Source organism: Zootermopsis nevadensis, unplaced genomic scaffold (genome assembly GCF_977971745.1).
Source record: "Zootermopsis nevadensis isolate Lab colony 2312 unplaced genomic scaffold, Znev_1.0 Znev_ptg000061l, whole genome shotgun sequence".
NCBI classification, from domain to species: Eukaryota; Metazoa; Arthropoda; class Insecta; order Blattodea; family Termopsidae; genus Zootermopsis; species Zootermopsis nevadensis.
Genome location: NW_028259192.1, coordinates 8,078,651 through 8,133,697, shown reverse-complemented (window position 1 = coordinate 8,133,697; position 55,047 = coordinate 8,078,651). Strand labels below are relative to the sequence as shown.

General features: G+C 37.7%; 1 long non-coding RNA gene and 1 other non-coding gene across 2 annotated transcripts; one reads left to right on the top strand and one right to left on the bottom strand.

Moving 5' to 3' along the window:
• The first annotated feature begins 30,387 nt into the window (after window positions 1-30,387).
• On the top strand, window positions 30,388-30,506 carry LOC147871180 (5S ribosomal RNA). Its single transcript, XR_015532761.1, has one exon. It is a non-coding gene; the product is annotated as a 5S ribosomal RNA (ribosomal RNA).
• A 6,082-nt stretch (window positions 30,507-36,588) lies between these two features.
• Window positions 36,589-44,915, bottom strand: LOC147871179 (uncharacterized). The gene is made up of 2 exons (XR_015532539.1): window positions 42,967-44,915; window positions 36,589-39,075 (listed from the first exon to the last, which is right to left on the bottom strand). It is a non-coding gene; the product is annotated as an uncharacterized LOC147871179 (long non-coding RNA).
• Between the last annotated feature and the right edge of the window lie 10,132 nt (window positions 44,916-55,047).

The window sequence follows — 55,047 nt, the reverse complement described above, 5'->3', positions numbered from 1 at the left end:
TATAAAATTTCATAAGCAGAAATCTGCTTTTTTTTCTTATTTGAGTGGTTTATAATAAACAATTTAATTATTTTGACGTGAAAACGTCTTTAAAATCGATGCCGGGTATGGGGAGGCAGTCGCGCCCAAACGAGCGACAGTTTCTGTCGAAGTAATTTCAAACTTCAATAACTCGGCCAAAAATAGAGATAGCGCCGCCTTCTTAGTCTCGTTTTAAAGAGGAGGGATGAAAGTTTGTGTCAGTACCACTCCGATTTTCGTGGCCGCCGGACGTCGCGAACTGTGCACGCGCAAAGTGAACCCACGATTTTCGACTTTCCGGATTCGACAAGTGTCCATAAACGGGATCATATCTCAGAGACTAATTATCCGATCCGAGTGAACCAAGTGTTGTTTTGAAGAGGAGTGTATATGTTATAACTCATCCTGGGCTCAAAGTGTGCATCTCAAAAAGATACGAGGCTGTGAATTTGAAAAAGTTTGAAAATTTCCCGATTTTCTTAAAATGTCGCGATATATGAGGGCAAATAAAACCAGAATTACAAAAATCGGGCACGAATGCGTAGAACACAAAATTCCAAAGAGAATGACACGGAAAACGCCGGGCCCGGACCCAAAACCAACGCGCAGTACTGCCGCGAATATAGGCAACGTAAGCGCGCTCGGACAACTCAGGCGGCATCTGACGAGCCTGGGTCAAGTATGGATGTGTACCAATTAAGAAATAATCATTTATAAAAATGATTATATTTACAATGTTCTACTTCTCATACCACTACCCTGTATTCAATAAATGTAAGTTGCAAATGAATTAAACCATTCAAAACAAAAATTTTGTTTAATTTCAATATACTATACACGATTGACGTTTTCACGAAAATAACTGCGGCAGTGTCCGACACTGCCTATCAATTTTTTTTACATCTTTTACATTAAGAGCATCTTCACTCTCACATTTTCTCGTCCTACTATATTATGTGTCACGCTGGTAATTCAATATTCGTTTTTACAATGGCCATAAATAGACGAGATTTTATATAACATGTAATACCTAAAATAATTATACAAAGGGAATGTAAATAATAATGTGAGTTCATCTTCTTGCACACTCCTACAGATCTTCATAAGAACCATGTCATAAATATTGTGACTTCATGTGGAAATGTTTGAGTTCCACTTAGATTGAGAACGCTTTCCTGTGTCATGAGTGTTGTTCTCCTGTATTCTGCCTTTTTCTGTAATCGCCCATGTAAACTGTGTAAATGCTTGCAAATGTAATTGGTCCTGAAAGAACGATGCAGCAACATTCTCTGAGATCTTATTGAGTCTATGGAGCCAAACAACTTTATATAGCAACATCACACATCGGCACGATGCTATCTACACAATACTTGCGCACATAGTATACTATATATTACATGACATTTTCTCTGAAAGGTCAGCTACTCGCATTTTATCTTCACATTCGTAAGTGATCAGGGTGCAAACAACGACACATTACTAAGTTTGTTGCAACAGAATATCGCTCGTGTACGAGGTAAGTTGTAATTTACAGAGATGTATTCATCTTAGTGGTTTTGTTGGTTCATTATAATTATAATTTATCGCTATCGAAAGAAGTATTAATTGTGGTTTTTCTGCATTTTGACGTCACTTAATTCTGACGGTAATTATTAACGATTCTGAGGAACGTATTGCTGCAAACTTGGCTACTAACCACTGTGATAATCCCAGTCTCGTATCATTTAACTTAATGTATGAAAATATTTCTACCGTTACGGTGGTAGCGGTTAGAACGCTGGCCTTGTATTCCTGGGGTCCCGGGTTCGATTCCCTGCGGTGCCCGAATTTATAACTTGTGTTGGGCAAGGCCATTTTGCATGATTGGTTCGCATTTCGAAGATATTCATACCAAGCTGTTTCGCTCTATTTTCGTCATTTTCAGAATTGTAATGGACTACTTACTTCACTAACAACCTGTACAAAGGTGGAGAAGGTTTTATTTCTTTCTGCAGGTCTAGTCAACATCCCTAAGGGATGATTAATGAATTGGTTCAGTTCTGTTTGGCAAACAAGTGTTTTGTGGAGTGCGGATTTTGTGTTTCACTTCGTCTTAGAATACTTATGTAGTAAACAGGAAAAACGTGGTTGTGAGAACTTAAATGAGAAATTTGTAACACTAAAATACACAAAATTTCGCGTAGATGTGTCAAAAATCCTAACAACGTTTGTTATATCCTTGGAGAAGTGACTCTTAATTACAAAAACGAAACTTGGCCCCCATCGTTAAGAAAGCGTACCACCTTTATTTTGGTTGCAAAGTGGGTGGCATGTACAGAGAATATTTTCTGTCTAAGTATTCCTCAAATCTACACGAGTGGCTAAATGGAAAAATGCAGTCTATGCCCTTCGCGGGAACCGCATAATCATGTAAACGACTGCTACTTCTGTATGTTTCCTCCTGTCATCGGCATCAACAATAAGAAAAAACATACTCTGATCTATCCAAACATCCCCTCAGCCATTCGTCCTATAACCCACAACCATGAACTACCTGTACCTGTCCCTCCTATCTCCTACACACCTGAAGAATTCTCACCATCACCGCCATCAGATTACGTCATTCTTAGATCATCGGCATCTGAAGATAAAGAAATAGTGCCAAAAGACAACGTCTATAAGGTAGGAGAAATTTTTTAAACATTTGCATATCATTATTATTATTGAGTGTTCTGTCTGACGACAGGTCCATTGCTTTGCTCAAAAAGAGCTCGCCAGTTTTCCCTGAACTCAGCTTCTCGTTTTAATTCCTGAAACTTCATCTTCTTTCCTTGTTTAAGGTCGTCAATTAGTTGTATCAGTCTTCTTCCACAATCTTCGCTTTCCTTCAACCTTGCCTTAGATGATATCACTCAGTAATCCATTCCTACTCATAATATGTCCCAGCCAGTTAGCTTTCCTTCGTGTAATCACCTGCCGAATGTTTGTTTGCTCTTTGACTCTAATCAATACTTCTTCGTTAGTCACTCGATCCGTCCACCTGATCTTCTCTATTCTTCTCGAACACCTCATTTCAAAACCCTCCAGGTATTTTCGGTCCTTCTTCCTATCATATGGACGAATTTGTTGGTGATATTTTACAAAGTACAAAATATATTCAAAACGCGAACTGAGCTTTCTTATTGTCATTTTCGAATTTAGCGGACGAGAATACATCAGAATTGATTAGTTTTATTTCCGATATATACAACTCATTAAAATTTGTTGTCTAGTGTTATCAGGGAATGCCTCGGCTATTCTGCTAAAGCAGCCGTACACCGCGTTTGCCTTTGGGTGACCTCTGTCAGCCCTCGATCGTCACAAGTGCATACCAATTTGCCGGATTAAGGAGTTCCCCAGACCAGCTAACTTTGAGTGGCAGTTCACGGTCAGTGCTCTGACGTGGTCAGCAAAGAATGGAATCTGCAAATCCTCGTGATTTTCATAGTAATAACGAACCAAAGCGCATTACCCGCAGTTTTATGACATTTGAATTTTAACACTTGCAGCTTCCTCAAGTGGTTCATGCCATTTGACCTCCAGATCAGGCATGCTTAATTCATCCCAGGACGGATGATTTGCTTGTAGAGCAGCACAACGTATGTAACGAATAAAGCTCCTATTAAAGAGGGGGCCAAGTACGCCCAATCGTTCAGCTGCCTTCTTTCTCTCCTGGTCGACATGCGCCGACCAGGTACGGTGAAGGTAGCCCAAAGTATCAACTCTTGTTTCGGCCCTATGTATCGGCTGTACGAGAAACTGCATTACTCTTTGGCATTAGGATGCGTCTCGCGGCCTTACCGAAGAGAATAGCAGTGCTCTTCGAGACTTTGATAGAAATCCTCCAGGCCCGGAGCTAGAGATCCATCCTACCGAGATAGGCCTCCTTTGAGAAATTTCAAAAAATGTCGAAATTTTAAAAAAAACAAAAAACGTCGGAAATCGTCCAAAACAACAAATTTCGACATTTTAAAAAATCAAGAAACGTCAAAAAAACGTCCAAAACGACAAATTTCGACATTTTTTGAAATTTTAAAAAAAAATCAAAAAACGTCGTAAATCGTCCAAAACGACAAATTTCGACAATTTAAAAATCAAAAAACGTCAAAAAAAAGTCCAAAACGACAAATTTCGACATTTTTTGAAATTTCTCAAAGGGGTACCCCTTTGAGAAATTTCAAAAAATGTCGAAATTATAAAAAAATCAAAAAACGTCGGAAATCGTCCAAAACGACAAATTTCGACATTTCGACATTTCTCAAAGGGGTACCCCTTTGAGAAATTTCAAAAAATGTCGAAATTTTAAAGAATTCAAAAAACGTCGGAAATCGACCAAAACGACAAATTTCAGCATCTTTTGAAATTTCTCTAAGGGGTACCCCTTTGAGAAATTTCAAAAAATTTCGAAATTTTAAAAAAATCAAAAAACGTCAAAAAATCGTCCAAAACGACAAATTTCGACATTTTTTGAAATTTCTCAAAGGGGTACCCCTTTGAGAAATTTCAAAAAATGTCGAAATAATAAAAAAATCAAAAAACGTCGGAAATCGTCCAAAACGACAAATTTGGACATTTCGACATTTCTCAAAGGGGTACCCCTTTGAGATATTTCAAAAAATGTCGAAATTTTAAAAAAATCAAAAACGTGGGAAACCGTCCAAAACGACAAATTTCGACATTTTTTAAATTTCTCAAAGGGGTACCCCTTTGAGAAATTTCAAAAAATGTCGAAATTTTAAAAAAAATCAAAAAACGTCGTAAATCGTCCAAAACGACAAATTTCGACAATTTAAAAAATCAAAAAACGTCAAAAAACCGTCCAAAACGACAAATTTCGACATTTTTTGAAATTTCTCAAAGGGGTACCCCTTTGAGAAATTAAAAAAAATGCCGAAATTTTAAAAAAATCAAAAAACGTCGGAAATCGTCCAAAACGACAAATTTCGACATTTTAAAAAATCAAAAAACGTCAAAAATTCGTTCAAAACGACAAATTTCGACATTTCTTGAAATTTCTCAAAGGGGTACCCCTTTGAGAAATTTCAAAAAATGTCGAAATTTTAAAAAAATCAAAGAACGTCGTAAATCGTCCAAAACGACAAATTTCGACAATTTAAAAAATCAAAAAACGACAAAAAACCTTCCAAAACGACAAATTTCGACATTTTTTGAAATTTCTCAAAGGGGTACCCCTTTGAGAAATTTCAAAAAATGTCGAAATTTTAAAAAAATCAAAAAACGTCGGAAATCTTCGAAAACGACAAATTTGACATTTTAAAAAAAAACAAAAAACGTCGGGAATCGTCCAAAACAACTAATTTCGACATTTTAAAAAATCAAAAAACGTCAAAAAATCGTCCAAAACGACAAATTTCAAAAAATGTCGAAATTATAAAAAAATCAAAAAACGTCGGAAATCGTCCAAAACGACAAATTTCGACATTTCGACATTTCTCAAAGGGTACCCCTTTCAGAAATTTCAAAAAATGTCGAAATTTTAAAGTAATCAAAAAACGTCGGAAATCGACCAAAACGACAAATTTCGACATCTTTTGAAATTTCTCAAAGCGGTACACCTTTGAGAAATTTCAAAAAATGTCGAAATTTTAAAAAAATCAAAAAACGTCGTAAATCGTCCAAAACGACATATTTCGACAATTTAAAAAATCAAAAAACGTCAAAAAATCGTCCAAAACGACAAATTTCGACATTTTTTGAAATTTCTCAAAGGGGTACCCCTTTGAAAAATTTCAAAAAATGTCGAAATTTTAAAAAAATCAAAAAACGTCGGAAATCGTCCAAAACGACAAATTTCGACATTTTTGGTAATTTCTCAAAGGGGTACGCCTATGAGAAATTTCAAAAAATGTCGAAATTTTAAAAAAATCAAAAAACGTCGGAAATCGTCCAAGACGACAAATTTCGACAATTTAAAAAATCAAAAACGTCAAAAAATCGTCCAACACGACAAATTTCGACATTTTTTGAAATTTCTCAAAGCTGTACCTCTTTGAGAAATTTCAAAAAATGTCGAAATCTTAAGAAAATCAAAAAACGTCGGAAATCGTCCAAAACGACAAATTTAGACATTTTTTGAAATTTCTCAAAGGGCTACCCCTATGAGAAATTCCAAAAAATGTCGAAATTTTAAAAAATCAAAAAACGTCGGACGTTTTGGACGATTTCCGACGTTTGAGAAAACGTCCTTTGAGAAATTTCAAAAAATGTCGAAATTTGTCGTTTTGGACAATTTCCGACGTTTTTTGATTTTTTTAAAATTTCGACATTTTTTGAAATTTCTCAAATTGGTACCCTTTGAGAAATTTCAAAAAATGTCGAAATTTGTCGTTTTGGACGATTTTTTGACGTTTTTTGATTTTTTAAATTGTCGAAATATGTCGTTTTGGACGAATTCCGACGTTTTTTGATTTTTTTAAAATTTCGACATTTTTTGAAATTTCTCAAAGGGGTACCTCTTTGAGAAATTTCAAAAAATGTCGAAATTTGTCGTTTTGGACGATTTTTGACGTTTTTCGATTTTTTAAATTGTCGAAATTTGTCGTTTTGGACGATTTACGACGTTTTTTGATTTTTTTAAAATTTCGACATTTTTTGAAATTTCTCAAAGGTGTACCGCTTTGAGAAATTTCAAAAGATGTCGAAATTTGTCGTTTTGGTCGATTTCCGACGTTTTTTGATTTCTTTAAAATTTCGACATTTTTTGAAATTTCTCAAAGGGTTACCCCTTTGAGAAATTTCAAAAAATGTCGAAATTAGTCGTTTTGGACGATTTCTTGACGTTTTTTGATTTTTTAAAATGTCAAAATTTGTCGTTTTGGACGATTTCCGACGTTTTTTGATTTTTTTAAAATTTCGACATTTTTTGAAATTTCTCAAAGGGTTACCCCTTTGAGAAATTTCAAAAAATGTCGAAATTTGTCGTTTTGGACGATTATTTCACGTTTTTTGATTTTTTAAAATGTCGAAATTTGTCGTTTTGGACGATTTCCGACGTTTTTTGATTTTTTTAAAATTTCGACATTTTTTGAAATTTCTCATAGGGGTACCCTTTGAGAAATTTCAAAAAATGTCGAAATCTTAAAAAAATCAAAAAACGTCGGAAATCGTCCAAAACTACAAATTTCGACATTTTTTGAAATTTCTCAAAGGGGTACCCCTATGAGAAATTCCAAAAAATGTCGAAATTTTAAAAAATCGAAAAACGTCGGAAATCGTCCAAAACGACAAATTTCGACAATTTAAAAAATCAAAAAACGTCAAAAAATCGTCGAAAACGACAAATTTCGACATTTTTGAAATTTCTTATAGGGGTACCCCTTTGAGAAATTTCAAAAAATGTCGAAATTTGTCGTTTTGGACGATTTCCGACGTTTTTTGATTTTTTTAAGATTTCGACATTTTTTGAAATTTCTCAAAGGGTACCCCTATGAGAAATTTCAAAAAATGTCGAAATTTTAAAAAAATCAAAAAACGTCGGAAATCGTCCAAAACGACAAATTTCGACATTTTAAAAAATCAAAAAACGTGAAAAAATCGTCCAAAACGACAAATTTCGACATTTTTTGAAATTTCTCAAAGGGGTAACCCTTTGAGAAATTTCAAAAAATGTCGAAATTTTAAAAAAATCAAAAAACGTCGGAAATCGTCCAAAACGACAAATTTCGACAATTTAAAAAATCAAAAAACGTCAAAAAACCGTCCAAAACGACAAATTTCGACATCTTTTGAAATTTCTCAAAGGGGTACCCCTTTCAGAAATTTCAAAAAATGTCGAAATCTTAAAAAATCAAAAAACGTCGGAAATCGTCCAAAACGACAAATTTCGACATTTTTTGAAATTTCTCAAAGGGGTACACATTTGAGAAATTTCAAAAAATGTCGAAATTTTAAAAAAATCAAAAAACGTCGGAAATCGTCCAAAACGACAAATTTCGACAATTTAAAAAATCAAAAAACGTCAAAAAACCGTCCAAAACGACAAATATCGACATTTTTTGAAATTTCTCAAAGGGGTACCCCTTTGAGAAATTTCAAAAAATGTCGAAATTATAAAAAAATCAAAAAACGTCGGAAATCGTCCAAAACGACAAATTTGGACATTTTTTGAAATTTCTCAAAGGAGTACACATTTGAGAAATTTCAAAAAATGTCGAAATTTTAAAAAAATCAAAAAACGTCGGAAATTGTCCAAAACGACAAATTTCGACATTTTTTGAAATTTCTCAAAGGGGTAAACGTATGAGAAATTCCAAAAAATGTCGAAATTTTAAAAAAATCAAAAAACCTCGGAAATCGTCCAAAACGACAAATTTCGACATTTTTTGAAATTTCTCAAAGGGGTACCCCTATGAGAAATTCCAAAAAATGTCGAAATTTTAAAAAAATCAAAAAATGTCGGAAATCGTCCTAAACGACAAATTTCGACAATTTAAAAAATCAAAAAACGTCAAAAAATCGTCCAAAACGACAAATTTCGACATTTTTTGAAATTTCTCAAAGGGGTACAACTATGAGAAATTCCAAAAAATGTCGAAATTTTAAAAAAATCAAAAAACGTCGGAAATCGTTCAAAACGACAAATTTCGACATTATTTGAAATTTCCCAAAGGGGTACCCCTTTTAGAAATTTCAAAAAATGTCGAAATTTTGAAAAAAAATCAAGAAACGTCGTAAATCGTCCAAAACGACAAATGTGACATTTTTTGAAATTTCTCAAAGGGGTACCCCTTTGAGAAATTTCAAAAAATGTCGAAATTTTAAAAAAAACAAAAACGTCGGAAATCGTCCAAAACAACTAATTTCGACATTTTAAAAAATCAAAAAACGTCAAAAAATCGTCCAAAACGACAAATTTCGACATTTTTTGAAATTTCCCAAAGGGGTACCCCTTTGAGATATTTCAAAAAATGTCGAAATTTTAGAAAAATCAAAAACGTGGGAAACCGTTCAAAACGACAAATTTCGACATTTTTTAAATTTCTCAAAGGGGTACCCCTTTGAGAAATTAAAAAAATGTCGAAATTTTAAAAAATTAAAAAACGTCGTAAATCGTCCAAAACGACAAATGTGACATTTTTTGAAATTTCTCAAAGGGGTACCCCTTTGAGAAATTTCAAAAAATGTCGAAATTTTAAAAAAAACAAAAAACGTCGGAAATCGTCTAAAACAACTAATTTCGACATTTTAAAAAATCAAAAAACGTCAAAAAATCGTCCAAAACGACAAATTTCGACATTTTTTGAAATTTCTCAAAGGGGTACCATTTTGAGAAATTTCAAAAATGTCGAAATTTTAAAAAAAATCAAAAAACTTCGTAAATCGTCCAAAACGACAAATTTCGACAATTTAAAAATTCAAAAAACGTCAAAAAAAGTCCAAAACGACAAATTTCGACATTTTCTGAAATTTCTCAAAGGGGAACCCCTTTGAGAAATTTCAAAAAATGTCGAAATTATAAAAAAATCAAAAAACGTCGGAAATCGTCCAAAACGACAAATTTCGACATTTCTCAAAGGGGTACCCCTTTGAGAAATTTCAAAAAATATCGAAATTTTAAAGAAATGAAAAAACGTCGGAAATCGACCAAAACGACAAATTTCGACATCTTTTGAAATTTCTCAAAGCGGTACACCTTTGAGAAATTTCAAAAAATGTCGAAATTATAAAAAAATCAAAAAACGTCGGATATCGTCCAAAACGACAAATTTCGACATTTCGACATTTCTCAAAGGGGTACCCCTTTGAGAAATTTCAAAAAATATCGAAATTTTAAAGAAATCAAAAAACGTCGGAAATCGTCCAAAACGACATATTTCGACAATTTAAAAAATCAAAAAACGTCAAAAAATCGTCCAAAACGACAAATTTCGACATTTTTTGAAATTTCTCAAAGGGGTACCCCTTTCAGAAATTTCAAAAAATGTCGAAATCTTAAGAAAATCAAAAAACGTCGGAAATTGTCCAAAACGACAAATTTTGACATTTTTTAAAATTTCTCAAAGGGGTACCCCTTTGAGAAATTTCAAAAAATGTCGAAATCTTAAAAAAATCAAAAAACGTCGGAAATCGTTCAAAACGACAAATTTCGACATTTTTTGAAATTTCTCAAAGGAGTACACCTTTGAGAAATTTCAAAAAATGTCGAAATTTTAAAAAAATCAAAAAACGTCGGAAATCGTCCAAAACGACAAATTTCGACAATTTAAAAAATCAAAAAACGTCAAAAAATCGTCCAAGACGACAAATTTCGACATTTTTTGAAATTTCTCAAAGGGGTACCCCTTTAAGAAATTTCAAAAAATGTCGAAATTTTAAAAAAATCAAAAAATGTCGGAAATCGTCTAAAACGACAAATTTCGACATTTTTTGAAATTTCTCAAAGGGGTACCCCTTTGAGAAATTTCAAAAAATGTCGAAATTTTAAAAAAATCAAAAAACGTCGGAAATCGTCCAAAACAACAAATTTCGACAATTTAAAAAATCAAAAAACGTCAAAAAATCGTCCAAAACGACAAATTTCGACATTTTTTGAAATTTCTCAAAGGGGTACCCCTATGAGAAATTCCAAAAAATGTCGAAATTTTAAAAAAATCAAAAAACGTCGGAAGTCGTCCAAAACGACTAATTTCGACAATTTAAAAAATCAAAAAACGTCAAAAAATCGTCCAAAACGACAAATTTCGACATCTTTTGAAATTTCTCAAAGGGGTACCCCTATGAGAAATTCCAAAAAATGTCGAAATTTTAAAAAATCAAAAAACGTCGGAAATCGTCCAAAAAGACAAATTTCGACAATTTAAAAAAACCAAAAAACGTCAAAAAATCGTCCAAAACGACAAATTTCGACATTTTTTGAAATTTCTCAAAGGGGTACCCCTTTGAGATATTTCAAAAAATGTCGAAATTTTAAAAAAATCAAAAACGTGGGAAACCGTCCAAAACCACAAATTTCGACATTTTTTAAATTTCTCAAAGGGGTACCCCTTTGAGAAATTTCAAAAAATGTCGAAATTTTAAAGAAATCAAAAAACGTCGGAAATCGTCCGAAACGACAAATTTCGACAATTTAAAAAATCAAAAAACGTCAAAAAATCGTCCAAAACGACAAATTTCGACATCTTTTGAATTTTCTCAAAGGGGTACCCCTTTGAGATATTTCAAAAAATGTCGAAATTTTAAAAAAATCAAAAACTTGGGAAACCGTCCAAAACGACAAATTTCGACATTTTTTAAATTTCTCAAAGGGGTACCCCTATGAGAAATTCCAAAAAATGTCGAAATTTTAAAAAAATCAAAAAACGTCGGAAATCGTCCAAAACGACTAATTTCGACAATTTAAAAAATCAAAAAACGTCGGAAATCGTTCAAAACGACAAATTTCGACAATTTAAAAAATCAAAAAACGTCAAAAAACCGTCCAAAACGACAAATTTCGACATTTTTTGAATTTTCTCAAAGGGGTACCCCTTGGAGATATTTCAAAAAATGTCGAAATTTTAAAAAAATCAAAAACTTGGGAAATCGTCCAAAACGACAAATTTCGACATTTTTTGAAATTTCTCAAAGGGGTACCCCTTTCAGAAATTTCAAAAAATGTCGAAATCTTAAAAAATCAAAAAACGTCGGAAATCGTCCAAAACGACAAATTTCGACATTTTTTGAAATTTCTCAAAGGGGTACACATTTGAGAAATTTCAAAAAATGTCGAAATTATAAAAAAATCAAAAAACGTCGGAAATCGTCCAAAACGACAAATTTCGACATTTTTTGAAATTTCTCAAAGGGGTAAACCTATGAGAAATTCCAAAAAATGTCGAAATTTTAAAAAAATCAAAAAACTTCGGAAATCGTCCAAAACGACAAATTTCAACAATTTAAAAAATCAAAAACGTCAAAAAACCGTCCAAAACGACAAATTTCGACATTTTTTAAATTTCTCAAAGGGGTACCCCTTTGAGAAATAAAAAAAATGTCGAAATTTTAAAAAAATCAAAAAACGTCGTAAATCGTCCAAAACGACAAATTTCGACAATTTAAAAATTCAAAAAACGTCAAAAAAAAGTCCAAAACGACAAATTTCTACATTTTCTGAAATTTCTCAAAGGGGTACCCCCTTGAGAAATTTCAAAAAATGTCGAAATTATAAAAAAATCAAAAAACGTCGGAAATCGTCCAAAACGACAAATTTCGACATTTCGACATTTCTCAAAGGGGTACCCCTTTGAGAAATTTCAAAAAATATCGAAATTTTAAAGAAATGAAAAAACGTCGGAAATCGACCAAAACGACAAATTTCGACATCTTTTGAAATTTCTCAAAGCGGTACACCTTTGAGAAATTTCAAAAAATGTCGAAATTATAAAAGAATCAAAAAACGTCGGATATCGTCCAAAACGACAAATTTCGACATTATGACATTTCTCAAAGGGGTACCCCTTTGAGAAATTTCAAAAAATATCGAAATTTTAAAGAAATCAAAAAACGTCGGAAATCGTCCAAAACGACATATTTCGACAATTTAAAAAATCAAAAAACGTCAAAAAATCGTCCAAAACGACAAATTTCGACATTTTTTGAAATTTCTCAAAGGGGTACTCCTTTGAGAAATTTCAAAAAATGTCGAAATCTTAAGAAAATCAAAAAACGTCGGAAATTGTCCAAAACGACAAATTTTGACATTTTTTAAAATTTCTCAAACCGGTACCCCTTTGAGAAATTTCAAAAAATGTCGAAATTTTAAAAAAATCAAAAAACGTCGGAAATCGTCCAAAACGACAAATTTCGACATTTTTTGAAATTTCTCAAAGGGGTACCCCTTTGAGAAATTTCAAAAAATGTCGAAATCTTAAAAAAATCAAAAAACGTCGGAAATCGTTCAAAACGACAAATTTCGACATTTTTTGGAATTTCTCAAAGGGGTACACCTTAGAGAAATTTCAAAAAATGTCGAAATTTTAAAAAAATCAAAAAACGTCGGACATCGTCCAAAACGACAAATTTCGACATTTTTTGAAATTTCTCAAAGGGGTACCCCTATGAGAAATTCCAAAAAATGTCGAAATTTTAAAAAAATCAAAAAACGTCGGAAATCGTCCAAAACGACAAATTTCGACAATTTAAAAAATCAAAAACGTCAAAAAGTCGTTCAAAACGACAAATTTCGACATTTTTTGAAATTTTAAAAAAATCAAAAAACGTCGGAAATCGTCCAAAACGACAAATTTCGACATTTCTTGAAATTTCTCAAAGGGGTACCATTTTGAGAAATTTCAAAAAATGTCGAAATTTTAAAAAAATCAAAAAACGTCGGAAATCGTCCAAAACGACAAATTTCGACATTTTTTGAAATTTCTCAAAGGGGTACCCTATGAGAAATTCCAAAAAATGTCGAAATTTTAAAAAAATCAAAAAACGTCGGAAATTGTCGAAAACGACAAATTTCGACATTTTTTGAAATTTCTGAAAGGGGTACCCCTTTGAGAAATTTCAAAAAATGTCGAAATTTGTCGTTTTGGACGATTTTTTGACGTTTTTTGATTTTTTAAATTGTCGAAATTTGTCGTTTTGGACGATTTCCGACGTTTTTTGATTTTTTTAAAATTTCGACATTTTTTGAAATTTCTCATAGGGGTGTACCCCTTTGAGAAATTTCAGAAAATGTCGAAATTTGTCGTTTTGGACGGTTTCCCACGTTTTTGATTTTTTTAAAATTTCGACATTTTTTGAAATATCTCAAAGGGGTACCGCTTTGAGAAATTTCAAAAAATGTCGAAATTTGTCGTTTTGGACGATTTTTTGACGTTTTTTGATTTTTTAAATTGTCGAAATTTGTCGTTTTGGACGATTTCCGACGTTTTTTGATTTTTTAAAATTTCGACATTTTTTGGAATTTCTCATAGGGGTGTACCCCTTTGAGAAATTTCAGAAAATGTCGAAATTTGTCGTTTTGGACGATTTTTTGACGTTTTTTGATTTTTTAAATTGTCGAAATTTGTCGTTTTGGACGATTTCCGACGTTTTTTGATTTTTTAAAATTTCGACATTTTTTGGAATTTCTCATAGGGGTGTACCCCTTTGAGAAATTTCAGAAAATGTCGAAATTTGTCGTTTTGGACGATTTCCGACGTTTTTTGATTTTTTAAATTGTCGAAATTTGTCGTTTTGAGACGATTTCCGACGTTTTTTGATTTTTTTAAAATTTCGACATGTTTGAAATTTTTCAAAGGGGTTCCCCTTTGAGAAATTTCAAAAAATGTCGAAATTTGTCGTTTTGGAAGGTTTTTTGACGTTTTTTGATATTTTAAATTGTCGAAATTTGTCGTTTTGGACGATTTCCGACGTTTTTTGATTTTTTTAAAATTTCGACATTTTTTTTATTTCTCAAAAAGGTACCCCTTTAAGAAATTTAAAAAATGTCGAAATTTGTCGTTTTGGACGGTTTTTTGACGTTTTTGATTTTTTAAATTGTTGAAATTTGTCGTTTTGGACGATTTCCGAAGTTTTTTGATTTTTTTAAAATTTCGACATTTTTTGGAATTTCTCATAGGTTTACCCCTTTGAGAAATTTCAAAAAATGTCGAAATTTGTCGTTTTGGACGATTTTCGACGTTTTTTGATTTTTTTTAAAATTTCGACATTTTTTGAAATTTCTCAAATGTGTACCCCTTTGAGAAATTTAAAAAAATGTCGAAATTTGTCGTTTTGGACGATTTCCGACGTTTTTTGATTTTTTTAGATTTCGACATTTTTTGAAATTTCTGAAAGGGGTACCCCTTTGAGAAATTTCAAAAAATGTCGATATTTGTCGTTTTGGACGGTTTTTTGACGTTTTTGATTTTTTAAATTGTCGAAATTTGTCGTTTTGAACGATTTCCGACGTTTTTTGATTTTTTAAATTGTCGAAATTAGTCGTTTTGGACGATTTCCGACGTTTTTTGATTTTTTTAAAATTTCGACATTTTTTGGAATTTCTCATAGGGGTACCCCTTTGAGAAATTTAAAAAATGTCGAAATTTGTCGTTTTGGACGGTTTCCCAAGTTTTTGATTTTTTTAAAATTTCGACATTTTTTGAAATATCTCAAAGGGGTACCCCTTTGAGAAAATTCAAAAAATGTCGAAATTTGTCGTTTTGGACGATTTTTTGACGTTTTTTGATTTTTTAAATTGTCGAAATTTGTCGTTTCGGACGATTTCCGACGTTTTTTGATTTCTTTAAAATTTCGACATTTTTTGAAATTTCTCAAAGGGGTACCCCTTTGAGAAATTTAAAAAATGTCGAAATTTGTCGTTTTGGACGGTTTCCCACGTTTTTGATTTTTTTAAAATTTCGATATTTTTTGAAATTTCTCAAAGGGGTACCCCTTTGAGAAATGTCAAAATGTCGAAATTTGTCGTTTTGGACGATATCCGACGTTTTTTGATTCTTTTATAATTTCGACATTTTTTGAAATTTCTCAAAGGTGTACCGCTTTGAGAAATTTCAAAAGATGTCGAAATTTGTCGTTTTGGTCGATTTCCGACGTTTTTTCATTTCTTTAAAATTTCGATATTTTTTGAAATTTCTCAAAGGGGTACCCCTTTGAGATATTTCAAAAAATGTCGAAATTTTAAAAAATCAAAAACGTGGGAAACCGTCCAAAACGACAAATTTCGACATTTTTTAAATTTCTCAAAGGAGTACCCCTTTGAGAAATTTCAAAAAATGTCGAAATTTTAAAAAAATCAAAAAACGTCGGAAATCGTCCAAAACGACAAATTTCGACAATTTAAAAAATCAAAGAACGTCAAAAAATCGTCCAAAACGACAAATTTCGACATTTTTTGAAATTTCTCAAAGGGGTACCCCTTTCAGAAATTTCAAAAAATGTCGAAATCTTAAAAAATCAAAAAACGTCGGAAATCGTCCAAAACGACAAATTTCGACATTTTTTGAAATTTCTCAAAGGGGTACACATTTGAGAAATTTCAAAAAATGTCGAAATTTTAAAAAAATCAAAAAACGTCGGAAATCGTCCAAAACGACAAATTTCGACATTTTTTGAAATTTCTCAAAGGGGTAAACCTATGAGAAATTCCAAAAAATGTCGAAATTTTAAAAAAATCAAAAAACTTCGGAAATCGTCCAAAACGACAAATTTCAACAATTTAAAAAATCAAAAACGTCAAAAAACCGTCCAAAACGACAAATTTCGACATTTTTTAAATTTCTCAAAGGGGTACCCCTTTGAGAAATAAAAAAAATGTCGAAATTTTAAAAAAATCAAAAAACGTCGTAAATCGTCCAAAACGACAAATTTCGCTAATTAAAAAATTCAAAAAACGTCAAAAAAAAGTCCAAAACGACAAATTTCGACATTTCGACATTTCTCAAAGGGGTACCCCTTTGAGAAATTTCAAAAAATATCGAAATTTTAAAGAAATGAAAAAACGTCGGAAATCGACCAAAACGACAAATTTCGACATCTTTTGAAATTTCTCAAAGCGGTACACCTTTGAGAAATTTCAAAAAATGTCGAAATTATAAAAGAATCAAAAAACGTCGGATATCGTCCAAAACGACAAATTTCGACATTTTGACATTTCTCAAAGGGGTACCCCTTTGAGAAATTTCAAAAAATATCGAAATTTTAAAGAAATCAAAAAACGTCGGAAATCGTCCAAAACGACATATTTCGACAATTTAAAAAATCAAAAAACGTCAAAAAATCGTCCAAAACGACAATTTCCGACGTTTTTTGATTTTCTTAAGATTTCGACATTTTTTGAAATTTCTCAAAGGGGTACCCCTTTGAGAAATTTCAAAATATATCGAAATTTTAAAGAAATCAAAAAACGTCGGAAATCGTCCAAAACGACATATTTCGACAATTTAAAAAATCAAAAAACGTCAAAAAATCGTCCAAAACGACAAATTTCGACATTTTTTTGAAATTTCTCAAAGGGGTACCCCTTTGAGAAATTTCAAAAAATGTCGAAATCTTAAGAAAATCAAAAAACGTCGGAAATTGTCCAAAACGACAAATTTTGACATTTTTTAAAATTTCTCAAACGGGTACCCCTTTGAGAAATTTCAAAAAATGTCGAAATCTTAAGAAAATCAAAAAACGTCGGAAATTGTCCAAAACGACAAATTTTGACATTTTTTAAAATTTCTCAAACGGGTACCCCTTTGAGAAATTTCAAAAAATGTCGAAATTTTAAAAAAATCAAAAAACGTCGGAAATCGTCCAAAACGACAAATTTCGACATTTTTTGAAATTTCTCAAAGGGGTACCCCTTTGAGAAATTTCAAAAAATGTCGAAATCTTAAAAAAATCAAAAAACGTCGGAAATCGTTCAAAACGACAAATTTCGACATTTTTTGGAATTTCTCAAAGGGGTACACCTTAGAGAAATTTCAAAAAATGTTGAAATTTTAAAAAAATCAAAAAACGTCGGATATCGTCCAAAACGACAAATTTCGACATTTCGACATTTCTCAAAGGGGTACCCCTTTGAGAAATTTCAAAAAATATCGAAATTTTAAAGAAATCAAAAAACGTCGGAAATCGTCCAAAACGACATATTTCGACAATTTAAAAAATCAAAAAACGTCAAAAAATCGTCCAAAACGACAAACCCCTTTGAGATATTTCAAAAAATGTCGAAATTTGTCGTTTTGAACGGTTTCCCACGTTTTTGATTTTTTTAAAATTTCGACATTTTTTAAAATATCTCAAATATCCCTTTGATAAATTTCAAAAAATGTCGAAATTTGTCGTTTTGGACGATTTTTTGACGTTTTTTGATTTTTTAAATTGTCGAAATATGTCGTTTTGGACGATTTCCGACGTTTTTTGATTTCTTTAAAATTTCGATATTTTTTGAAATTTCTCAAAGGGGTACCCCTTTGAGAAATGTCGAAATGTCGAAATTTGTCGTTTTGGACGATATCCGACGTTTTTTGATTTTTTTATAATTTCGACATTTTTTGAAATTTCTCAAAGGTTTACCGCTTTGAGAAATTTCAAAAGATGTCGAAATTTGTCGTTTTGGTCGATTTCCGACGTTTTTTGATTTCTTTAAAATTTCGATATTTTTTGAAATTTCTCAAAGGATACCCCTTTGAGAAATGTCGAAATGTCGAAATTTGTCGTTTTGGACGATTTCCGACGTTTTTTGATTTTTTTATAATTTCGACATTTTTTGAAATTTCTCAAAGGGGTACCCCTTTGAGAAATTTCAAAAAATGTCGAAATTTGTCGTTTTGGACGATTTTTTGTCGTTTTTTGATTTTTTAAAATGTCGAAATTAGTTGTTTTGGACGATTTCCGACGTTTTTTGTTTTTTTTAAAATTTCGACATTTTTTGAAATTTCTCAAAGGGGTACCCCTTTGAGAAATTTCAAAAAATGTCACATTTGTCGTTTTGGACGATTTCCGACGTTTTTTGATTTTTTTAAAATTTCGACATTTTTTGAAATTTCTCAATGGGGTACCCCTTTGAGAAATTTAAAAAAATGTCGAAATTTGTCGTTTTGGAAGGTTTCTTGACGTTGTTTGATTTTTTAAATTGTCGAAATTTGTCGTTTTGGACGATTTACGACGTTTTTTAATTTTTTAAAATTACGACATTTTTTGAAATTTCTCAAAGGGGTACCCCTTTGAGAAATTTCAAAAAAATGTCGAAATTTGTCGTTTTGGACGAATTTTTGACGTTTTTTGATTTTTTAAACTGCCGAAATTTGTCGTTTTGGACGATTTCCGACGTTTTTTGATTTTTTTAAAATTTCGACATTTTTTTAATTTCTCAAAGGGGTACTCCTTTGAGAAATTTCAAAAAATGTCGAAATTTGTCGTTTTGGACGATTTCCGACGTTTTTTGATTTTTTAAAATTTCGACATTTTTTGAAATTTCTCAAAGGGGTACCCCTTGGAGAAATTTCAAAAAATGTCGAAATTTGTCGTTTTGGACGATTTTTTGACGTTTTTTGATTTTTTAAATTGTCGAAATTTGTCGTTTTCGACGATTTCCGACGTTTTTTGATTTTTTTAAAATTTCGACATTTTTTGGAATTTCTCATAGGGGTACCCCTTTGAGAAATTTCAAAAAATGTCGAAATTTGTCGTTTTGGACGATTTCCGACGTTTTTTGATTTTTTTAAAATTTCGACATTTTTTGAAATTTCTCAAAGGGGTACCCCTTTGAGAAATTTCAAAAAATGTCGAAATTTGTCGTTTTGGACGATTTCCGACGTTTTTTGATTTTTTTAAGAATTCGAAATTTCAAAAAATGTCCAAATTTGTCGTTTTGGACATTTAAACCGAACTTCCGATTCCCCACCACAAACACTTCCCGAGCCCCCCCACTCACTCTTTCCTTTCTCTCACATTTGCCCACGCACTCCTATTGGCCCACCGCCACACCTGCAAGAGTGCGCCGCCGGAACCAACCAGACCACGAACCGGCCCTTCTCAGGGCCCTTATCCATACAACCAAACTCACCTTTGAATATTTCTGTCTTCTGGGTTATTGCGCTGTGTTGTCTGGTCGATGTTAACCAACGTTTCAGAGGTCATACTGCCTCCGTCATCGCCCTGATGACGGAGGCAGTATGACTTCTGAAACGTTGGTTAACATCGACCAGACTACACAGCGCAATAACCCAGAAGACAGAAATCTTCATATTCACCGCTGTGAGAACCTCAAGTCTTACAAACTCACCTTTCTCTCCCTCTCCCACTCTCGCCCACGTGCTACCATTGGTCCACTCCCATACCTGCTCCCATTGGCACGGGGCAGGCTACACCTTTCACTTCCCGGTCTGTAAATTCATCTGATTAGATCTGAGAGAGAGTGGGCCAAGACAGCTCGGTATCTGGGGGTCACCCTTGACGCCGGGCTTACCTGGTCGGCGCACGTCAACCAGTTGGAAAAGAAGGCGGCGTAACGATTAGGTGTGCTAGGCCAGCTCATCGATAGGAGAAGTGGCCTGTCCATCAGGAACGGTGTGCTGCTCTATAAGCAGCTCATCCGTCCCATGATGGATTACGCATGCCCGATCTGGAGGTCAGCTGCCCGCACCCACGTCCGGAAGCTGCAAGTTCTGCAATCCAAGTGTCTTCGCATTGTTACTAACGCGCCCTGGTACGTTAGTAACGGGCAAATACATGAGGATCTGGGGGTCCCGTTCTTTGCCGACCACACCAGAGCACTGACCGAGAGATTTGAGTCGAGGTTAGCTGGTGTGGGGAACCCCTTAGTTCGGCAACTCGGGAGGCACTTGTGCCGAACGAGGGCTCCCAGAGGTCGCCCAAGGGCAATCGAGGGCGACCGATGTTCAGCAGGCCAGCCGAGGTCGTCCCTAAAAGACGGCCAAGTCGGCACAACGAGTGGTTAGACTAATCGGCTACCCTGACTGAGGTTTTCCGTGCTTTTCCTCAGTTGTAAGGCGAATGCCAGGGTATAACTTAATAGGGGCACGGCCCGCAACCCCCCCCCCCCCCGATCATGGATGCCATCAGCTGAAGTGATCTTCCCCCCATGCCGAAGAGGCCTTCAGCCGAAACGGCCCCTCCCTCTCTGGGTTCAAACCTCAGAGATCCAACCAACCAAATTCCTTTGGACAACTTGCCTGACGGGATAACCTCCCATCAGCAGCAACGGATCCCAGTTCTAATGGTCGAGGCTCTCGCCACGACGAAACCCCGTTAGCGTTAGCATAATTTCCGTTTTCTAGTTAAGACCGTGTACCATTTCCAGCAATACGCCTTGTGCGCAGGTATGGTGTCACCTAGGTAGGGACGATGCTTGCGTTTGCGCAGGACTCCGCCCTCAGTTAGCTTTTTTGGTTGATTGAGAGAGAATGCTAAATGGTTAATTAATTATCAGAATAAATTATATTATTTCCTTAAACGGCGTTAACCATAATGGTGAAGAGATGTGTTTTCTTCGCGGTACGGACTGGATTCTTAAATATTATTTGAACGAGTCTCTGCTCCAAGGCTTGTAGTTGTCCACGGATAGGATTCGAGAGAGAGTTGTCCACGGATAGTTGTCCACGAATAGTTGTTCACGAATAGTTATCCACGGAGAGTTTCTCAGCGCTTGGCGAGGTATGGAAGAAGGTGAGCTGGCCTTTCTGAAGGCCCACCTCCCTGAGATGCTCCAGCACGTGCGGAAGCAGGTTCTGGACGCCATCGAAGCGGAAAACCAGAGACAGCAGGCGGCAGCAGCAGCAGCAGCAGCAGCATCAACAGCCGTGATCGGAGGGCCTACTCGAGCCAACGCTGGCAAGAGGAAGGCCAACGAGTTGGACTTGTCCAACTCGGGCGGTTCGACGGAACCCGCAACTAGGAGCCCGGCGCCCGGGCCACTGTCCGGAGCCGGGTCCACTCCACTGCCGGCACCGTCAAAAGTTCATCGGCCCGATGGCTCGGCGGTGGCAGCAACAGCAACCTCCACCAACGCTTCCACGGGCGAACACGCCACCTCGTGTGGCCGGCAACTCGGCAGTTATGCTGAGGTCAGCGCGGCGTACACCGGGGTAGTGGCCGGGCGACCGGTTAAAGGGGCGACTGCTGGGGTGAATTCCTCGGCACCGCTCCCCACTAAAGCCGGGGCCTCGCAAGAGGTTAAAGGAGTGAGGGACGTGAAGTCGTCCCGCGGACCTCCTCCCGCTCACCCTGCCGCGCTGAAACAGCCAAGCGGGACAGTGAAGCCCGCAGCCAAGGGACCCGGCTCCCAGCCGGGACCCGCTTCTTCGATGGAGGAGGCACCTGCGCGCAGGTCTCCCCGGGCTTCCGGGGACCTGTCCGGGCCGCTCACTGGCATGTCATTTGACGCCGCTTCTTCCACGCTCAAGTTGACAAAACACTCCGGGGGAGCGCCGTAACAAAACCCCAGTGTACGTCTCTGGGGTGAAGGACGTACGCGGTTTCCTGCAGAGGATTCGCGCGGAGTCGGGGGAAAACCTGACTCTTGTGCCTGAGACCGCCGACGGGTTCCGGGCCACCGTCAGGGTCCTGCGGTCCCTCGGTGAGGGCGAGGGTGTGCGTTTTCACACATTCTCCCTCCACGAGGATCGGTGCGTGCGCCTGGTGATTAAAAACCTGGGCGTGCGCATGCCCGAGGCCGACGTACGCGAGGAGTTGGCCGTCATGCACATTGCTGTGCAGGGTGTCCTGCAACTCCGATCAACGCGCCGGGCCATGAACCAGGACGGTGACCGTCCCTTTACGCCACACTTCATTGTGTTGGTAGCACGGGGCCCCGACGTGGCGAAAGTGCGTTCCCTTACCGAGATCTGCGGTCTGCGGGTCAAGGTGGAGACGTACGTCGTACCGAAATGTTAGGTTTGAACTTCATATAACATAGGGTTTACACAGTACAGATACAAACTGAAATTAAATGTGCCTGCAATTTACTTTTGGTGTACACAAAATACAAAATGTCACTGAAGTGCAAGTAGTTCTGAACATGAAACATACAGAAAGACTTAACTTCCCCAGTATTTTTTCATTTCAGAAACTTCAAAATGGCTGTACCATAACAATGAGAGAAGTAATGTGATACTTTGGACTGCTGCCACACACCCATGATTAACATGCAGATTTTGCCTGACCTGATATGTTGACAAATATGGCAAACCACAAATCAAAAATTCTGAAAGCATAAAATTTTATGTAATTGCTAAAAGCATAATTTCTATAGGTAACAGCACAATGTGAGAGACAGTGAATTCACTGTTCAAAATACAGCTACTTTCTTTCCATTTCTTTTTTTTTTACTGCGGAAGTCTCAATGGTCCATTTTTCTCAGCCACTCATTTGTGAAACATTTAATGACTATTTTACAATAAAACACATCATAGCTTAATGACACTTGATGCTGCTGTTATGCACTTTATGAGAGCTTTCCAGAAGATAATACAAATGTTTCAAAGTTTTGCCTTTTCTATAATTAACAGGCTTTTCAAATCTATCCAAACAGAGAGTTAAGATATCAAAAGACTTATTATTTCAGTCAATGTATCATAAATTTACAAATACAATGGTGCAGTGTCATTTTTCAAAAATTGATAGTTGCTTAGTTGATCAAGACATTCCCCACTTTTATAGAGCATGAAGATTCATTACCATGGTCACAATGACATATCAAAAGCTAGTTAAATCCAGTACACATCCTTACAGGCTTTTTCTTTACAATCCATTTTAATATCAGCCCCTCAATTTACATCTTGGCCTCTCAAAGTGGTCTCTTAACCTGATGTTTTACAATGACAATTTTGTACACATTTCTAGTCTTCTGTGCATGCTACATGTTCTGCCCAAGGTCAACCTAATGCTATTTGGTAAATAGTACAAAATGTGAAGCTCCTGTTACTTCCTCTCCCTTAGGTTCTACTCTTCTCTCCCAGAAGACCCTCAACATAGGCCTCTTTACAATCCTATCACAGTTTTTCTGCCTATATAATTGCAAGTTGCAATGTTTCCGTACTTGGCTTTCTCTTCCTGCTTTAGGTAAAATATTCATTATATAGACATATCTCACATTCTTGTCATGTTCAATATTAGTTGCAGATTAATATAAAGCTTAGATCCTTTTGAGTATTAAACTTGTATGTATTCACCAGGCCAGCAGCACAAAAAGTTTAGGATTCAAAGAATTCTATATTTTATCCCAGCTGTCACCATAAATATTGAAAACAACAGTAAAATTGAAAAAAATGTCAGTTTAATGACCAATCACTTTAAAATAAGTATAGAACTAACTCATGCAATATTTTGTATATTAAATACACATCTTAATTAAGTAATGAACTAATTTCATGGAGCAGTCCTTGAGAAGCAGTCACTCAGCTAATCAAAGATATTCCCTTTCACGGAACCCAAAGGTTCATTATGACATTCACAACTGTCAATCCCAGATCCAATGTTAGTGTTTTATGGTGAAGGGTGTTAGCCTCCCACTCAACTTCCAAGCTCCTTTTGCCCATCTGTGAATGTTTATTCAGAGTATTTACAGCTACTTTCCATATCTAGTGGCAATCCTCCCCAACCACAACCCAAAGATATGCCATGTAACAGTAACAAGGCAGTCACTTAATTGATGACAATGTCAAACATACTTTTGTGTAATTTCCAACTTCTTGCTTTAGCACTTGTTAACTATCACACAATCAAAATAATTTTATTAAATTGCTGGGGTTGTAAATTTTTGTGATGTGAAACCATAAGAATCAAACATAGTCACCCACTATATCTGTAAGGAGTTATGTGTAATACTTCTTTCTTCTTATTGAAGCCTTCTGAGATGTCAATGCGTCTGACACTCACTACATAATTAATACAAACTATGATGTTAATGAAATCAACGAGAAGTTAGATCACCAAGTCCGGAGCTTCAATTATTTATCTTCATGCAAATTCAGTGTAAATTAAGAAAGAAACAGAAGTTGTTGCTCACGTATCATAAATAAGAACCTATACCCTATTTTAAAATGGCCTTTTCATCTTCTCCAACATAAGAAAAACAAGGTAAAAGCATTTGTATAACATATTTTAATTTACTCCCCATGACAGCATAATAACAGCCAGCAGACATGATCTGCAGTGTAACAATGATACTGTACCACAGCAGGGATCTGGCATTTGCCACATTCCCAAAAGTTCTGTGTCAGAGGTAACGTATAGGGAAAACATGTAAAAATCTGCATAGGATCTCACTGACACTGGTACAGAAACAGTGCCAAATATAAATACAAATATAAAATACAAATATAAAGCTCTTTCCACAAAAACTATGCTTAGCTGATTCTGTCTCAGTGTCAGAATAGGCAGATCCATACATTATGTATTAAACTCTGCAAAACCAGAATATAACTTAGCATTCAAAAAACTGGCATTGGCAGTTTGCAGTAATATACATAACATAATTAGGAAAGTAAGAGTATTTAAAAGAGAGAAAGTAAAAACAGACATGCTGAAAGGAAGGGACCATCTCATATTTCATACAACCTACAAACTATGAAATTTCACAACAGGAAAACTATAAACCTTTGCTGCAATAAGTCTACAAACAGAATAATGTTTGGGCCCCAGTGATACACAACATTTAACTAAATGCAAATTGTTGCATATTATTTCAAAAATTCATAGAAATGCCTGGGATCAGCAACAAAAACTGCAACTTAATGCACAATGATTTTTTTAAACTTTTATTGGCAAAGAATATTCATTTTATCAACTAAACACTTCAGATACCATGGGAATTTAGTGGTTCCATTATAAAAAATAAAGTGATTTCATGAAAATGATGGCAAACCACAGAAGGATTGGTGGCATCTAAGACAAAGTACATGAGGAATTACTTGTGCAGAGTGGTTCTGAACTGAATAACAGTGATAATAAAGTAGAGTTGGCAATAATATATTAGAAACAATGCATCAGTTAATAGCAAAGCACTGCCTGTTTACAAACTATGTGGTTTGAAGAGAAATTAGGTTATGTTTGACTAATAATAACAAACAGTTAAATGTTCAATGTAAACAGTACCAAATGTTCCCTGGACATTTATCTACATTCCAATCTTCAAATCATTTAGATATGTTAAAAAGTTTAGGAATTACAAATTTTTTTATAAGCTGTTTTACTTAGAAAATTTTAACAATTATTCCTTGTCCAGCACAGACCATAGTTTGGAGATGACTCTTAACTTGTTGATTGAATTATAGTGTATAATCTGATCATGTAATAAATGTGAATCAAAGTTATGTAGTCTTTAATCATAAGAAAGAAAATTATCACTTTACTAATGCATAAATGTAGGTGACTTACCAACCTTGTACTAAAGAAGCTGTATTCTCTGGTGTGTATGCCACTCTAACGAGACTTCTTCCCTCTTCCAAGATAAATATTTCATCTTTGTTAACGGCTATGTCCTGCACTCCCCGTAGATCTGCTACAGTAGCTACCACAGTAATAGCTGCTGGGTTTAAAACATACACCACATCACTGCTGTAGATCACTAAGAGATTTTCTCGGAATACCAGAAGAGGGCCAAACTGGTGGTCACCAAGAGACTACCTAACATGAGAAGGAGCAGGATTGATGAGTGGTGTGTGTGTGTATGTTCCTTCATCACAGCATCCTGTTTGGAGACAGAAAAGGACAATAATAAATCATTGTTATGTTCTATGAATCAAAATATTTCAGTAAAGGGGACTGAGATGCGTACCTAGTAAATTCTAGCAGGGTATACGATGTCCTGTTTTAACAAGGATTTCTATCAGTTTTGTTTTGTTTTGTTTTGTTTCTATAATTACCAATGCTTTACCAATTGCATACGCTACATAGCATCCTATAGGAAAACAACATATTCTGTAAACACACACATAAATATGCTTTCTTGACTGTGCAGCAACGCAAGTCTCAATAAGCAACAACAGCTATACTGGTAAAGAATGTGCCAAACCAGGGCATTATGACAGCAATATATAAAGAAGAAAGAAACAAGGTGGTATGATATCAATACTTAGAGAGACTAAAAAAAACAAGGACCCCGTCAGAACATCCAGTAATGGTCAAGATTTCAATAAAAAATAAACACATTACCATGGAACTAAACCTTCTTGCTACAATTCTAATTTACGTGATCTACTATGCTATACAGAGTCTCCCTTGAGCACTTCATATTGTTGTCCATGGTGGTCTTCTGAGTTCTGATGCCATACAGACTTGTAGATGCGTACCAACATTTTGGAGGAACATACTACCTCCATCCTCAGATGCTCCTTCAAAATGCTGATAACCAGATATAAGACCAAACAGTGTCAAACCCAGAAGACCACCAGGCACATCTTCCCCGCTGTGAGAATATCAAATCACATGTCACATAGTTACTCAATTTGTAAAAAAAAATTAAAGATTCATCAATGTGTTCACAATAGAATGCACTGGACCCTACCCTGAGACAGTTCAATTTCAGTTCGTTTCGCCACTCGTTCAGACGGTAGGTCACCGACCTCTGGAGCCGGTTGACCTGGGTCTTAAGAGCGGGGTCCCTCGTGACCTGCCACCGCCTCCTCAGCCGGTTCTTCAGGCGTATTTCATCCCGAATACTAGCGGGCAGAAGCGGTCGCCTGTCAACGCGGGGTCGAAGCTTGGGAGCGGACGCTGCTGTGGCTTCCAGGATAGCACTGGTCAGCTCCTCGACGCACTTGTCGATTGCCTCCTCGTTGTTTACCTCGGGGTTCCCCGGGAGTCTGCTTTCGAGGCAAGCCTGGAATGCAGCCCAGTCCATTCTCGCGAAGTCCGGGCGATCAGGCAGGTTGTGAAAGGACGATCGGCACGTGGTGTCGATGAGGACGGGCAGGTGATCTGAGCTAAGTGCGGGGCATACAGTCAGGTGTACCGGTAGGACGAAGTCCTTGATGAGGACAATATCAAGGACGTCGGGTGTGGCGTTGTGTGTGTAGGGAGCCGTGGTTGGGGAATCCGGCCCGTAGATCAAGCAGGAATTTCTGTTGGCGTAATCACGCAGGAGCCTGCCCCTAACAGAGATCAGCCTAGAATTCCAGTCCGTGTGTTTCGCGTTGAGGTCACCAGCCAAGAGGACCGGGAAATCCCCGCTGAAGCACTCGGTCAGGTAGGACTCAATCCAGGGCCGGGTGGGTGCGAGGTATGCCGCCACGAGCTTGACTTTCCTGGTTGCCAGCACCAGGTGAATGGCGGTTGCTTCCAGTTGCTGCAGACCCGAGACCGGCACAGGGTAATGATCAATGCCCCTGCGGACAAGGATCGCTGTGCCGCCCCCCAGCGTTGGGCGGTCCGTACGGTGGCAAACGTAGTTCGCGAACCTCAAGGCCCAACCCGACGTGAGGTGCGTCTCGTTCAGGAGGCAAATATCGACTCCGTTGTTACTGAGGAACTGCTTCAGGTCCAGTTTCCTGCCGCGAACACCGTCGGCGTTCCAGTAAGCCAGCCGCAAGGCTTTACCACCGTGTCCTCTAGGCCGTGCAGTCATTGTCGGCCATGAAGAGGAGAACGGTTTTGAGGAGGGCTCGCGGACAAGACCCCCCGGGTGGGAGGGAATGGATCGCGGCGAGGAGACGGCGTGTCAACTCAACGCAGACCCGTGGCGAGAGGGTCTCCAGGATATCTGAAATGTCCTGGAGCGGTGACTGACCCTAGGGTAGGGTGGGGTCTGTCTTCTTGGGAGCAGGTGCGGGCTTGTTGGGAACAGGTGCAGTGGGATTTGCCACCGGCACCACAGGACGAGCGGGCTTGGCACGGCCGCTCTTAGAGACAGCCTGCCGCTCAGTCCGTGCAATGGCGCCAGCTGGCGTTGGGGTGGGGCTCTTCATAGCCGCAGCTTTGACGACGCGGCCACCACGGACCACGTGGTTCCACCCAGGGCCCAAGTTCACCTGTTCGAGGGAAGGATTAGCTAGCGCCGATTTGGGCGCTGGCAGGCGCGTGGAGACGCCGTTCTTTCTGCCGCGATCCCCTTTCGCACGCTGTGCAGCGGCAGCCTTGGCTTCCTTCCACTTACTGCAACCTCTGTAGTTCGCAGTGTGGTTGCACCCGCAGCTGCAGCACTTAAACTGCTGCTTGGGTGTGGCACACGACCCGGATGGGTAAGCGTCCCCGCAGGCCACGCACCTGGGTGCATAACCGCAGTTCCGCTGCGTGTGCCCGAAGCGTTGGCACCGCTTACACTGCATAGCCCCTTCGGTGCGACGTATGTTTCCACCTTGACCCGCAGACCGCAGATCTCGGTAAGGGAACTCACTTTCGCTCCGTCGGGGCCCCGAGCTACCGACACAATGAAGTGTGGCGTAAGGGGACTTGAGCGTGGGAAGAAGAAGCGCCAGTGAGCGGATCGGACAGTTCCCGGGAAGCCCGGGGAGACCTGCGCCCAAGTGCCTCCTGCATCGAGGAAGCAGGTCCCGGCTGGGAGCCGGGTCCCTTAGCTGGGGGCTTCACTGTCCCGCTTGGCGGTTTCAGCGAGGCAGGGTAAGAGGGGGGAGGTCCGCGGTACGACTTCAACTCGTTGGCTTTCCTCTTGCCAGCGTTGGCTCGAGTAGGCCCTCCGACCACGGCTGCTGCTGCTGTAGTTACTACTGCTGCTGTCCGCTGTCTCTTCTTTTCCACGGCGATGGCGTCCAGAAGCTGCTTCCGCACCTGCTGGAACAGCTCAAGGAGGTAGGCCTTCAGATAGGCCAGGTCACCTCCTTACATGCCTAACCGAGCGTTGATTGAACTATTCGTGGACAACTATCCGTGGACAACTATCTCTCAGAACCTCGAATGCAGACCCTCCTTGGGAGATACCTGTCGATATAATGAGTAAATATTCCTCATCACAATATCTCAGTATGGAATTTTGCTGTCCAGGTGGTGCGATATTCTACTTCCGAAAACAAGAGGCCAAGAACATAAGGTGTGAGACAGGACATCTCCGAGTTAAGACACAGAGCTCTTGTCCAATACTTAGACAGGTGAACATAATATATAATCAATTTTTTTTCTCTTAGTTCTAATCATATAAACACAGAAGGCAAGGGGGTTAGGCATCTGTCATTTGCTTCATGTAATTTTTAACTTTAATGTGGGATAATTTATTTGAATATAATTTTCCCTCCTAAAATTAGCACACCATTCAGGAAAGGCTTTAGGCTGCGCGTCCCGTCGTTAAGATACAAAGCGATTGTTCTTCACTTGGCGGGGTGAACATTTTACTGATTTTTTTTTTCCTTTTACAGAATGCCTAAAGTTAGTCATAGAAAGTAAACTGCACAGGCGTCTATCAGTTGTTGACTGTAGATGGCAGGCGAACACCATGTGATCTTCAGCTTCGATGGTTTATTATTCTACTGTGTCGGGCAGTGCACCAAGTGCCGTCGAATACGTACTTGTTTTATCAAGACCATATCGTGTATAGACTGAAATACTCTATTGTTTCTAGACGTTGTTTATTATTCATCGGCTACTGGGCAACTTCTGATTTACACCCACGGAAAGGGTCAACTACTATTTTCTCCTGCAGCGGTATTTAGGAAATCGTGATTTCAGATAGGAACCACTCGACCAGGTAAAATCTGTCTGCCGTATATTTCTACTTATCTCCATGGATTTTATATTGGTAATTTTGATGAAGTCGTCCGAGATGAATCTTACTGGGTTCGGCTCTGTAGTTGTTAGTGGTATCGATTCTAGAAGCTGGAAGTGTCGTTTTCTGAACAAAGTCAGCTATCCGTTCTCTTACTTTTTTGTCATTCAATCAATTGTGATTTTGAAGTAAATAAGGCATGCACTTGTTATACAAGTAGCTTAGACAAATGTAATGCTAACGGCCATACCATGCTGAAAACACCGGTTCTCGTCTGATCACCGGAGTTAAGCAGCATTGGGTGTGGTTAGTACTTGGATGGGTGACCGCTTGGTAACACCACGTGCTGTTGGCTTCATTTCTTTTTATTTCCTTTTTTTTAATAACTGCAGTCAGCATGTCGGCGTCGTTGGGACTACTCTCAATCTACCTATTTGCCGAAATAATCCCATTGGTTTTTTAAACCAATGGAATTATTTATTATTTATTATTTATTATTTATTCTAAAGAATTTATTTTTGCTGGCAATTAGTATCTCAGTAAGTGCACTGGAGCCTAGCTAGTTTGTTCCGCGATTATCGAAAACTCAATGAAACGCGTAAATGAGTGTTGGAAGATACCTGTCGAAATATCAGTAAATATTCCTCATCTCAATATCTCAATATGAAATTTTGCCGTCCAGGTGGTGCGATAGTCTACTTCCGAACACAAGAGGCCAAGAGCAAAAGGTGTGAGACAGGACATCTCCGTGTTAAGACACAGAGCTCTTGTCCAATACTTGGAGAGGTGAACATAATATATAATCAATTTTCTTCTATTAGTTCTAATCAGATAAACACAGAAGGCAAGGTGATTAGGCACCTGTCATTTGCTTCATGGAATTTTTAACTTTAGTGTGGGATTTTTAATTTGAATATAATTTTCCCTCCCAAAATTAGCACACCATTCAGGAAAGGTTTGAGACTGCGCGTCCCGTCGTTAAGATACAAAGCGATTGTTCGTCACTTGGAGGGGTGAACATTTTACTGATTTTTTTATTTCCCTTTTACAGAATGCCTAAAGTCAGTCATAGAAAGTAAACTGCACAGGCGTCTATCAGTTGACTGTAGATCGCAGATGAACACCATGTGAACTTCAGCTTTGATGTTTTATAATCCTACTGTTTCGGGCAGTGCAGCAAGTGCCGGCGAATACCTACTTGTTTTATCAAGACCATATCGTGTATAGACTGAAATACTCTATTCTATCTAGGCGTTGTTTATTATTTATCGGCTACTGGGCAACCTCCAGCCACAATGGCAATAGACTGGTGTGATATTACATTCATCTTATCATGACAGCCTTGGTCCCAAAGCTTACTGGAGGCTACTTGTGAGTGCGGAGCTTTGTTCATAGGTGAGATTAGTCACGTAATAGAATAATGATGAAAGGATTAGCACAAGACCTCAAGCTCTGCTGTGCTTTGTTGTCAAAACACTTGGTCAGACAGGGCAACCAGATACAGTTCGACTACACAATGGTAGGAAGCTACTTTATAAGCCTAGCGTCTTCAAACCAAATACTTCAGGAACACAGGATACCACAGAGGGCCAGTAACAGATGCACAAACTCTATAGTTTAAGCCACCCATCTATCCTTACAGCATCCATCCTGAGTACCATCTGATCATGTGGGGTGTCACCACCACATCACTTTTGGGTTATCTTTAATGGCTGCTTTTTTGATGTTCTTATGTTCTGACATGAGGAAGGAACAATATGGCCCTGTCCATACGTGGCTCGCTGTCTTGTCACGTTTTTTGAGTAATGGACTCTAGGATTTCAGAATTCTGATGTAATGGATATGGCAGTGATTTTCAGACTGATCTTTGCGGACTTTGCTGTAAAGACTGTAATATAAGCCAGTCATTGTGTGGAATAGTTTTGGGGTTAGTGTGTTACCTGTATAAGATCTGAAGTTCTCATTGCAACTTATTGCAGCGAAGTCTTGCTCAGGAGAATAGAGTTGTGATTACAACTCACGTGGCTGATCATGTAAGAAGACATCATTGAGTGGGACACCTACTTTTATGTATATCATCAAAGTATTGATTGTGTGTGATATACTGGGTTATCAGTGATGTGCTATGGCTATGTCTTTCTACATTTCACCGATAATGAGAGAACTCATTCAATGCACTCCCAAAGCTTTTAGGATTGCGTCTGCTGGGCTATGACATCTGTAACTCTGTGGAAGAGCCATCTATGAAACAGTATATTCCATATTGGAATACTGAGACAGGTACAGTCACCTGTCATACCAGTAGATATTAGTGAGAAAAATTACTGCAGTTTTTCTGAAGTCTTCGCCTAGCAAGGCATGCAAACTACGCTCATTAGTCTGTTAAAATGCAGTGCAGGAAATTAATAATACCACCTTATTTGATCATTGTAGGAATGCTGTTGAGTAGAAATTCTGATCAGAAAACTTTGCTGTGCACTGTATGTGTGAGGGACACAGTGAAGTTATGTGATAAGAGTGATGTTGGAGTGTGTTTGAACTGTTCTGCAGTTTGTTTCTTAAAGAGAAGAATGGTCTTATTGTTGATACAAGTAAGACTGTTTCTGTTTGCAGATAAGGAATGCCCAATGTATAACCAGGCATCAAGTTCTGACCAAGCAGGTGATTCATTGGATCCATTGATTCTTGACCAACAAATGAGAGAGGATGGTCTTGCTACGAAGAGGAGTGCTCTTAGTATTCCACAGCAGATAAGATTCTCTAGAGATCAGGTAAGATACGTAATTAAAATGTTTTGTTTATAGCTTCTGCCAAGTTTTGTAAATGTTTAGCACATTTGGAATTAGGGTGCAGTATGAAACCCAAAGTCATTAGATTCAGAAACTCAACATCTCGGTGCTATAAAGTACACTGGAGGAATGTAAGCCGAGATGATCGTGACAGACGCTTATTCCGGGATGAGAGCGTCAGTTCATGTGTAATAAATAATTCTGATGCATCCAAATTATGATTGTGTTGACATGACTTTTTATTATGGTCTGTGACTAAAGTAAAGATGTAGCAAGTGCCTGTACTATTTGTTTGTAGGACCTTATAAATTTCATTATCAAACTTTCAGTGAATGTTTTATTAAATTATTTTATCTCTGTTTATTAGGAACGTTGTGAAACTCTTGAAGAAGAACAAGAACAAATCCAAGAAGAGGAAAATGAGGAAGTCTAGACATTAAAGGAATCTGAAACATGAAAGATTTCAGGTTTTCAACGCATTGACTCTGACGATGGCTGTCTTCTGTGTTGTTACGCCGTGTAGCGTGGTAAAAGTTTAGTGATGTTTCAGAGGCCCTGATGTTGTAGGCATAGAGGACCTCTGAAATGCTACGATATTACATGGCACATCAACCATCATCAGGACCCTGGTGATGGAGGCTGCAAGAACTTCTAAAACATCAGTAAACTTCTACCAGACTACACCGTGCAACAACCAAGAAGACATTCATCTTCAAGCTGGAACATGATAGGAAATCATGGAATGAAGATAGTGATGTGTCTTTCCAATTCATGTGCTGCTGAGAAGTAAATACAACACATGTAGTCTGTATGATGTCATGTGATTAATGCTTCATAGATACGTTTCTATAATGAACTAAGCACCGCTAGTGTCATATTTCCTTGTCAAATTTGCATTTAAAATCCAACATTATACTTTTGAATGGGGAATTCAAAACCAGTTTGGGATTCACAGACTCTTGCACAAAGTTTGTGTTAATTGTGGTTTTATAGTTGCTGTGATTTTTGTAACTTATCGGCTTGTGATATGGAGATGCTGTGAATGTCATCATTACTGATTGCTCTGTCATTGATTATTTTGTATTAGTGGGGCCTGTGTTATCACTAAAAGACAAAGAAACCTCCTTGATGGGAGGAGGCCATGGCCTGAATTTGAGCTTTAATGCCATTGGATGGATGGATATGTTATCGTTATAACAGCGTTGTATATATACATATAATGTGTCTTTGAGTGATTTGGTCGTAAATCTAATGGAAGGAAGATTGACTCTGTGTGAATGGATTTTATTTCATTGTCAAAAGCTATCAGAGGTCTCACAGCGTTATACAGTTAGCAGATTCAATAAGAACAGAATGGCCTCAGGGATAGTCTACTTTCTGTATTACACTAACATCCATAAGATGTATGCCTGTCATGAAGTACACTATGCACCGTACTCAGTCCTCTTCCTTTCCTGATATATGTCAATGAGCTACAAATAATCATTTATCAGTCTATTGCTACACTTCTTGCTCATTACACTAGTACAGTAAAACCTCTCTAAGTTGGACACTTGCGGTTCCACGAAAATGTGTCCAAATTACAGAGGTGTCCATGATAGAGGAAAAGAGAGAAATCAGATTGTGGTCTAATGACAGTATAATCTATTTACTTACTCCACTAACTACAGTAGGTTTACATGAATTCAAACTTAATGACAATAATATCAATAATAATATTCTGAAGCCCACTCCCATGCATTGCGCATTACACCCCAGCCTCAATAACATTTTCTAAAGTTAATTTCACCAATTTTCGCTTCCCCATTGGAAGAAGAAAAATTCCATTTCTGTTAACAGTCTGAACTCAAATGCAAGCACAGAACTGATGGTGTTAAAACTGTGTCTTCTGCAATGCTGTAGTCCAGTTAAGGTTTCAGCGAAAGAATAGTTAAACATTTGTAATTCATTCCAATGATGGCTTCAATGTCCATAAGTTAATCCTCCAGAGAGGAGGCATTCATTAGTATGAAACTCAAAATAACAAAATATGTAACTGAAATAGTTTCCCTGAAAAGCATCGAAGCTAATTGCATGAACCTGTCCAACTTAAAATAAAAGGGGTGTTCAAGATATAGGGTATTGCGGACATGTAAAATTATAGGATATCTACCGGTCCAATTAAAAGTGTCAAATATAAAGAGGTGTCCAACTTGAGAGGTTTTACTGTATTACCGTTTACCATCCTGACAGTATCTACTTTCAGCATTCCATGTCTTTGTGGCAATAAAAGAAATCAGTGACTACAAACAACTGAATATTTTGGTTTGCAAATTTTTAATAATTTGAACTGGAGAAAGCACATTGCAACAACGTTCAGATTTGAAGGCGGATACATGAAAATGAGTTTACTTTGCCAACAACCATCCCATCATATCCTTTGGAGTTTTCTTCTGGGGAAATTCAAAATCTTTAGAATAAATGTAGGTTTTAGAAGAAGAGTATCTTGCAAAGAAGAATTTTATGTACTCCCTATTCAAGTAAATTCCTACTCTCACTGCTGTCCTTTGTTGTGGACAACATGGAGAAGTTCCAAATAAATTATGATATACACAGGCATAAGTATGATCTCCATCAGCCTAATGCTGTGCTCAGTTGTCAGGACGGTACTATTCAGGGTTGAAATCCCTAAGTACTCTTCCATATAGCATTACAAGTTTAAGTTATGATATGAAAGTATTTCAGCCAGCAATGAATGTTCAATTTATCTTTCCATTGCACCTATTCTGTACAATTTAGTTCAACTGAAGATTATTACATATTGTAACTATTAATGCAGATTGTTGTAATAAGTAAGCACAAGTGTTTTCATATTCACTGTCCGATGTGTTCATCTTCATACTATGACATACTTGAACTGTGAATAAGCTATAAAATGTAAATAAATGCTCTTTTTAAAATCTTCAGTTTCTGAGCGCATAATTACCTACCTAGAGCTACTGACAAAAAACTGCAACAAAGAAACTTGGCATAGTCGGTCTCCAGGTTCTTCCAGGTACCGAGCAAGAGTGCTAACCACCTGGCTCCGAAATTCTGCATGGTGCCAAGCTGGTGGAGCACAACTACCTTGGCCTGTTTCTTATTTAATGTAGCATTAGAGAAAGTTGTAAGAGAAGCAGGACTGCAAGTCAGAGGTAATATATTCTATAAATCGGTACAACAACTGGGATATGCTGATGACTTGGATATTGTTGGCAGAACACTACCTGCTTTGAAGGATGCATTTCTGGCATTAGAAGGAGCTGGCAGGAAGATGTGTTTGAAGATCAATGAATCCAAAACAAAGTATGTGGCTAATGGGAAGGCCATCCTCAATTACAACTGGAAGTTATAATTTTGAGAACGCATGATAACAATTGTTCTGAAGAGATTAGAATGCGGCTTATGATGGTCAACAGGACATCGTTTGGGCTGTAAACACTTTTGCGTTCAAGGTTACTATCTCAGCCAACAAAATTGCAGATCTACAAAACACTGAAAGGCCTGTCTTAAAATATGCACCTGAGACATGGACCTTAACAAAACAAAATTGATAGGCAGTGTCGTACACTGCCGCAGTTACTTTCGTGAAAACGTAAATCGTGTATAGTATTTTGAAATTAAACAAAATTTTTGTTTTGAATCGTTTAATTCATTTGCAACTTACATTTATTGAATATTGGTAGTGGTATGAGAAGTAGGATACATATGGCTATAAAATTATTTAAATACCTCTTGCAAATGTCAAATTTATACAAGTTTTCCTTTGCGTGGTTGGTTTGTTCATATCATTCACTAGTTCAAGTTTAAAGAATTTCTGAAGGTATGCACGTAAGAGTTCTAAATTTTTTTCACTAGTGTTGAAATCGCCCATCAATACGAGCGGCATGTCACTATTATATTCTAATTCGAATGCCTTTGCGTATTCACTGTATTGTATCAATTGGCTTATGATGAGCAGCTTGATGTCAATTTCTCCAATATGCGACCTTACACGCAACACTGCCTCGAAATGTGGCAAGAGTTTGATTTCAACTGGGATACACGACGATTCTAAGTTGACTCAGGAGATGTACACTGCTACGCCACCACCTCGCCCCTCGTTTCTTTCACATTTGGATACAATGCGAAAGAAGTCTGCCATGTCGATAGAGACTGGGTCTCGTATCCAAGTCTCAGTGAGAACGATATCAGTTAATAATTAATAGTTTAACTTAGGGACATTGTAAATACAATCATTTTATAAATTATTATTTCTTAATTGGTACCCAGGCTCGTCAGATGCCGCCTGAGTTGTCCGAGAGCGCTTACGTTGCCTATATTCGCGGCAGTGCTGCGCATTGGTTTTGGGTCCGGGTCCGGTGTTTTCCGTGTCATTCTCTTTGGAATTTTGTGCTCTACGCATTCTTGCCAAATTTTTGTAATTCTGGTTTTACTTTGCCCTCACATTTTGCCTTACATTTTAAGAAAATCGGGAAATTTTCAAACGTTTTCAAATTCACAGCCTCGTATCTCTTTGAGTTTTTGAGATACACACTTGGAGGCCTGGATAAGTTGTAACATATACACACCTCTTCAAAAGAACACTTGGTTCACTCGGATCGGATAATTAGTCTCTGAGATATAATACCGTTTACAGACTTAGAAGATGGCGGAGAATAGGTCGGAATGGACGAAACTCGTTAGGGATGCCAAAACCACTCAAAATGGCTGCAGTGTCACGGAGTAGTAGTAATTAAACACATATAAAAAGTCTTGTAAAAATTTATCTTAACTTCGAATTATACATCTGGTTAATGTGTAACGCATGGACAACGGTCGGCTTTATTTAGGTTATGTTTGGTACTAATTTTGTTCCAAAAGTTGCAATCAACTCGACTTATAATTTAAATTGTAGGTCTCCGGTCCTAAAAGAAACGGTCTTTAGTGTCGGATATTGTCTACTATCAACATGTTCTCGGTTTCGTTTAAAATTTACAATGTCACACGTTCATAATTGTAAATCTCATTTTTGGCGTTTTCAGACCGCAAGAAGCACAAATCTAGAATTTTGTTTACACGTGTCCTGCTCTTTCTTTGGACGTCGAAAGTTTTCCTAGCAGCTTAGATATGTGTGAAAGCAGAAAACGAGTAGATAGTTAAGAAAAGATTTTGGCTGTGATGGTTGTTTGTAACACCATATCATGTAAATAAACAGTAACATGAATAGAACCCGCTTTTGGTACCGTGTAGCATCACGAACATCATGTAAATTTGGAAATGAGTGTATAAATGTCAGAACACACTTGTTAAGTTTTGTGCTCCAGAATGCGAAATACACTGTCGCAGCAATCAAAAGTATTAGTGTTAGTTTTACATCTGTCTTCTCATTAGTGGATGTGGTTACACTGAAGCAGACATTTTGGGGTTTTGAGAGACCCAAGTCTTTCGTAACTCGAGACGTAAGCCACGAGGGTGGCGCGTGAAGGCTTTGTCCACCAGAGAATGTGAACGATGATTTCATCGCCTCAAATTCTCACGGGCTTTAAACAAACTCAGCGTAGGTGATGATGAAATCGAGAAATGTCAAGGTCAGGCGAGTGTGAAGTCGATTATATTCTGGTATGTTGCTCTGTGATGGACGATTGCTGACGTTTCAGGCGATGTCATGATGATGGAGCTAGCAGGAATATCTGAAACGTCGGTGAACGTCTGTCAGACTGCACTGCACAACATCCGAGAAGACAGCTAACTACCTATTGATATTTGACTATTGGTTTATTGGTTGGAGACTGATCGTCTCAGTTGAGGTCTTCCTCAGTTGCTGCTTCAGATGCTGGAGTAATATTTAACGAACCTTTATCAACTGCAGTGCACCGATGAAGAATATGGATGTGTTGATGCAGGGTGACATGCAATAGAAATGGCTGTTAAGAAAATGGTCGTAGCCTATTTTAAGGCATTTCCTCATAACATGAATAGCTAATCTAGGGGCTTATTTGCGTACAGCCGTGGTGACTAAATAGGGCACAGTGTGTTTGTAAGTTTTTCCGTGTTTCCATGGTCTTCTTCAGCTGTTGGCTTCCTGATCTGGTCCATGGCAGGGGTTTCGCTGGAGCTTCCTCGATGAACGGCTGCCTGAAAAGAGTAGAATTTTGCCCAAACAGGACTTTACTTTGTTTAAATACGTGTAATTAGTAGGGTATGTGCAGGATCAGTCCCCTAGTAGGGCCCGCGGTCGCTTGTGTCTGTCAGAAATGGGGTCATATTGACCTAATTGCCTGTTGGTTCGTAGTTGTTAGTAGTTTTATATTTCAGCGCTGTTGATTAACGCGTTTGCTACCGGGTGTCTCCAAATTAAGCTGCTAATTTGTCTGGTTACAGTAGATAATAATTTTCCTATTTATTCATAGTCTATTAAACGACGCATTTTCAGTAGCTCAGAGTAGTACAAGAAAATTCAATCCGTTGTTGAATTCTTTTACGTAAATTAGTAAAGGAGTGCAATACGGTTCATTTAGGATATAATACTGCATGCACAAGAAATAAAAAAAAAACCTTATGGCATGCTCAGCCGAAATTGTTGCACGTGTTTTTATAACTGAATACAGACACGATCATGTCGTTGTATAGACTGCTCTTTTGCCAGCACGGGGCATCTGGACATAACGTGATCTGTCGTCTCATCAAATTGCTGACATAAATTGCATTTGCTGTCTGTATCTGTTTTCAGAATTTTTGTTGCGTAATATTTTGTGTTTAGTGCCTGGTCTTGTGCTGCTATAATCTGACTTTCAGTTTCCCCTTTCAGATCTCCTCTTGTTAGCTACAGAAACGTGTCTTCTTTGCTTATAAGTTGTCTGTCCAAACTTAGGAGACGGTCCATGCATTATTTGTTCTCCCATTGTTTTCTCTACCCTAACAACATAACCAAACCGAACCTAACCCAACCTAAAGCGACCTAACCAAACATAAACTAATGTAAATTTACAAAACTGTCCCTTCAGTCATTTAGGACTTTTGGGCTATATAGGACCTGTTGACAAGTTAGGCGCTTTGGACAATTTAGGCCCATTGGGTCTTTCAGAGCCTTTCGGCCACAGCCCATTCTGGACTTGGAATCAAACAGCCCAACCTATCGATCCACCAACCTCCTTCAAACGAACCTAACCTAACCAAACTTAACAACCTAACCTAATGTAAATTTGGAAATTTGTGACCTACTCGCAGTAACCGTTAAACAAAATTTTTTCGAGTTCAATAACACTTGGTGGCACCAACATGAAGGTCACCTATGGGCTCCCCTATTTCTAGTATTTTGTCTGAGATCTTTTTACAAGAAATTGAAAAGAAGATTTACCCAAACATAATAAAACAATGATATATAAAATATATCGCTGTAAACGTAGATGATATAATAATTGTTTTTGACGAATCCTTCTCCACTGCCGAAAACATCCTAGATGACCATAACAACATGCACCACAAGTTAAAATACAACCTAGAAACAGAAAATAATTATAAAATTAACTTTTTAGACCCATTCACAGACACCTGACAGAATTCCAATTGGGCATCTACAAGAAACCCACCCACATTCTCAGACATATTAATCCACAAAACATCTAATCATCCCAACTCTTACAAACAAGCTGCATTCAATTTCCTTGTAAACAGATTGCACTAAATACCAGTCTCCAAAGAAGAATTTGATAAAGAAACCATACTCATCCAAGAAATAGGTCACAACAACTGTTACAATTATAATGACATCACAAGATCGTATAACTTAATAAAAGCACCTAAACCCAATGTCAATGTAGCCCAACCCACTAAAAAATTATGGTGGAGCTTTACATTTTTTAATAGTAGCATTAGAACACTCACTAAGATATTCAAAAACACAGACATAAAAGTAGCATACAAAGTTAACAATACCATAAAATTCAAATGCAGTTCAAGAAAACAAGATAACAAATACAATAATAGTGGTGTGTGCCGATGAGTAGCCATCACCTTGATGATGGAGGCAGCAAAGACATCTGAAACTCTGGTAAACGTCTACCAGATTACAAGGTGCTACAATCCAGAAGACAGCCATCTCCGTACTCACCACTGTGAGAGAACCTCACATCCTACAAGGTGGTAATGCTTTCTAAGCTGCCACTTTGTCCCCGCAGATTGAGATAGTACGTGTCTGTAGACTCTCTCCATCGTCAGTTGAGAGGTGGTAGTACTTTTGTGTATATGAAAGGCCTTGCCATTCAGCCCTAAAGGTGAAGACTATTTTTCTCTACTGATTCTTGTAAGAACATAAGAAAGCTTTGCCACTTGGGGCTTGAAAATGGTGACAGTATGATTCTCTGATTTTACAGAAGACTTGAGACAGCACAAAACTCAGAACATCACAGTCATATAGAGCAGAGATCAAATTTTGAATTGGTTTTCGTAGAATGTTTGTTCTCTGTAATATGGTTTAACCTAAGTACTTTTTGGGGTAATCTTGGGAAGCCAATTGTTAAAAATTTTGTTCTTATGTATATCAGTATCTTTCTTTCAAAGATATAAAAGTCAAAGATATAAAGAGCATATAACAGCAATTAAACACAATAAAGACTATTCAGCAAATGCAAAGCATATATTAAACACGGGACATGCATACAACAAAATAGAACAAACAATGGACATTATAAAAATAGTACAAAACAAACGACACAGAGACACAATAGAGAAATATCATATACAAAGAACACATAAACAAAACATAGCATTAAACGACAGCAACATCTACGCAAACAATCCAATATTTAATATTCTACAGTCCATCGACCCAACCACCTGAACAACTTTCACTCAATATATATAGCCACACACAACACACACAGCTCAGTTGCAATCTACAGCCCCATAATATCGGACGTACAACGCATCACTTACAACCCGGTATGTTTACTACCATCTACTACTATATTATGATCCTTCTACATTGTATTACGTTATATTACGGTAATAACCCTTTAAATTTTAAATTTGTAAATTTATATTTCCTATGTCAATTCCAAAAATCATGATTTGAAAATTAATTTTACAGATATAAACATTCAAGCATTAAAAGGAAGAAATCAAAACAGTCAAACGTATCAATATACGCGGAGCAGGATGTACAACAGCTTTTAAAACAGTTTTTAAATTGATTGACCTGATGATGGTGTAATACACCGAAACATGTCGTCAAATGTGAAATGTATCAAGATCTAATTCTAAAAAATGTTGTAATTTTATGTAATTTTAAGTAAATTTTAACAACATTTTAAGTTTGTGTATGGACGGTGAATGAATTATTATATAAATTTACATATGTTTCAGACGTTCTTACTGGCTCCACTGCCAAGGCAATTATGATCATCCTGATGATGAAGGTAACAAGCACCTCTGGAACGTCTATCCGTGTCTACCAGACTGCAAGTTATAACAACCTACTTGTAGATACACATATTGACCACTTCTGCTCTGGGCTCTACACAGCCTGCAATATTGTATTTTCGCTGTCCCTGGTAGTGAAATAGAGGACCAAGTTCATCACACTCTCATATAATTTTTGTATGCATTTCATATTTCCAACACATATAAATTGTTCAATGTAAAACTTATACATTTAACTCTGTTCCTACATCCCCTTAAATTCTAAATTTAGAAAAGAGGTGAAATTTAATCTTCACACACACATACCCACACACGCTTAAGCAACCAAATAATAAACAACAATTACCTTGCTTCTTTCTGTGAAAACATTAATTTTAGTTAATTTTAGTATTGATGAGTATTTTATTGCCGGTTTGCGTAAGCATATGTGGGATTGCAGTCTCAGTATAGCAAGATTTCATACAGGCACAGTCACTGTTTCAATTAATTTACAACACACTACTGAAATATGAATTTTTGTGGGCTTGAAACATGGTGTTTGATTGAAACTGGCAGGTTTGCTCTTCAGAAATTGATAGTCACTCAGACAGTCATGAAATTTCTTACCATTTACTGATCACGAACATCCACCACAATTAATCAAATCCTGAGCTGGAAGTGTCCCATCCATCCGTACCAATATGTTTTCTGCTTCGCAATGCGCACTTCACGTGTCCACTCAACTTTTTTAATAACATGAATTACACAAAATATTAATCTGTTCATGGATTTTCTTGGCCCAGGACAGAGTCCGGTGGAGGGCTTTGGTTAATTCGGTGATGAACCTTCGGGTTCGGTAAGCCACTGGTATTCAACCTGGGGTATTGTTGTGTTCTACAACAATGCCGAGTAAACAAATACGAACTCCTGCGTGCATTGTTATGTTACCTAAGAAACAGTTTAGTTATCTGTTTATTGGCATTGTTGTATTTGTTTACTGCCGTTGACAATCGGCTTTAGGGTCATTGACTGTATGTGCAGACCTCTGTAACTGATTTAATTTGACGTGAATAAATCAGGGTTAACAATCAAGGTCGAAATACCGCCCCACGTTACAATATTACCGGCTACAAAACTTAATATGCTAAAGAATAAACACTACATTTGCTAAGTTCAAATATTTAGAAGCAGTAACAAATAATCAAAATTGTATTCATGAATAAATTAGGGACAGATTGTATTCTGAGAACGTCTGCTACCACGAAGTCCAGAATCTTTGTGCTCCCATAATATGTGTATAAAATTAAGGATGATCTACACAAAACTACAGTTCTACTAATTGCTGTGATTGCTATGATAAAATAGCAGTGTTTTTTTTAATATAGTAATGACAGTAGAGATTCATTAAAAGAAAGGAATTTCTTGAGCAGACAAGTATCCATTTATCGAGGAAGACCATAATATGATGTGCACTTTCATGATCTTACTAATGGTGTGATTTGTGCTGTTGCAGTTATATTGTTGTTACAAGGCCCAGCACCTTCGATCATTGCCTACAAAGACAAAGTACTGGCATGGCTGATAAATTTTATGGAGCAATTATGCACTGCACGTCTACCCAGCTGCATCTGCTCCACTAAAGTAGTCTGGTTCCTGTTCATGATGTTTATGATTTTATGTGTTTTCAAGGTAGGTACAATGTCCCTCTATCTGACTGAACATGTCAGAATAAAGTCCTGGGATGTATATATGGTGTAAGTGGCAAGTAGAGAAAATTACATAATGAGCTACTTGACAGTTTGTAAACTTTTAGATTAGCCCAATCAAGTGGAGCATTTAGTTGCCACGAAGGAAAGAAAGAAGGGCTATGCAGTTTTCTTTAGATGATAATGGAAGTGAGAACTTTGTAAATACATATGTGTGGATGTAGGTTAACACAGAAGTAAAAATTAGGGACAATATAAACATGTGAAGTGGAGTAATCTCACTCCTCAAGACTCAGTGATGCGTCTTGGTCATCATGATAAATCTGGGGAGCTCTTGATTGGCTATGTAAGTGTCAAGAGTGAATTTCATAGTGTCAGCTAACTGACATTTTTAGAGGTGCTTGCTACATCTGTCATCAGGGAAAAGGATCAAAACTGATGTGTCAATTAACGTCTACCACATTTTATGGCTTAACGTCCTAGAAGACAGTCATATTCATACTGGTTGCTGTGAGAACCTAAAATCTCACCAATGTCAGGGGTGACTATGCACCAGATATTTAAGCAGTTTCTTAGAGATTAGACAAGCACTAATCTAATCAGAGGGTGATAATCTTTGTATCAAAATAAATTGCACATATGTTTTGACAAGGAATATTCATTTTGGTACCACTGATCCAAAATAAGATATGCATTTATAGGTAGTGTATTTTTTGAGGGCTGGTGTACACACATGATCAACTCATTATTAAAACAGAACAGAATAAATGCTTCAAATACAAATATGTATGTTTGTGTACATATAAATAGGACTAATCAACAAATCAACTAATTGCAATTTGTTGGTTGCTTCTGTTTATCGCTATCTGAATGTCTTGTCCCTCTATTTCATTTAGGCTGTTTTGACACATTTTAAAAGTCACGAGTTGCCAACATTACTGAATCAGCACTCAACTTTACAGGTCTGTTGTGACGAAATGTTATAGTAAAGTTTTTGGCACCCCTGTTTCATATTGAGGAAGTTCTGTACTGAAATCTCTGCCTGCATATTTTTGTTTTGCCAAATTCATTGAAGACCTTTCCATAAATAACAGATTACTGTGACAAACAAGTGTAAATGTTATTTTATCTTGGTGGCAGATCATTATACCAGAGATGAAAGCGATGTACCATGTGATTGTCGCGGACATAAATGAATTTCTTGAGACAGTGAGATGGAGGCTCCCTAAAGAAGATGCAGTGGATATGGGGTTGGTAAGTGTGGAGCTCTTTGCTATCATCATTTGTCAGGGTGTATGGAATAAATACTAAGTTTGATATTTATTCCATACACCCTGACAAATGATGATAGCAAAGAGCTCCACACTTACCAACCCCATATCCACTGCATCTTCTTTAGGGAGCCTCCATCTCACTGTCTCAAGAAATTCATTTATGTCCGCGACAATCACATGGTACATCGCTTTCATCTCTGGTATAATGATCTGCCACCAAGATAAAATAACATTTACACTTGTTTGTCACAGTAATCTGTTATTTATGGAAAAAGGTCTTCAATGAATTTGGCAAAACAAAAATATGCAGGCAGAGATTTCAGCACAGAACTTCCTCAATATGAAACAGGGGTGCCAAAAACTTTACTATAACATTTCGTCACAACAGACCTGTAAAGTTGAGTGCTGATTCAGTAATGTTGGCAACTCGTGACTTTTAAAATGTGTCAAAACAGCCTAAATGAAATAGAGGGACAAGACATTCAGATAGCGATAAACAGAAGCAACCAACAAATTGCAATTAGTTGATTTGTTGATTAGTCCTATTTATATGTACACAAACATACATATTTGTATTTGAAGCATTTATTCTGTTCTGTTTTAATAATGAGTTGATCATGTGTGTACACCAGCCCTCAAAAAATACACTACCTATAAATGCATATCTTATTTTGGATCAGTGGTACCAAAATGAATATTCCTTGTCAAAACATATGTGCAATTTATTTTGATACAAAGATTATCACCCTCTGATTAGATTAGTGCTTGTCTAATCTCTAAGAAACTGCTTAAATATCTGGTGCATAGTCACCCCTGACATTGGTGAGATTTTAGGTTCTCACAGCAACCAGTATGAATATGACTGTTTTCTAGGACGTTAAGCCATAAAATTTGGTAGACGTTAATTGACACATCAGTTTTGATCCTTTTCCCTGATGACAGATGTAGCAAGCACCTCTAAAAATGTCAGTTAGCTGACACTATGAAATTCACTCTTGACACTTACATAGCCAATCAAGAGCTCCCCAGATTTATCATGATGACCAAGACGCATCACTGAATCTTGAGGAGTGAGATTACTCCACTTCACATGTTTATATTGTCCCTAATTTTTACTTCTGTGTTAACCTACATCCACACATATGTATTTACAAAGTTCTCACTTCAATTATCATCTAAAGAAAACTGCATAGCCCTTCTTTCTTTCCTTCGTGGCAACTAAATGCTCCACTTGATTGGGCTAATCTAAAAGTTTACAAACTGTCAAGTAGCTCATTATGTAATTTTCTCTACTTGCCACTTACACCATATATACATCCCAGGACTTTATTCTGACATGTTCAGTCAGATAGAGGGACATTGTACCTACCTTGAAAACACATAAAATCATAAACATCATGAACAGGAACCAGACTACTTTAGTGGAGCAGATGCAGCTGGGTAGACGTGCAGTGCATAATTGCTCCATAAAATTTATCAGCCATGCCAGTACTTTGTCTTTGTAGGCAATGATCGAAGGTGCTGGGCCTTGTAACAACAATATAACTGCAACAGCACAAATCACACCATTAGTAAGATCATGAAAGTGCACATCATATTATGGTCTTCCTCGATAAATGGATACTTGTCTGCTCAAGAAATTCCTTTCTTTTAATGAATCTCTACTGTCATTACTATATTAAAAAAAACACTGCTATTTTATCATAGCAATCACAGCAATTAGTAGAACTGTAGTTTTGTGTAGATCATCCTTAATTTTATACACATATTATGGGAGCACAAAGATTCTGGACTTCGTGGTAGCAGACGTTCTCAGAATACAATCTGTCCCTAATTTATTCATGAATACAATTTTGATTATTTGTTACTGCTTCTAAATATTTGAACTTAGCAAATGTAGTGTTTATTCTTTAGCATATTAAGTTTTGTAGCCGGTAATATTGTAACGTGGGGCGGTATTTCGACCTTGATTGTTAACCCTGATTTATTCACGTCAAATTAAATCAGTTACAGAGGTCTGCACATGCAGTCAACTCTCTGCCACAACAACAGTCTTCGAGTATCTGTTCCCTGTACACACACACACACACACACACACACACACACACACACACACACACACATACTCTCGCACTGTCCTTCGAGTCTATCTGGTCCCTCGAGCTCGGCGCTCTTCACACTCTTCGCTTATACATCGGCCCGTAGCACCCCACTGGACACACGCTGGCTCCTCGGCCGCCACGGTCCACGTACCCAGTGCTTGCTCACGCAGCCGACCAGCTTTACCTCAGCGCCACACCAGACCTCTCATTGGCTCCACTCACTTGACTCTACCACACACTTCTCTTACGCCCGATTCACAGCTCTGTTCTTTCCACACTCATCGCTTATCGCTTGCCACCAATATCCACAACAGCATATCGCTTGCAACTAACTTCTACAACAATGTCATTAAACAGACACAACAATTATAAACGAATACAACAATGCCAAACGCAACAATGTCTATAAACAAACTTAACAATTATAAACGAACACAACAATTCCAAACGCAACAATGTCAACAAACAGACAACCAAACTGTTTATTGACACTGTTATGCCGCTCTCACGGCAACACGTCACAATATCATGGCAGTCTAGCCTAAACGTCTGAAATTAGGGCTCCGAAGCATAGTTTCTAATACCTCCAGACAAAAAAGATGTTAATGACTTCAACATACGTTTCTAGTCTACTATAAAATTTGTGATTTTCCTCGTCGTCAAAAAATGACGTCATCAACAATGTCACCTTATATTTATTTATACTCGGCATTGTTATGGAACACAACAATGCCGAGTAAACAAATTACTTGAGTAAGACACTAAACCAACCCCCCCGATGGGGGGGTTGCGTTTTAAACACTTGACCAGCCCCCCTTCGGGGGGTTGGTCAAGTGTTTTAACCCCCAATAAAACACTTGACCAAATGTTTTAACCCCCAATTCGGGGCGGGGGGGTAGTTTTTTACACAAGATTTTAAAACGCAACCAACTACCCAGAATACGTTGGTCAAGTGTTTTAACTCCCCATTCGGGGGTGTTGGTTTAGTTTCTTACTCAAGATTTTAAAACGCAACCAACCCCCACCCCCGAAGGGGGGTTGGTCAAATGTTCTATCCCCCTGTTCGTGGGGGGTTGGTTTAGTTTCTTACACAAGAAAGGAGCGCTCTGCTGTAGTAACTTATACATTTGTAATATTCAAAGACATTTCTACCTAATGTTATATCACAAATCAGAATTGGATCTCTTTTAATTCATTCTTAGGAACTAAATTCCGAAAACACTTTTTTAAGAAACACTGGCTTGTTAGTAGACAGTTGCAATTGCGATATTTATCACGGTATTCTCATTATATAATTATATCCTAATAAACGTTTTTACATCCATGTTAAACACAAGCAACTTAAAAGAAATTTAAACATCCAATATTCCACATACTAATGTCTATTTCCTCCATTGCTGACCAAAAATAATGTAATGTAACATGCAGTAATGTAACTCAACAATGCCGAGTAAACAGATGACGTTTCCTAGGTAACATAATGTGACGTGTGTGTAGTTGTTTATTTATTACGTTATTTATTTACTCGGCATTATTGTGTTGGTATACGAACACAACAAAGCAGAGTAAACAAATAACGTGTCATTGTTTGATGACATCATTTTTTGTGTTACCTAAGAAACAGTTTAGATATTTGTTTATTGGCATTGTTGTGTTTGTTTACTGCCGTTGACAATCGGCTTTCGGGTCATTGCGAAAAGAGCTGAGCTGTGAATCGGATGGAAGAGAAGTGTGTTGTAGAGTAGATAAATTTGTGCTGTTAAAAAAACGTTTTAGTTTTCATTAAATTGATCATTGCTGGAGGACATCGTGGTCTCTTACAATTGAACCAAGTTTACAGTCTGATCGGACACCGCGCACAGTTACCGGAATGGTCTGAAGATGAATAGGTCTCCGATTTAAGACGTTTCAAAACGTTGCCGTGTAGAAAGAATATCACACCTGAAGATTTCTGGCTTCTGGGTTGTTGCGCTGTGTAGTATGGTCGATGATTACCAACGTTTCAGAGGTCATACTGCCTCCATCATCAGGGCGATGAGTATGAAGATTTCTGTCTTCTGGGTTGTTGCGTTGTGTAGTCTGGTAGATGATTACCAACGTTTCAGAGGTCATACTGCCTCCATCATCAGGGCGATGAGTATGAAGATTTCTGTCTTCTGGGTTGTTGCGTTTTGTAGTCTGGTAGATGATTACCAACGTTTCAGAGGTCATACTGCCTCCGTCATCAGGGCGCTGAGTATGAAGATTTCTGTCTTCTGGGTTGTTGCGTTGTGCAGTCTGGTAGATGATTACCAACGTTTCAGAGGTCATACTGCCTCCATCATCAGGGCGATGAGTATGAATATTTCTGTCTTCTGGGTTGTTGCGTTGTGTAGTCTGGTAGATGTTAACCAACGTTTCGGAGGTCATACTGGAGCTACAGCGTTCTAACAGCCAATAACAAAGTATTTAATGACAAGGCAAATCAACGTAAGGGAGAAGTTGTAACCTAAAAGTTCGCAGGCCTTTATGTGTGCGTGCGTGTGAAAATGCGGTTAATGCAATTATTTATGCAGCTTCTTAGAAACGGCCTAACATATTTCGAACCTAGTGGGTCTTCTTCAGTGGCATTTATTGATTATAACATATGCTATAAACGATTTACAGTAGCTTGCCCGACACTGTCCTTCAAGTACGTGACCCCTCTGATGCAAGAACAGGAAGTTCTTCAATACCTTCATTTGTACGACTTCCTTCGTGCCACATACTAAAATAAAATTTCCAAAACTTCACACCAGTATAGTTGTCATTCGCAGATGGCTTCTTCTGGGTTGTTGCGAAGTGTAGTCTGGTAGAAGTTCACCGACGTTTCAGAGGTCCTTGCTGCCTCCATCATCAGGGTGATGATGGAAGCAGCAAGGATCTCTCAAATGTCAGTAAACTTCTACCAGACTACAAGGCGCAATAGCCCAGAAGGCAATCATCTTCAGACCCACCGCCATGAAAACCTCAAATCCTACTTAAGTCATTCGTAGTTTATATATGCGTACACTACAGTACTAATATGTAAGTAAAAATCTAAATATTATAAAATCTAAAAATTATATATTTTCTAATCCGCACTGTATTCCTAAGCCCGCACCATATGACATTATTGAAATATATGCAGTCGATCCAATAAGCAGCTGTGCTTTGGTGGGGCATTGGGAATTCAAATTCGGCATCCTTTGTTTGGTATTTTTTCGGCCCCATATTTTATGGCAAAGGTTGAAATGAATCAGAGAATTAAGAGTATATGGGAGGATAACATTAAACGCATCTTAAATAAATGGAGTTTGAGAATATGGATTGTTTTCATCTGGCGCAGACCAGTGGCGAATCTTCGAGTTGCATGAAGACGATTATCTTGACCTCAAGAGCGGTTATCAGCTTCTGAAGAAGAACCCTTCAAAGGAGACCACCTTTAAGAAGAGCAACTTGGCAGTTGGTGTGACACGAGTGGAGAGAATGTTGTGAAAAATAAATACTCTACTTCATGTTTGGTTTTTGGAATATTCCATCCTCGATCAGTGATTTGAATTCCGCTGAGGGCTTGAATGTTTGTCCGTATTGTTTCTGCATTAAATTATGATGCAAATGCATTATGAAGACCCTTCTATGTTCAAGGATTTCTACGGTTTGTTTTAAAAAGAATGTGGGAAGGTTCTGCGATACATCAGCAAAATAACCAAACGAATCTGTAGCCTTCTTTGGGCTCAATTCACTTGGAGCACGATGTTTTAAGAATAAGCAGCTCCGGGGCACAGATCCTATAAGGTCTACTTTTCTTTTGCATGGACTACTGGTCCTACGAATCTTGTGTTATAATAGCCATGTTTACGTACAACAACAAAACAAAATTTAGTTCACTCGTGTTCCGAAGATCAAAACGATCGAGTACGGACGAATGAGTGTGGAGCCATGACCCGTCACCAGAATCAAATCAAAATATAAATAACTATAACCAATATATCTTCTCAAAATAAGGCAAAAAATTTAACAGATTAAATTCGGGAAATACTTGCTTAATTCAGGCCTGAACGAAGTGATGTATATGTATGTATGTATGTATGTATGTATGAGGTGCGATCGGAAAGTTTGTAGACTGCGCCTATAAAAACCCGTACACTTATCTCAGGTATTAAATTCATCCATCACCCTCGAAGTAGTTCCCCTGGGAGTGAACACAACGATCCCAGCGCCGCTGCCAAGCCTGGAAGCATCCCTGGAAATCTTTCTTTGTCAGCCTGTCAAGCACCATCTGCGATTCTGCCTGAATCTCTTCTATCGTCTCAAATCTCCTTCCCTTTAGCTGAATTTTCATCTTTGGGAAGAGGAAGAAGTCACACGGAGCTAAATCCGGTGAATAAGGAGGGTGCGGGATGACGGCCATGGTGTTTGAGGCCAAAAACTGCCGAACTTTGAGGGCGGTGTGCGCCGGCGCGTTATCATGATGCGTCGCATGTGGAGTTCTTCCTTTAGAATCAGCTGACATGTCCCATAGCCTATCCCAACAATGTCGCACAAGTCGTTGATGGTACGACGTCGATCTTCGTGAATGGCCTGCCGAATCTTCGTAACATTTTCGGGCGTTGTGCTCGAAGATGGTAGAGCAGAACGCTCGTCATCATCGACAGATGTTCGGCCATTTTTAAAACGCGAATGCCACACAAAAGTTTGTGCACGACCCATTGCGGACTCCCCAAATGCTTGCTCTAGCATTTCATAGGTTTCCGTAGTCGTTTTGGCGAGTCTTTGGCAAAATTTGATGCACACGCCATTCCGAAATCGCAGGAGGGTCGGTGTAATGCACTACCAAAACGCCCGTAACTAAGAAACAAATGCTAATTCGATGATGCCGGCTGGCACACTGATTCACTATGAATGTAGGCCGCACCCCCTAGCGGCAGAAGCTCGTACTACATCCGGTTCGCCCGCTATTGACACAGTCTTGAAACTTTCCGATCGCACCTCGTATGTATGTATGTATGTATGTATCTGTAAGCGGTGACCGCATGCCACATTTCTCAGAGTTTTAGGGCAGATCAAACACTAGGATTTGTGGTCAAGTCGCGATCGGAGAATGCATGTTTCCCAAAGTCCTATTTTTTGTGATCTTTTATCCAAGGAGTCTCACAGTTCGCCTGAATAATAATTTTAAAATAATTACATTGAAGGACCCCAAAGCTGCCTCTGAAAAACGTACAGAAGAATCTAGCAGTCTTCTTTTTTCTTTTAACTCTCGTATAATCGTATAACTACGCCTACTCCATTTTATGATTATGCACACTTCCACTCGCATAAACATTTGCTTTATCAGGTGACAGTAACAACACTGTGTATGAAATGTTATTTATTTTCACCAAAGAAGATATGCACAAACTTCTACTCCACGTTTTGTATCTTCTCCTGTGAGAAGATGGAAATTACATCCAAATTTACTTTTCTTTTGCAATTTCCGTGTAGTTATGTTCCGTGGCTGAAATTATGAGAATTATATCGGAGCTACCACCATTTTCTCATAACAATTTCATAAATTTGTTCCGTGGTGCTTGGACCACCAGAACAGGCTATAGCTTTACGACGTAACCAGTTTCCTCAAACTTCAATAAATATCCAAACGCACTCCGCGTACGTAACTGGATTTCTTATTGGATGACTGCTTTAAATTCATCCCATACTTGTCTGTGGGACCACGCCGTAAAATAAATTGAACCCGTTCTTCCTGTGCCAAGTAAATTATTCACAACTGCCTGAACAAAAATTCGACATTGTCACTGGTTTCAGACTTCTCAGACGTTCAGTAGTTCTGCACGAAGATGAGACGCGTTTTAAACGTTAATGAAAACCCCCACTCTCGAGTACGTAAATTAGTCGTGGTTATGAATAAGCAAATAGTTCAGACGTCTTCGTAGCCTTCACGAATCAGTTTGGATGGTTTGTTTCACATGCTGTCGCTCCCTCCAGGACAACGCCAGGGTAATGGCACAAGACAGGAGCGGAAATGCATACCGCAATGGAATGTACGTGTACATATATATATATATATATATATATATATATATATACGTATATACAGAATGTCCCATAAATCCCAGGCCAATGCAGCAATTTTCCCACTATAAATGTCCCCGTCTTCTGCCAAATAACCAACCTTTCCTATGGCCTCAGGCTTATGGATGTGTTAGCTTTCAAAGGGCACTCTCCTCTTCTGATGTATGCCAACGTCCTGCCATGTTTGGGACAATTGCAGAAAGCGGTTTCATTTGAGTTTTCTATTCACGTTGTTCTTAATGTCTTCTTCAAGTGAGAAGTTAACGGCGATCAAGATGGACGGCAAACACTGGCATTTGTTTTGTCGCCAAACGTCGGTTTACATAAAGTGCTACATGGGATCGTGCGTTGTCATAATGCAAGCATTTCAGGTCAAATATTTCAAATTCATTAATGTTAGTCGCCGTGAAAGCTTAAGATCATACATCGAATTATTATACATAAATATTAAATTATTTACGTAGCTACTCAACAACTTAAACATTTATTTGACTAGTTAAATATTTCGTTACTTAATGAAATGGTTAAATCATTAGAAAGTACTAATTCCAGTTTATTTTTTTACATTACAGTGGCTATTTGGTTACATTTTCATACCTGTTAAATAAACGAATTTGTTAGGAAGTCAGAGCAAATACCCACAAGACAGTTTTATGACAGATATTTGTCTGTGCAGTCGGTCTTGTGACCGGTGCACAGATTCCGCAAAACGTTGGTCCACGTAGAGACTGTCTGTCAATCAACTTGGATCTCGCCGATAGACTAAGCCAAGCACGGGCAGGTGTTCTCCATTAATTCCCACTGACTGACATTTCAGTTACTTCACAAACTTCTGTACGATCAGTAAATCCCGGTTAATATAATCTGCACAAAATCTGCTCTACTGAACCGGTAGGTGTATCTTGACACTGCTGATTGAGGACTTTAGTGATTTTTCTCCGAACAGTATCTTGAAATACTCCTTTCAAACTCTGATTTATACAAGACTATTGGGTTCTGTATCCCAGAGGGCAGACATTTTACATCCAAATTCCTATATAGGTCTATTACCCATGATTGTCTTTCCATTTTATTGGCTACGATGTAACTGTGTTTGAAACAGTGTTATTAAATACCCAAGAATTGATCACTCAAGTGACACACGCCACTATGAATCCTACAGTTCAAACAAGTACGACCGTCGATTCGACAGGCGATGGCGTAATACAATATCGATTGTTGAAATCGACCCTAATTTCAGCTGTTTCGTTGTCGATGAGCACTTATCAAAGAAAAAAACTTTCTGTATCCTATTCTTTTATTGGTCGGTTTGTTATCTTACTCCATACATTCGTGTCAGAACAGCCTTTGATAAATGATTCAAACCAGCAGAAATAATTTCGATGCAAAACTACGTTCGTGAACAAACACACGATCTGTTCGTTAATCCACCATGTTCGAAAATGCATCGCTTTTGCACATCTGAAGTGGACAGAGACCAAGTAACAAGGTTGACCCTGACTTGGAGGAGGTCGGAACTGTCCGTTTCACAGATGTGGACCTGCTTATTTCACT